Source organism: Nannobrachium achirus, assembly GCF_963921795.1.
Source record: "Nannobrachium achirus genome assembly, chromosome: 11".
NCBI classification, from domain to species: domain Eukaryota; kingdom Metazoa; phylum Chordata; class Actinopteri; order Myctophiformes; family Myctophidae; genus Nannobrachium; species Nannobrachium achirus.
This window is the reverse complement of record NC_137820.1, coordinates 9652109-9724197: the sequence shown is the minus strand read 5'-3', so window position 1 is coordinate 9724197 and position 72089 is coordinate 9652109. Positions and strand designations below refer to the sequence as shown.

Below are 72089 nucleotides of genomic sequence, written 5' to 3'. Positions count from 1 at the left end.
GTGAAGTGAGCACCGCTCACTTCACACAGGTTTGATTTTTAAAGTAAAAGAGGGCTTCTGATTGGCAGCTTTCTTCAGATAGGTCAGCCAAAGGGTGACTACAGACACAAAAACAGCAGGAACACATGCTGGAACAAATTAATCATCATCAATCCCTTTTCTAAATATCTCCAGTCCCAGCCCTCTTATAAAATGTCCACTGATCCAGTAGTCTCAGGTAGATAGGCAATCAGAAATCTCCATTCTCCACCTACAGTACCGTATATGAAAGGTATTTTTAATCTCCAAATTCATGGGTTGCATTTGTAGTCCTAAACCGGCCCTATTGAGGACCAACACAGGTGTTCAATTTGTCTGATTGGCATAGAACCAATGTTCTACGTTAATCAAAACACCCGTGTTGGTCCTCGAAATGGCTGGTGTAGGACTACAAATGCAACCCATGAATTGTTTCCATCCAGTTTAGCCTCTATATGAGTGCAAGTGTACATTTTGGCCAGAGGGTGGGGCTAGGAGGACACTTTAATGGTTAGAGTTCAAATAACCATGGTATGGATGGGGTCACCAACAGGCAACAAACAAAGCAGATTAAATGCAATCCTAAATTCAAAAAGTCAGTCGTCTAAAGGAGGTTGTGGTGGTGATTATGGCTTCTCACAAAACACATAACTTTCAACAGATTCATGAAAAGCCATGGAGTTTTACACGTGTTCTGCTATCATGCAGCCAGACCTATCAGACAACACCTGATATCAAACCATTATTGGAGAATGCTACTTTCTAGCCACTGGCATGACAATTGTGCATAGCATTGGTCGAGCTTACCCTATGCACTCTATTTATCGCAATCTTATTTAATAAGCTTGTATAGTTTTTTCCTGGTCTGGTCTGATCTACAGTACTGATTAAAAAAGATGACAAAATTGAAGTGGGCTTTCTCAGATCTTTCCAGCAATATCTCCATTCATTTATTCTTTGATAACGCCAGCTGCACTTCAACCTATCTGTATCACTCTGTATTGCTGCAAGTACTTTCCTCCTGGCCCAAACAATGAACCCTACAAATACCCAGAATATGTCACTCTAGCTTCACAACATTGATTGTCTCACTTTGAATAATAATATAACTTGAAATAACTTTCAAGAGGGATTCTTTTTCACTAGGTCTCACACTCAGTCAGGGTAGTGGTGTATGAATCTGAGTCAATATACTTACAGTGAGTCCAGAGAACATGGACCACAATTGCTTGTGTGCACTTCATACGTACAAGTTCACAAGGCGTTTTGATTGATTGATTGAAGAATTTATTAGAAGTTTGCAATAGAAAAAAGTACAGTTTCATGACAGTACAAATCACTGGTACAAGGTCAACTAAAAGGAGATCCTAGAAAGCCGAGGCTTATTTCCACAGGAACCACACTTTAAGTATCTCATATAACATTGAAAGACAGACGGATAGAACATAGTACTTTATCTAGGATAATATCAGTTTCAAAAGCATAACATCAAATACAAAGGCAGAAAAAAGAAAAAAAAAAGGGGGGAGGGGGGAGCATGGGGCTTAATCTATTTACAAGTCACGGGTAGCAGCTGTCTGAAGGTGACTTTTCATACCAATTTTGAAGGAGGCTAGGGATTTGCTCTCCTTTAGGGCTTGAGGAAAGGGCGTACCACATGTTGATGCAATTTGATGTGTTGTGAATTGCGACCTTGTAGATCTGCTACTTTGTGTATTATGTTTGCCAAAACATGACCAAAATAGCCAGGGACCTACACTTAATATACACTATAGACTGGTTTAAGTCTGTCTGTGCGTTTTATACATAATTTATTTATCCAACGACAGCTTGTGACTAAATAATAACTAGAGATATGGCTTTTTGGTCATGGATCCATTGGAACACACCATAGAGTTACCATACAGTATATGGAACGCACACCCTGTTCTTTGTTCTATTTCCTGAAATGTAACGGTGCTGTGGGCGGGGCCTGACCTGATCTGACAGGTTCCTAGGCCAAGGGGGCGTCACCAAGTTATCAGATAGAGAGGAGAGGTAATAGCCCATGAGGTATACTAAGTTTATGCTTGACACAACACTTGGCCTATCTATATACAGTAGAACTTTATATACCAGTTGATTCAGTTTAACTGAAATTGCTCACAGCTTTATCTGCAATGTAAAACAGCCAATATTTAAAACCTGTCCCATAATAAATTAATTATGTGACAAAAGGCCAGTATATTGCCCTCAAACCATTTGCTTATTATATAGCCTAATGGTCTTCTCAGACAGACAGGCACTTGTGTTAATGATTGTATAAGTAGTAAGTACTGTAGCATTTTGAGTCAGGAAACATCCTCTGCTACCTAAGTTATGCAACAATTAGTGGTAGGACCCAAAGACTGTGTGTGGACTGTCTCAGAAGATGTGTTCTCACTAGCTGTTTTTGTTAGTGTACATGTAAGTACTTTGGTTTGTGATGCAATATCAAAATGACTGTTTGTACACTGTCCATGTGTATATGTACCGTATGTCCCTATCCGTATGTCCCTTTTCTGATTGGACAATATAATGATGCGCACATACAGTATGTCTCCCCTTGTGACATGTGGGTCTATACATCATCATCATACTTAGCGTGCTACTCTAACCCACACTATTTCTTCAGGAACAGTATTTACTTTGCACCAACAGAGCGTGCAAGTAGGCTGAAGAGTGCCTGTATGTGGCACCAATTAGCCAATGAGGGAGCAGCTTTGGCTAAATTAGCCAATGAGGGAGCAGGGCCTTTGAACTCAACCTGTATGTATGTGGCACCAATTAGCCAATGAGGGAGCAGCGTTGGCACCAATTAACCAATGAGGGAGCAGGGCCTTTGAACTCAACCTGTATGTATGTGGCACCAATTAGCCAATGAGGGAGCAGCGTTGTGACATACAGACATCACTCATCACCCTACTTGTGCGCTCTGCTGGCGCACAAGTAGGCCATATTTGGCTACGAGTACACAAGGCGCAATTTGGTACCTTGACAGAGTGAAGTCTAGTGTCTAGTGTGAAGTGAGCACCACTCACTTCACACTGGTTTGATTTTTAAAGTAAAAGAGGGCTTCTGATTGGCAGCTTGCTTCAGATTGGTCAGCCAAAGGGTAGCCTCGGAAACCCAGACTTTTATTTTGGCGATAACCAAAGGGTGACTACAGACACAAAAACAGCAGGAACACATGCTGGAACAAATTAATCATCATCATCAATCCCTTTTCTAAATATCTCCAGTCCCACCCCTCTTATAAAATGTCCACTGATCTAGTTCTCAGGTAGACAGGCAATCAGAAATCTCCATTCTCCACCTACAGTACCGTATATGAGAGGTATTTTTAATCTCCAAATTGTTTCCACCCAGTTTAGCCTCTATATGAGTGCAAGTGTACATTTTGGCCAGAGGGTGGGGCTAGGAGGACACTTTAATGGTTAGAGTTCAAATAACCATGGTATGGATGGGGTCACCAACAGGCAACAAACAAAGCAGATTAAATGCAATCCTAAATTCAACAAGTCAGTCGTCCAAAGGAGGTTGTGGTGGTGATTATGGCTTCTCACAAAACACATAGCTTTCAACAGATTCATGAAAAGCCATGGAGTTTTACACGTTCTGCTATCATGCAGCCAGACCTATCAGACAACACCTGATATCAAACCTGACATTATTGGAGAATGCTGAAGAGCTACTTTCTAGCCACTGGCATGACAATTTTGCATAGCATTGGTCGAGCTTACCCTATACACTCTCGCAATTTTAATAGGCTTGTAGGCCTATAGTTTTTTCCTGGTCTGGTCTGATCTATGTAGGCCTATAGTTTTTTCCTGGTCTGGTCTGATCTATAGTATACTGATTAAAAAAGATGACAAAATTGAAGTGGGCTTTCTCAGATCTTTCCAGCAATATCTTCATTGCATTAATGTATTCTTCGATGTGCACAAAGATAACGCCAGCTGCACTTCAACCTATCTGTATCACTCTGTATTGCTGCAAGTACTTTCCTCCTGGCCCAAACAATGAACCCTACAATACCTAGAATATGTCAGTCTAGCTTCACAACATTGATTGTCTCACTTTGAACAATAATATAACTTGAAATAACTTTCAAGAGGGATTCTTTTTCACTAGGTCTCACACTCAGCCAGGGTAGTGGTGTATGAATCTGAGTCAATATACTTACAGTGAGTCCAGAGAACATGGACCACAATTGCTTGTGTGCACTTCATACGTACAAGTTCACAAGGCGTTTTGATTGATTGATTGAAGAATTTATTAGAAGTTTGCAATAGAAAAAAGTACAGTTTCATGACAAATGACAAATCACTGGTACAAGGTCAACTAAAAGGAGATCCTAGAAAGCCGAGGCTTATTTCCACAGGAACCACACTTTAAGTATCTCATATAACATTGAAAGACAGACGGATAGAACATAGTACTTTATCTAGGATAATATCAGTTTCAAAAGCATAACATCAAATACAAAGGCAGAAAAAAGAAAAAAAGGGGGAGGGGGGGGGAGCATGGGGGCTTAATCTATCTACAAGTCACGGGTAGCAGCTGTCTGAAGGTGACTTTTCATACCAATTTTGAAGGAGGCTAGGGATTTGCTCTCCTTTAGGGCTTGAGGAAGGGCGTTCCACATGTTGATGCAATTTGATGTGTTGTGAATTGCGATCTTGTAGATCTGCTATTTTGTGTATTATGTTTGCCTAAACATGACCAAAATAGCCAGGGACCTACACTTAATATACACTATGAAGACTGGTTTAAGTCTGTCAAGTGCGTTTTATACATAATTTATCCAACAACAGCCTGTGACTAAATAATAACTAGAGTTATGGCTTTTTGGTCATGGATCCATTGGAACACACCATAGAGTTACCGTATATGGAACACACACCCTGTTCTTTGTTCTATTTCCTGAAATGTAACGGTGCTGTGGGCGGGGCCTGACCTGATCTGACCGGTTCCTAGACCAAGGGGGCGTCACCAAGTTATCAGATAGAGAGGAGAGAGAGGTAATAGCCCATGAGGTATATAAAGTTTGCTTGACAGCAACGATAGGCCTATCTATATACAGTACTTTATATAGTTGATTCAGTTTAACTGAAATTGCTCACAGCTTTATCTGCAATGTAAAACAGCCAATATTTAAAACCTGTCCAATAATAAATTATGTGACAAAAGGCCAGTATATTGCCCTCAAACCATTTGCTTATTATAGCCTATAGCCTAATGGTCTTCTCAGACAGACAGGCACTTGTGTTAATGATTGTATAAGTAGTAAGTACTGTAGCATTTTGAGTCAGGAAACTTCCTCTGCTACCTAAGTTATGCAACAATTAGTGGTAGGACCCAAAGACTGTGTGTGGACTGTCTCATTGTCAGAAGATGTGTTCTCACTAGCTGTTTTTGTTAGTGTACATGTAAGTACTTTGGTTTGTGATGCAATATCAAAATGACTGTTTGTACTTGTTGAACTGTTCAAAGAGCATTGCTGCTGGGTATATTGCTGAAGTTGAATAGTATTAACATGCATTTGATATGTAGCAATAAATAGGTATGGTAGTAAGTTATTGTTTTGGTTAAAACTTTTTTTTTTTCTCTTTTTTGTTAAAGCTCTATGTTCTATTATAGTTATATTCCGGAGTCTCTCCAGCTTTTTAGTAAACAAACATTTAAATCCAGTTGGGTTGCCAATTATAGCCAGTCATGAGAGAATACCCATTTATCAGCAGTGTTCCAGTTTTCAATTTTGTCTGCAAATTGTTTTGTTTCATCACTTCAAATTTCACTTGGATTTTTTTTTTATCCTGCATCCTGTATGAGTTGGCTATCCTGATTGTATTAAAAAATATAATGCATTTTTGGTTTACTAAAGATCTGGAGAGGCAGGGAGACCCCTGATACTGAAGAAACACTCTATATAGCTATCAGAATATAGATCTATTTTATACTTCAATTATTCTAACTTTAATTATTCAATTGGTCATTGCTATTTCCTTGTTTTTCGAAGTTTTAGAACCACACATAACACATTTGGTGTTCAAATATAGGAGATAAGCGACACATACTTTGGTAGGCAATGGTAGCCAATCAGGAGGGAATATGGGAAATGGTACAGCTCCATGTTGATGACATGACTGTAGAGATACTGTGTACCGCTTTGCGTGATTTTAGGGCAAAATCTGTAGAAGCAGTCTCCAAAAATGTGTTTTTCAAAAATCGGCCAGATGGTGGTGCTAGATGGGACGGATGCATTTTGATTACATGACTGTAGAGATACTGTGTACCGCTTTGCATGATTTTAGGGCAAAATCTGTAGGAGCAGTGTCCAAAAATGTGTCTTGCAGGAATCGACCTCACGGTGGCGCTAGAAGAGGGCCATGTGAGAAATGAGGGGTGGGGGTTGTGGTTTAGCAGCCAAGGAGTGTGTGTGTGCAAAGTTTGACATGGATCGGGGCAACGGTGGTGGAGATATGAGTAGGGGAAAAGTGTGACGTGACTGACAGATAGACTGACGGACAGCCGGTGGAGGTTTTGATAGTAACTGCGACCTGACGGTCGCCATAAATAATATGGTGCATAATTGTGATGTGGGTGTAGAGATTAATAATGTTCTGACTGCACATTCTGTGGAGGTTTCCACCGGTTAGTAAAAGTATAATCAACTCAGATACTGAGTCTTCAATAGGGGGTCCGGAGGACCAGGACGCCTAGGGCAGTAGGGGGTCCTCCACCAAATCTTTGTGTGACAGGAACTCCCTATGCCTATTCTGGTGGGATCTGATATTTTCGTTGAATACATATCGTCGTTGTCGGGTGGAAACCTCGTATCTCCAAGTTTCAAATTTGTATGTTCTTTTGCAAAGTAAAGCCCTGCTTCATCGTACAAGGCCGTCGCACAAAAGTAGCGAAAACAGCAGTTCTACAAGCACACAATGCCGGTGCGAGGTGTTGTGTGCTTGTAGATCAGCTGTTTTCTCTAGTTTAAATCATTTTTAAAATGAAAAATACAAAACGAACGGTTTTGGACATACAAGGTTTTCACCCGACAACGACGATATGCTGTACATCATTTAGTATTCTGGTGGATGTTATGTTTTCTATTATACAATACAACTAAAAAGAAACCTTTACGTTTAGGTAATTAACACAGCATTACCTTCATGCACCCACGCTGAATGTGCTTTAGATATAGAACAGAGAGACCAGGTGGTTTCAAATTGCCCAGCTGTGGCAGATGTGTGTATGGTAGGTCAGGGGTTTTCAAAGTGGGTGACGGGGCACCCTGGGGTGCCGTGATGCCAGTCCAGGGGTGCCGCGAGATCATTTGATAATATTTGGAATTCATCAATATCACTACATCAATATCACTTCACTATGTTAGTAAAACAGACCTGATTTGCACTGTACTTGATGAGTTCTTTTTCTATACGACAACTCTCTTCACCAAAAATAGCAGATCTACAAGCTCACAACGCGTCACAACGTGATGCGTTGTGAGCTTGTAGATCGGCTACTTTTTGGTGAACCTTCCCCCCAGAATAGGCATGCTGGGGTTCAAGTGGTTAAACGTCAAGTGCTATAACGTTATTTTCAGTCAGTTCTGTTGGAAACAGATATCTCTCCAATATGATGTAAGATTAAAAAAATTAACAGTGTAACTCGTGCCGTGGATGAAAAAGTTATTTACAGGGGTGCCCTGAGTCAAAAAAGTTTGAAAACCCCTGAGTTAGGTAGTGTTGGGCAAGTTGATCGAGAAAATAATAATATACCAACTTGATTTTCACTTAATGATCATGTGATTGCCTAAACTAACATAATTTGAACTTCAATATGTGACTAAGTTTGGGCCTGGTCTGTACAGCCTGCTGCTTGTGCAATAGGATAACATACTGCATTCACTCTGGGTGGCATGCATGAGAGCCATGACTAAATAAGGAAGTATGTGGGGTATAAATAGTTCCCCTTAGAACCGGGTTGAAAGGGAAGAAAAACAAGCGGTGAAATGGCATCTTTTCCCATGCTCATTTATGCAACAGCAAACCAAAGCAACCAATGACAAGAAGCCAGTTTTCAGCAATTTCATTCGCTGCTGTATACATTCTTCACATGATAGGCAGGCCTTTCTAAGCTGGTGGTGAAAGAGTTAACCAACCAGCTTTGTCTGTGTCTCTCTCTCTGCATACTAGCAGACTCCTCCACCGCTGGCCATATAGACTTATCTCCTGTAAAGTGGCAACCCACAAGTCTGACAAGTCTCCGCAATCCAGGAGGTGTTTCCACTGTGCCCGGCCATACAGTAAGTACAATTCCCATGATCGACTTACCAAGTTCTTTTCTGCACTGTTAACATTGCTGTACAGACCTAACGTACCTGTTACCTTTCACGCCTTCCTTTCGCCCTTTGACGCAAACACATCCATTAAGCTTCTGATAGGAACGCAATGTTATCTCTTTTCACCGTTAGAACGTATATCGCCTCATCTAGAGAGGAAGACCAAGTCCAACCTAGAAGTCTAGTCTAGTTGCTCAGTAATGATGATCTGCTCTTGTTTCCTCTGAAATGGAACAGGAATGTCTCGGTCAAACCAATAAAATGTAAACAAAAAAACAGCCTGGGAATAGTTGCCAACAATACACACAAATGTGTGTGTGTGTGTGTGTGTGTGTGTGTGTGTGTGTGTGTGTGTGTGTGTGTGTGCGTGTGCGTGTGCGTGTGTGTGTGTGTGTGTGTGTGCGTGTGTGTGTGCGTGTGTGCGTGCGCTCGTGTGACATTGATGTTTGACAAATTGCTGGGGGGTGTATAATACATAGCCTACCGACACCTAATACAAGAAAAACAGAACCGTAGGGATAATAATAATGGTTAATAATACTTGGCATGGGCTGGATGAAGATTCTACAGAACATTATAAGATAAGATAGGATCCAAAACCTCTGTACATATACATTTGTAGAATTGTTCGCTTAGTTTTCAGCATAAACAATCCTTATTTGAACTTGCATAAAGTCTCACCTGTGTTGTGAATACAGCAGGCTGACACATTTTCACAGGGTGAGTAGTGCTATTTCAACAGGAAATGCAGGGGGGGGGAAAAAAAGAAAAGAAAAAAAACGTTACTAAAGACAAAGGGTTCTCTTTCCTGTACCTATATCGCCCTTCTCGACCTACAAAACAAACAGTGTGTCATTCAGATGTCCCTCACCTTATGATGCACCGGTACAGTAACTGTTTCATTAATAACACAGCATTCTCAGTTAAAATTTGTCTGGAGACGTACAGTACAGTACTATGTACAGTAGCATGTATTTTCCACTCTCTACCCCTAGCTTCCTGTCTCTCTACTATCTCTAGCCTACATAAAGCCATTTTAACCACTTGTCTTAACCATCTTAAGCTGTAACGGTTTGACATGCATGGGGTGCAAGTTAGGTCAATGCCTAACAAGATTGTTGTATAATATAATTCTTTATATGGCAAATAGCAAAAATAGCTGCAAACTCACAACATGTCACACAATGTGGCACATTGTGAGCATTACTGCATAGCTTGCCCTATACGTATATACTGTATATATAGATGGATAGACAACTGGGTTACTGTGGTTAAAACTATGGACTATACCGTAGACTATGGAAATTATGCAGGATATTTTGTCTTTTGCTGGCTAATGTTAAGAATGGTATGATTTCCAGGCACGTAGGAAATATGAGAAGAAGAGAGATGCCCCTCTATAAGCAGCAGTCTACCCCTTGCTTGGGGAAAGGTGAGTTCCACCTACACCCGAGAACACAAGAATACAGAATTTCACACACAAATGAAACAAAACACACAACAACAGTGTGAGAACGTCACTGGGGTTCAGCAACAATGCCAATGACCCGCTTCAAGTAAAGCTGTACAGCATGATGTAATGTACATTAGGTAAACTGTTAGCTTTACCCTGCTGTCCTCAAGGCTCACATTAAAGCAATGTTAATGCCTATAGGCCCTAGGCAATGTAGGCATGCTTTGCATTCTGACCTGACACCCTGACAAAGAACTCTGTTGAATGCGTTTCTGAAATAGATAGCCTACAGGACAATGACAATGACCTTACACCAACTTAAAAGCGTCACCTTCAACCCTGTCTCATTACAAGTTTAGATGTAAATCAAAGTTGTGAATTTTTAACCACTTAAGCCCTATTTTACTTAAGCCCTATTTTATACTTTGCCTGGCAAAGTATAAAATAGGGCAGGGCTTAAGTGGCAAATATAGCCAATCTACAAGCTCAATGTAGCCCTAAGACAAGCTCAACAGTTGTATAAATGATATAAGCTAAAACATTAGCTAGTTTTATCTTTATTTCGTATTCAAAAAATGTGGAAGATAGCACCCAAAATAGTATATTTCCAGGGTTTTAATACCCATCTGCTTTTAACACAGCAATATACATTAGAAAGTTTTCTGTTTCCTGTTGATCTGTTGATTTAGATATCTTCCGTATTCATCTTTGGTTACATAAACATCTGTAGTTACATAAAAACAGCCCTTATTGATACATTCCGATCCCATATTTAATCTGTTAGAACAAGCTCGGGTGCTGATAGGTGACCAGTTGAGTCAAAGTGAAAATAAAGTTATAAACTGTGCTACAGCCAAAAGGGGATGCCCCCGCCCCTTTGTGTAATACAAAATAATACAACGCATACATAATGACGTGGGATCAGATTAGGATCTGTTTGTTCTTGTTCTGAAGCACACAGAACACACCCACATCCTTAAAAGGCACACTCCACTAAAACATTCTGCACAAGATCACACATACTACACTATATTGTATTGTACTGTACTATACTTTACTCAACACTGTTCTGTAATTTAGCCTACTATACTGTAATATACTAATATGCAAGCCAAGTGTATTTGTATTCAACAACAAGGCAACTTACTTACAGTAATGTGCTTCACTCAAAGACCCTTTAAGACAGCATTAAGACACTTGTACTATACTGTGTTCAGTGCTATACAACAATATTGTACTATTCTCTGCTCTTTTCTACTGTTACTACATAATAATATAATGTATTGTACTGTTAAACAACTCATACTTTGCTTCGATACATGATTTCACACTCTCTAAGCTGGCTCTCTAAGACTATTTCCAACCACAATAAAACCCACATCTAGACTAAACAAAACCCCACCCTGATAAATACCATGATCTGGTCTTTATCTCCCATAGATAGATAGATACCTTTATTATCCCACGGGGGAAATTCAGTTGCCCAGAGGCAGCACAGCAGTTAAGATTACAAGTTACAGAGAAGTAAGAAAAAGAAAAAAAGAGTACTGTAGTGTACAGTCCAAAGAGCAAGCACAAAAAAAAGATAAATAAAACATAAAGTGTCGAAAGCTATTGCAAAAAAAAAGAAGAAGAATATATACATGAAGTGACCACGAAACATTCAACGCTCATAAGTGACACGTCACACACACAAAAAAGCTATACTCAAAGCATAACTTAACAAACAGTGCCAAACACACACACACACACACACACACACAAAAGTGCACATAACAGTCACTGCTAGTCAATGCAGTCATGCAACACAAGTACCGGTATAACACCGCCATATCAACACTGCAATAGTACACAGTACAACCAACACAACCCAATAGTGCAGGGCCAGAAAATAAGTGACCAAAGTCAGTGCAAATAAGTCAAGAATATTATACCGGTGTATATATATATTTTTTCCCCATACCCATGTGTGCTTAATGCGTAGTGAGTATCAGTCTGCTGTATGCTATCTGTGCCTGTAGGGCCATATAATAACCTGGTCTCAATGCATTATCTGTGATACTGTACATTTGGGAGCTGCAGACGTAATGATTATTTAATAGTATATTTGATTGTGTATGACTAAAGAATTTAAGCATGTCTGTGATCTTATGGCCTGTTGCCCACCACTGAGCGCCACTTTCTATATATTTTGTACATTTCTTTTTCACACATTATCTAATCAATAATCAGAGTATAGGAGCGGTAGTGCACCAGTAACACAATTGCAACATCCCTTGCTCTATTCAAACTGTAGACCTATGTTGCATGTCTTAACCCATCTCCGCTCTCACCTTCCTGTCTCTGCAATCTGTCTAAATTAAGCAATGAAGCACTAGCTTTGCTTTTGCAAAATATGCAGTCCATGTCATGAAAATCTGAAAATGACACTCCAGTTGAACAATATTACCAACCCTGTATACTAATACTATAGGTCCTATAGGATAATGTGTGGTGCATTCACAAGTGTGCACTGCATCACAGTGTTGTGGTCACTCACCCAGTAAAGGGTGGTTAGTTGCATGGAGGTGTCATGCACTACAAGCTGCATTGTGAGCTTGTAGATCTGCTATTCTGGGTGCATGACACCAGTGCGCAACCAAGTGTATAATATGCCATGCATGCACTGTCTCGAACAACTCTTTTGCTGTATCTCCGTTAAAAGCCTCATTGAAGCACAAAACAACGCTCAATGACTGTAGCTTTTGTTTGTTTTCCCCCAATTGCATGTCTACAGTATAAGGTCGATACTGTTTTTGTCTCATGTATGTAACAATGAAAACCCTTGACAAGTATGATTTTGTTTTGAAGGGAGTTCACTGGCTTCCAGTTGGAGTAACACAGCAGGGTATAGCTCTTAGCCTATGCCTTATTGTAACTTAGTGTGTGGCCTTAAGGGGAGCAAATGCTAATTTCGTGCAAATTTGTCTTAAACCGCCAAGTTTTGCACAGATGTAGCCCAGGGCATGCTCTAATGATTTAGCTAGGGCGCCCGAGTTTGCGACCTTTGGGGTCCCCACAGCGGCCAAATCAAGTTGTCTGAAGGAAGCCGAACAAAAATACGTTTTACTCTTATGTACCTGTACAAAAGATGTAACAATAAAGTACAACCTTGAACCTTGAAGTTGGGCTCCCATCGACTTTCTATACAGGAGGAAAATACCCAGAAAAACATTTTTTTTTCTGGGTATTTAAGTAGGATGTGTGGGGTCTAACTAGGGGTTTGTCATGATGCTGAATCTATTGCAAGCATTTGTTTTGCACAAAAAACATTCCATGGGCTACAAATGGCCCCAGAAAACGATGGTTTAGTGATGAAAAGTGATGACTCATCACTTTTCATCACTAATCACAGTTTTGTGGGCGTTTTCTAAATCATTAGAGCATGCCCTGGGCTACACCTGTGCAAAATTTGGCGCTTTAAGACAAATTTGCACAAAATTTGCAATTGCTCCCCTTAAGGCCCCACACTAACTGGAAGGAGTGCCAGCTTCAAACACTTGCGCTCATTGCACTGGCTGGGAGAACCTGAGAGTGCAACGTACTGTAAACAAGAAACATCCTGCCCTCCCTCGACAAGCCCCTGCGTCTGCGATAAGCCCTAAAAATATGCTCAAAACATGCATGCTCAGACGATAAAGATGATGAAGTGAAACTGGAGAAGGGTAGAGCTGTGAAGGGAAGGGGAGTGTGGCCAGGGCAGTAACCGGGATTGGTGGGACAGTAGTGCCTTGGACTAGGCAGGTATTGTACAGCCAAGGAAACCAGTTTGTCACTGTAGCCGTGTAGTGTTAGGTTTATGCCAGTGTTTGAACACAAAGGAAAAGAGGGCTACGTACCCACAGACCCACATCAGTCAAAACACGACAGCAAACAGGTAAAATGAACTCCCAAGAAGCTTTTATTTTACATTCGGTGTTGGTATCGGTGTTGCGCTATATCGCTAGTGAATTGTATGATGTTTTTTCAACAACAGTGACTTGAGCTTGAGCGCTTTAATGCATTCCCAGCAAAGGATTGGCTGCTTGTGTAAACATGGCAGTTGTGGTGCTACGAGAGTTATTAATTTGCCAGTGTTTATTCATGTCCCTCCCTCTGTACTCAGTAACATTCAAAACCCAGTTCGTTGTTCACCGTATTCTATTTATAACTCTGTAACACCAGCAACGGAATCTTGTTTAGCTGACTGTGAAAAAAGCACGGACCGTAACAAGTTGCATTGGCAATTTCTATACAGAAACATACAGGGTTCCCACGGTCATGGAATTCCTGGAAATATTTTGAAATTAGAAAAATATTTTTCCAGTACTGAAAAAGTTTTGGGATTTATCAAGGGTCCTGGAAGGTCCTGGAAAAAATAGCTATGCGTTGTCTTTGGTTATTGATTGTGTTAATACCTCTGAAATGACAAATTAAACATGGGCCAAATTGTCAAATATCAGAAATCAGAAATTTTGAAAATAGCCGATCTACATGCTCACAACGCCTCGCAACGCGAGGCGTTGTGAGCATGTAGATCTGCTATTTTCACAATAGAACCGTGTTGTACAAAATTCCTCAACTCTTAGTGCTCGTCAGGGTGCCGGGGTCCCCAGTTAAAACATGATTATTTCGGGGGTCACGGCCTGAAAGGGTTGAGAACCACTGGCATACACCATAGACATAGAAAGGTAGACGCCTCCTTCGGCTAGGGGGCGTATGCATTGAGCAACTAAGGGAATCTTCATCGTTTCCGTGTTCATCGCTTCCGTGTGCGTCACACCTACGGAAGTCGGTAAGCCAATCAGAGACAGGTGGGGGCTGATCTTTACGTATGCAGCCTGTAAGAACAGCTGAGCAGCGCAACGTCAGAACTGGCTCTGTTGAATTGAATTGTGGTCCTTGGATAAGTCACGGAAAAGGCACGCTGTGATTGGCCAGTAGTCACTTTGACTGACAGCGTTCCCTTAGTTTTTCCAGGAAGTCCGGACTAGAACTTTTGCACATTGCTCCAATTAACTGCAGAGGCGAACGAGGCATCTAGCTCTTTATATCTGTGGCATACACTACCTGTCTTTGGGCATTGCGCATAGGAGTAAGCCACTCGTTATTGAGCTGCCTGAATTATTGTTATATAGTCCTGGAAATTGGGTTAAATATTCTGGAAAAGTTTTGGAAATTAATTGGTAAAATGTGTGGGAACCCTGCAGGGACGGACTGGGACTAAAATTCAGCCCTGGCATCTTGGCCAGACCAGCCCCCACAACCAACGCGCGCAAAGATACTCTACCGGTCGAGGGCGGCACATATAAATACACAAGTGTTTAACCACAACTTTTACAGACAACAAATGATAATACACAACTACACAATCCATAAATTGTATAACATACAGTTCTCACCACCAAACAGCGGAGTATGAACATGATTAGTGCCAAAATGTGTCAGAACTTTGGCTATTTTCTTTCTTTTCTTTTTTTTTTACACCAGCCCCCCCAGCCCCCTAGCCTACCAGCCCACCGGGCAAATGCCCTGTATGCCAGATGGCCAGCCCGCCCCTGGAACCCTGAACATAGCACTTGACAAGACCAGACATGGGGTCAGTTTTGCTCTCTGAAGTGCCGAGAAATAATCCATTTAAATTGCAGTGGGTACAAAATAGTCGTTGGTCTTTTATTCTTGAAGGACAGATGGCCCAGAGGGCTGGGCCCTTTGCCAGGACCTAGCTCTCAAAAGAGTTGACCCAGATTTGTACCCAGGCCACTTCATTATGTGTGCAACAGTTAACCCATTCAGAACAGGTACACAAGCGAGCTTGTAGATCTGCTATTTTTGAAAAATCGTGAATTTTTACCTGATTCTATAATTGTCTTTTGAATCCTTCGAAGGTTTTTTGAAAAACCTTTGTTTCTATTAGTCTGTTCTTGAGAGACTATACTATGTCAGTGGTTCTCAAACCTTTTCGTGTGAAGGACCCCCAAAATGATATTTATTTGGCCACGGACCCGCATCTCAAAATATCTAGTTCCAGGGACCCCCCCAGAAGCAAATTTTGAGTTACAAACGTTCGCTTTAAAAATACATATATTCAAAGATTTGCACACATTTTCACGACTTTTTCAAAAATAGCAGATCTACAAGCTCGCAGCGCGGCACTCGGTGCCGCGCTGTGAGCTTGTATATCTGCTATTTTTCCACTGGTTAAAGCATTCAATAATTCTAGGCCTTAGCAAATGAATCAATTTAATTGACAATAAAATAGATATTTTTAAATTATTATAATTTGTATACAGAGTAGCAGAAATACCATCTGCAGATCTACAAGATCACAACCGAGGCACAACACGTTGCAAATGCTCGTGAGCTTGCAGAGCAGCTATGTTCAGCATTTTTTGCTCACATGTTGTCCCTGTTGGCCAAGGATCAAATCCTATATGAGCTTCCTGCCCCACTTACAGACTCCCTTTCCTCCTGACTCCCTTCTATGGCACGCAGCTATCAACAAAGGAAAGTTTAGTTGACCTAACTGCCTGCCGCAGCTGTACTCAAACCTTTTATTAATCCAAGAAGTGCAGCTGACCTTTGTATTGCCTTCTTCAGAACAACTCACAAATATTGCAAGCAGTGGCGTCAGTTCAGAAAAAGGTAAGGTATGGCAACATGACTGGTGTCTTGCACCCGCGCGAAGGCGCGCGTGCAAGACACCAGTCATGTTGCCATACCTTAGCAACAGGCATGATACATTTATTTTAAGAAGTACATTCTATTTTTTTTTCCCAAAAACATTTCTATGGTTTCTTGGGCTGGATATGGCAGTCTGGAACAGTTGTTCAAGTGCAGCTAAACTTGACATGATATAGTAAACGTGCCACAATTAACAATAATGCATTGCACCTGTGCAGCTGACCTGCGTAACCTGGGAATATACCATTCTATCAAGATGGGGAGAATAAAAGTGTGGAGAATATAATTATAATACCTTGTTAAATTTTGCATTTGTAGTTATTTTACTGTAATTTAACAACATAACCAGCACAGACAGACAATGAGACATTCATGGATTTATATTTTAAAGTAACTTGTATTCTCCCCCCTGGACCCCAGGGTATGGCAGCTGCATACCCCTGCCATACCCAATTGCAATTGACGCCCCTGATTGCAAGAACAGCAGTTAGTCTTCCAGTATTCCGAACAACTGGCACTGCAGGAGTGCAGTTACGAACTTACGAGAGGCATGCTTAGAGAGCAAGGGTGTCTCGTTCCCTCCCTTGTTGCCCACACTGAGCTTGCGAACCAACCGCTGCCTCGTCCATGTGAGGGGAGCCAGTTGTGACATACTTGCTTGTATTAGCAGGTGACCCTGACGCCACACAACACCCCAAAATAGAGGGGTAGAGGGACACCCAAGACAGCAACAGCCAACAGCTGAATCATACATGAGAGATTCTCAGCAACACCGAGCAGATAAAAAGCCCTGCTAAGTCAAGAGAGAGGCAGACATTAGAGTGGCAACTCATAGAGAGACATCATCATAGACACAAAGATAGAGTCCAGGCTGATAGACAGCCCTGAGAGGACTATTTGAGAGAGGGCAGAGAAACACAACCAGAGGTACAACAAAGAGCCAGGCTAGTCACTGAAGTTCTGGGCATCAGGGTTGTTCAGAGATAGCCCAAATAAGGCACACAACAACAGAGACTGAGAAGTTCACTTCCACTTAACTCGAGACTCAGTTCAGTGGCAGAGAGAATCAGACATGATCCGAAACGGAGTAGAAGGTAAGAGACAGATGTTTATACTGAATAGTAACCTCAAACCTTTTTAGGCCGCGGCCCGCAAAAATAAACATATATGAACTGGGGACCCCCACCCTGACAGGCACTTGGAATTGTAAGTGTTACATTTAATGTGACTCGGTTCCACAGACATTTTGTGAAAATAGCAGATCTACATGCTCACAACGCCTCGTAGTGTGAGGCGTTGTGAGCATGTAGATCTGCTATTTTCACAATGTTCGCCTCTTGCTTACTTAATATTTAACAGTTTGGCCAGTTTGGTATTAAAACGGTCTTGAAAATCGTCACTTTATAAAAGTGCAGATACCTTGTATACACTTATGTGTTTGTTTACCCTTGAGTGAGACATCTTTTTTTTTACATTAAGCTAATCATCTGGGAACCCCACAAAATAATTTCGGGGGTCCCGACCCCAAGTTTGAGAACCACTGGAATAAACCTATGCAGCCTTGTAGTAACAATGGGGCTTGTTTACCTACTGTAGTTCTAGAGTGGTCATTATTTTTGGGCCATGTATTAATTTTATGGGTTGGGGAAGTTGAGGATCTCTCGTATGCGACAGACTGTTGGCTCACTCAATGCTTCCGCCTAACGGTTATAGGAAGCACTGAAAATGCGATAAAAATAAAGGGGATGTCCCACCTGCCCCCCACTTCCGTTTCACCTTTACAGTCGCGTAAATAAGTCCTACTGAATATGATTTATGCACAGGGACGTGCTGGGCCCCTGATTCAGCCCGGGAAAAAAAGAGTTGTAGAGGCCCTCATTGCACGCTATAGAGAGAGATCTCTTTCTATAGCGCTGCTGCTACTCAAAGATTTGCCATTTCAGATCATGACAAGTGACAAGCCAGTGGGCCAATTACTGTACATGAGTTATATTTCGTCGTTGTCGGGTGGAAACCTTATATGTCCAAAACCGTTTGTTTTGTATTTATCATTTTAAAAAATGATTTAAACTAGTGAAAACAGCCGATCTACAAGCACACAACGCCTCGCATCGCCTTGGACCGGCCGGGAATGAACCGGCCGTTCGGGAGTTGTCCCGATTTTCCCAATGGCCAGCACGTCCCTGAGCATACCTGACATGCTGCTTAGCAGAAACTGAATTTATTTTTAAAACATATTTTCATTGACGGAAATGACAAACAGATGACAGCTTCCTGTCGTAACTTTTGTGAGGCACAGTTACAGGCTCTCTGAAGTGCTTATACAAACATCACAACTATCTAGTAAAACGCTTGTTAAAATATCCTAATATACCCTGACTAAGAGGCTGTCTGACTGTAAGGTCAGGGTTCTATAAATGGGATATGTGGCTTGAAAAGGTATCGTCTATGAGACAGCACAGTTGCTCCTGCAGGGACATGCATGCACGTGCAAGAAAAGGCTCGTCAGGAATGCGGGCTTGTCAAAGGCGAGTGTGTTGACTGGCAGGCATGAAAAAAAAGGGCCCTTGTGGGGGCCAGGCCAGGGGTTCAAGGCATCAACAGCAAAAGGCGCCTGGGATTGTTGAAAGCTCCGGGATGGATAGAGTTGCATGTCAGTATTTGGTGGGAGAGTGAAAGTCAACAACATCGGACAGTTTGTGACTTGATACAGTCCTGCTGAATGTCCCAACTCTGTGTTAATTCACATTGTGACATTAACGTGAATTACGCCACTGGCTAAAGGCACCTCTTAAAGGATAACTTTGTTTTTTTACAACAAGGGTTCATATTTTAGATTGTAATTAGAGAAAATAAAAAGTGAGTGTTAAAATGTTTTCATTTGCTTTGTTCTATTGTTTTATCGTGTTTACTGTGCTAAAATGTGGGGCATGTGTACGCATGGGGGCATGCGTACAAGTGGCTAAATATGTCTTTTTAGACACAATAAGCCAGCAGTTTCTTTATTGCTATTTACAGTAACACTTCTTGCCCCCATAAGTCACATCCAACCATGAAAGGTTGCGTTGTATCTTGGGAATGGGCTTATTCTGTGTAAAATGACATATTTAGCCACTTGTACGCATGCCCCCAACCACTGAAATAAGAATCTCTAAAACAATAGAAAGAAGTAAATGAAATAATTTTAACACTCATCTTTTATATTCTTTAATTACAATCTAAAATATGAACCCTTGTTGTAAAAAACTAAAGTTGTCCTTTAACCGCATCAATGTCGGCAGCGGAAAGCATCTGTTACCGACAGGGAGCTTTTTCGGCAAGAGATACCTGTCGTCGATAACGTTGTCGGGACCAGAGTTGTTTTTGACAACAAATTTAGTTTTAGTTTTAGTCATAGTCTTTTGAATAAAATGTAATTTAGTTTTAGTTTTAGTCATAGTCTTTTGAATAAAATGTAATTTAGTTTTAGTTTTAGTCATAGTCTTTTGAATAAAATGTAATTTAGTTTTAGTTTTAGTCATAGTCTTTTGAATAAAATGTAATTTAGTTTTAGTCAGTCTTTTGAATAAAATGTAATTTAGTTTTAGTCATAATTTAGTCACCTGAAAAGTTTTAGTTTTAGTCTAATTTTAGTCGACTAAATATCATGAGATTTTAGGCGACTAAATATACATTTGATTTAGTCAACTAAAATGTATTTTGGCAGGCCTTGACGGCATCGTAACGACTGATTTTACACTTGGTTGCATGCTGAAAATAGCCGATCTACAAGCTCGCAGCGCGACGCGTTGTGAGCTTGTAGATCAGCTATTTTCAGCACGCAACACCTGAGAGCAACCAAACATAAAATGACTCTCTTCTCCACTGGTCCCTCCCTAATGTTTTAGTCTGGTTTTTATCTTGTTGACGAAATTGTCAACATATTTAGTCTTAGTTTTAGTCATCACAGCTTAGTTTTTATTTCGTTTTTTATTTCGTTTTCGTCAGTGAAAAAAACGCAGTCGACAAACATTTTTCGTCATAGTTTTAGTCGACGAAATCAACACTGGTCGGGACCCGTTGAAGTCTTGTGACGTCTTTTTCTAGGATTCGGTAGAATTGAGGGGGTTGTAGAGTGGACAGTTTGCTACTGCCTCAGAACCATGCAAGCCTAAACAATCCAGAGACATTTTCCTGTCGCACATTTTAACTAAATACCATATTCTCAATCTAAACTCTCAATCACTATACCAATTGACTCCAAAGCAAGCTAGTAATGGTGCTGCTGTTTTTTTTAAGTGACACACATTCAGATGCAACCCTGACTATATTGTTATTATATCGTCAATATAATATCACAGCAAGGCGGGTGTGCTTGTAGATCATGTATTTTCACCAATTTAGATTGTTTTAATAATAATAATTGTCCATGGTCGAGGGTATCACGGTTTAAAATAACCACACATCTCTGATCATGGTATGTTGGAACAGAGGTGCTAACATCCCAACGGCTTAGACCGTAGGTTAAATATAGCGTCAGGCCGTCAGCATAGTGAACAAGCTATGCCACATACTCATAATACTACACTGTAGCACAGGCAGGGGCTACGTATATTATACTTACCCTACCCAGGGGTGAAAGTGGTTTGAAATTCTTGCCGGAACTGTCATAAATTGGCCGCGTGGCGAAGCTGCGCGGCCGGAAAAAATTGGGAGGCTCTAACCCCCCAAAACCCCTGAAATGCATAGAAAAATGCATTTTGGAACAGTAAAACACTACAGGTCCTACACCTGAATTAGGCAACACACTTACTGTAACATGAAACATGATTGAAATCCTAAATGAAATATCTATAATAAGCCTCTTCATATTGTTCATTGTTCCATACAGAAGGGTAAGCATATATATATATTATTATATTTATTATATTATTACCCATATTATTATTAATATTATTATAACCAGTTATCTAAAGTAACTAAGTACATTTACTAAAGTAGTGTATTTAAGTACAGGTTTTAAGTATAGCCTAGCCTACTTTACTGGAGTATTTCCAATAGACCTACTTTTAATTCTACTCCACTGTCTATTCTGCATCTAGCTTAAGGCCGCATCCATGCAGGCACAGACAGACACAATGAGTCCTCCTAGAGATGGGATGTATGGCTCTTTGAAGTGAGCCGGATCTCTGGGATCAGTTCCTTTCAAAGAGCCGTTCAAAAGACGGCCACTGTTCATTAGAAAGGAACGGCTCCCTACTGTGAACCGAATCATATCGTTCATTTCAAAGAGCCGTTCAAAAGACTTGATTCGTTCGCGAACGTCCCACCTCTATTAGCTCCGTGCGCTCCGTGTCAAACAAACACTGAAACGCAAACAGACTGGATCACACTGACCTACACAAACCCACGGGAATAATTTAGAAGCCCTTTATCAGAAAATATAACTAGTAACACTTGTGTAGCCTACTGTATGTTAATCTGACTTTGGTATAGGCTATTGTTTTCTTCCTGGACGTGTGTTTGTGGCAGGTTTAACATGGGATTTTGACAGCTGGCTTCTCCTCGTCTTAACGGAACGCCGTTCCGGCCCCAAATGTTTTAACGGAACGGGGGTTCCGGCCGTTCCGGCTCACTTTCACCACTGACCCTACCCCAGTGTAAATATAATAACAGATTATGAGTGTACTGTACAGGCTTTAACTGTGTACACTACATTCGTATTATAATATAGTATTTAAAGGACAACTTTCGTTTTTTACAACAAGGGTTCATATTTTAGATTGTAATTAAAGAATATAAAAGATGAGTGTTAAAATTACGTAATTTACTTCTTTCTATTGTATTAGAGATTCTTATTTCAGTGGTTGGGGGCATGCGTACAAGTGGCTAAATATGTCATTTTACACAGAATAAGCCCATTCCCAAGATACAACGCAACCTTTCATGGTTGGTTGTGACTTATGGGGGCTAGAAGTGTTACAGTAAATAGCAATAAAGAAACTGCTGGCTTATAGTGTCTAAAAAGACATATTTAGCCACTTGTACGCATGCCCCCATGCGTACGCATGCCCCACATTTTAGCACGGTAAATGCGATAAAACAATAGAACAAAGCAAATGAAAACATTTTAACACTCACTTTTTCTTTTCTCTAATTACAATCTAAAATATGAACCCTTGTTGTAAAAGAACAAAGTTGTCCTTTAATGGTATTGCAAATATAGTAGGTGCACAGTACATTATAATAAATATAGTTGTAAAGCTACAGTATATGTTAATTGTATAAGGAAGCAATGCAGCCTATAACAGTAAATGTATTTAAATTATATTTACTTAAAGGAGCTATACAACTTTTTCATTGTAGGGCCGATACTTTGTTTACATCCTAGTCTATAGACTAGAATGTAAACAAAGTGTCGGTCTGACAATGGCCAAAATGATTCAAATATTAAAATACCTCTATTGCCAGACAGGACATGAAAATATCGGTGAGTAGAATATGTGCTATTAATAGGACCAGTAATGGGCACAGTATAAGTAGGCCTACAGCCCAGAATTCTTTCACTGAAAATAAACACAACCGCTTTCCCAATGCAAGGTTCTGGGAAACCAAATGCATGGTATGAATTATGAAACACTTTATTTTACAGTAAAGGTTTTCTGTAATAATGAAATGCCACCCAAAATTCTCATGTATGGTCCTACTTCATTTAATCGATTTAATAGATTACTGTATCAGGATCCAACACTGACCTAAAATATATTAACTCATTCTGTGCCAATCACGTGTATACACGTGATATATTAGCGCATCCCACAGTGCCAATCACGTGTATACACGTGATTCAAAAAAAAAAAAAAAAAAAACTTTTTTTTGAAAAAAAATTTTTTAAATTTTTTTTTTGGACCCCATCAAAACTAGTGAACATGATTTCAATCGCGATTTTGCTTGTTTAACCCCCATACAACCCCCATACAACTCAGGTAGCAGACCTCCAAGCTCACAACAGTGTAAAACATAATGGCTATTATCTCAAGAATGCCTGAACGGATTTCCAATCGGATTTTTTTGTTTGAAAGCTGTGAACAAACTGCACAAACCCACAACAATGCAATCCAGGATTGCATTGGATTTTTTAGAGCTCATTCTTCTCTGTTTTTTTCCCATGCATGAGGTGTGCAAGGTTTAATCATGGCTAAGTTGACGAAAATAAGGCTTTTAAAATGCTTGGTAGCCAATAGCTAACTTCAAGCTAACTTCATCCTCTTCCTGTACATGCACAAAGGAAAGTGTTTAGGCAAGTCATGGCTGCAGGGCTTCTGCATATACCAGCATATCTCTATGGGATTGTCTGTGGCACACTTGGCCCCCTCTAGTGGTGAAAGGGTGGCATTAAATGAGTTAATACCCATGTTATATTCGTATATTCGTAAGCTATTACAACTTGATTTCTTTATGTACAGTAGTAAACCATGTCCTCTTGAGTATTTTGTGGTCCCCAGAAACATGCCCTTTTGGTCTCACAAATGCAGAGTTCCCACTTCCCATCGTTATTATTGTGTCACAACCACTGATCAGTAGTTGTGTTTATTGGAACCTACTTAAGAAGCTGGCAGCACAAGCAGCCAGAAAGACGAGCAGCCCTGCAACTGGAGCTGAGAGCAGGGACGTGCTGGTCATTGGGAAAAGCGGGACAACTCCCGAGCGGCCGGTTCATTCCCGGCCGGTCCAGGCCGGCTATTTGAAAAAATAAAATAAAAAAAATGTCGGCCTTCGTTCCGTTTTGGGGGCTGGGCGGCCAAAAAAGTAAATCGTCACTGTCGGGCAGAAACCTTGTATCTCCAAGTTTCAGATTTGTACATTTTTTCGCAAAGCAAAGCCCTGCTTCATCATACAAGGCCGTTGCACAAAAGTAGTGAAAACAGCAGATCTACAAGCACACAACGCCTCGTTGTGTGCTTGTAGATCGACTGTTTTCACTAGTTTAAATAATTTTTAAAATGATAAATACAAAACAAACGGTTTTGGACATACAAGGTTTCCACCCGACAACGACGAAATATAACTCATGTAATTGGCCCACTGGCTTGTCACTTGTCATGATCTGAAATGGCAAATCTTTGAGTAGCAGCAGCGCTATAGAGACAGATCTCTCTATAGCGTGCAATGAGGGCCTCTCCAACTCTTTTTCCCGGGCTGAATCAGGGGCCCAGCACGTCCCTGAGCTGAGGTGTTGTTCACCCCTACACCCAGACTGTTACCCAATATACTTGGCTGTCATGTTTTACTGTTGGGCATTTGTGACTACGACCACTAAGATAATGTTTGGTTAGCTTGTTTGCCACCTTTCAAGCCTGCTAATGACAGCATAATATAGGGTTGCTTCATTTAATTTTCCTTATGATATACCAGTGTATAATAAATAAATAGTATAGCCTACACGGGTATACGTTCTGATTCTCAAGCCGATTGTTGTGTTGAAGTAAAGACATGCCTAGTATCGTCATTGTCGGGTGGAAACCTTTTATGTCCAAAACCGTTCGTTTTGTATGTATCACCTAAAATATTTACTAAACTAGCATCGCAAGGCGTTGTGTGCTTGTAGATCGGCTGTTTTCACTAGTTTTGTGCGACGATCTTGTATGATGAAGCAGGGCTTTGCTTTACCAAACCAACATACTTTTCTATTTCTATGATGTGAAGTATAAATATAAAAACAAACCTTTTGGCTAATAAAGCTAAAGAATTGGTGCCAACAGTCTGCAAAAGGTCATCACGTCGTGTTGATGCATGTGTTGAAAAGGTCCAGGAGATCAAGTACACTCCTGACTTCAGTTTCCGTGGCTCAGTGTGTTTAGCATATGGAACTGGAGATGTGGAGATTGTGAGTTCAAGACCTCTGTCAAAAATTGCCCCTCAAAAGCCAAGATGATGAATTTATGGGCTGGTGCATTTTATTGTGTGTGCGTCACAGGGCAGCCCGTGCCCTATACAAATACACATGGATTGAGGGCAATGCACACACACACACACACACACACACACACACACACACACACACACACCTTACAGTTGCCCTTTGACTAACTTGCCGGCCGGCGTGGAAATGACTGGGGGGAGTGTTGTTCATGAACATTGTTCTTAATAACGTATTTATTTCCCAATATTTTAATGTGTGAAGTGTTTTGCATTGTGGTGGTGGTAATCGTGGGTGTTTAATTATGATGGGGTGGCACCTGTCTCTCCTGCAGTGCTCTGGTGATCCCCTGAGTGGGGGAAGGTACCAAGTGCTAGAGCAGGAGGGGTGACTTTATGTTCAAGAGCTCTTATGTTATGTTGTATGCTCCTATCTTCATGTTGTGTGGCGCCTGAAGTGTATCTATAATATATTGGAATTGGTTTAGCAAAACCGCATAATTGTGTAAGTCAACTCATGGGCCGTAGTTTGCCGTTATTGAGTAAAGTGGTTACCAATTGCTCTAACTGTTGCTTGGTTTAGTCTTGCCTGGTATAAGATGGAGGCTGCAGGGCCAGTGATTCAGTTGGGTTTTGGGAAGCAAGGTGGTAACACCCAAGGAGAGCTGCCAGGAAGCCCATATGATAGGGTTTATTGCCTGTTAACAGTTTCTTAAGTTTTGGGTTGTTTCCTAATTTGTTTTCTAGTTTCCATCTCGTCTTTTTGTCAATTTGTCGTTAGTGTTTTGTTTGTTCAAGGCCTTGCCACTGTTCATACTTTGTCATCTGGGAAAAATAAAACACCCTAAAGGCCTAAAAGGTATTTTTGGACAACTTTTTTGGAGCCTTGGCTGCTAGGGCAACCTACAGTGTGTTATTTGTGTCAGATTGCAATCCGCTGAACTGAAATGCAGATGTTGTAATGTAAACATTGAAATCCACAAATGTGACACTTTATGAACACTGGATCATGTTATTAGGATCCAACAACACAGACCTATTATTATTATTATTCATATCACAAATATGTCTGTCCTGATTGCCAATGGTGAGTACTAACAATTTTAGTAAAATTGTCTGTGCTGGTGGTCTAACAGTTTTTGAATCATCTCTACGGTTATTGAGAAATGTCCACGGGAAGCTTTTTAGCATGTTGTAGCAATGCTAATGATAACGAATGGTAACCGTTACTATCTGTTGACCCCCTCCTATTTTTGAGTGTGAAGTTTTTGGGGTCGAGTGCAGAGGATCCTAAATGCCAGGCCTCCTGTAAATGCTAGGCTTGGATCAAGTTGTTTTGTGGTTATCTGATTCAGTCGATATTAATCAGCAGATATGGATATAGGCAGCCTGTGCTCCCAAAAAGAATTCCCTCAGAAACCATGGGCGTCACTGGTATGGTAGGCCCTTGCGAATGGTATACGCGAGCGAATACGGTATCAGCTATCTGTGGTCCTCTACTTCTGTCGCCCTTGCTCAGACCACACACACTTTAATTGCATCTTGCACGTTGTGATGACACTAATAGTGGCACTAATCTGGCATAAACACCACACACAGACTGACAAGGTGAAAAGGAACTCAATACCAGTCACATTGTCACAGCTGGTAAAAAAAGACCACTGTTGCTGACCACTCTGTGATTTAAATGAACAGTGTGGCCAAGCCATCCGAGACACTTTGCAAAAGTGAAATGTGAAAGAAATAATATCCACAATATATGCTGTATGCAGAATATTCAGGAATTTTATTTCCTTGGCCTACTGGCAATGTGCACAAGAAATTTGCCTCTGGCTCGGACAGCCGTCTGGGCACCTAGGCTGCTAATCCAGCCTGACAGTGTGTCGCGGGTTCGAGTCCCGCCGATCCCGACAACGTTTGTGACACCACCCATCTCTCTCCCCATTTCCTGTCAGTATATCTATCAAATAAAGGCTGAAAAAGGCCCAAAAATATATTTAAAAAAAAGATTCACACTGATCAATCAAATTGAGAGATTAGTCTCAGCCTCATATACATATCATATACATCCTCCCACCCCCTCCATCTTGAGATCTTCAGTTACTGGAGTAAGAGAGGAAATTACCGTTTTGCCTACCCAGGACGGAGATGCGAGAGACTGCGAGAGTCTTTTGTACCGGCTGCTCTCAAGCTGTACAACGAGACACACAACGGTCGATTGACAAGGACTACCTTCCTAACGTAGGACGACGGTAGCCTTTTTTTCTTTACAGGAACTATATCTACACTGACTTTGACCTCCAAGGACCTTCCAGGGAGGGTGTTTTTTGTGCGTCATGCCGCATCACCCTTTCTTGTTTATTTTCATTTTCTTTTGCTAGTTGTTTTTATCGCTCTGACCTTTGGACACTGCACTATTAGGTTGTGTTAGTAGTTTTTTTTTATTATTTCTGCTTGTGTTTGACATGATGTAGAGATACTTGTTGCACTGACACAGCTAGCATTGACTGTTATGGTCACTTTGATTTGGGCACTGTATTATATTGATAGTCGTGCTTTAAGACACTATGTATATATATTATTCGTTCCCTTTCCTGTTGTACCTTGTGCTCTTACTGTAATTACTGTACTCGGTACTCTGTTCTTGTTCTGTTCTTTTTTATCTTTGCGACCGTCAGGTCGCATTTACTACCAAAATCTCCACCAGGTGTCCGTGCGTCAGTCCGTCACACCTCACACGTCACACTTTTGCCCTGCTCATATCTCCACAACCGTGGCCCCGACCCATGCCACATTTTGCACACACACTCCTTCCCTGCCAAACTACAACCTCCAAGGACCCCCGGAGCTTCAGGGACCCCCAGGTCCCTGGGGGACCCCCACTCCTCCACCAGGTGTCCGTGCGTCAGTCCGTCACACCTCACACGTCACACTTTTGCCCTGCTCATATCTCCACAACCCTGGCCCCGATCCATGCCACATTTTGCACACACACTCCTTCCCTGCCAAACTACAACCTCCAAGGACCCCCGGAGCTTCAGGGACCCCCAGGTCCCTGGGGGACCCCCAGGTGTAAAAAATGACAAAATGTGCAAACATTACCAAATGACCACCCCAACGGGCCTGCTCACGGGGAATTCCTGGGGACCACCCACTACTGGTGCTCCACAACGGATGCAAAAGTGGTGATGCCCCCAGTGGAGGACCCCCTCCACTGCAGCTCACATCAAATGCCGTAACTCGGGCTAGGAGCGTCCGGGAGAGCTGGGGACGGTACCTATTCGTCCGCCAAGGCAACGCGGAGACCCCACCCCTCATTTCTCACATGGCCCTCTTCTAGCGCCACCTGCAGGCCGATTTTTAAAACACATTTTTGGACACTGCTCCTACAGTTTTTGCCCTAAAATCACGCAAATCGCTACACAGTATGTCTACACTCATCCCATCAACATGAATCTGTCCCATATAGCGCCACCTTCAGGCCGATTTTTAAAAACACATTTTTGGACACTGCTCCTACAGATTTTGCCCTAAAATCACGGGAATCACTACACAGCATGTCTACACTCATGTCATCAACATGGATCAGGAAGATTTTGGAAAAACCCATTTTTGCCCTATTTGTGGAGATAAGCCACCTACGGTCGCTTATCTCCCGATTAGGGAGTCTTACTGGTTGTCATACTTCTCTGTAACTTTGTAAATAACCTTATACTGCTGTGCTGCCTCAGGGCAACTAATTTTCCCCCTTGGGATAATAAAGGTATCTATCTATACAGACAGACAGACAACACTGACACACACAGCTGTACCTTATCTTATGTAGAGCATTCAGTGATTGCGACCGTAGGGAGCTACTTACTGTAGAAACCTCCACCGGCTGTCTGTGAGTGAGTCCGTCACACGTCACACGTCACACTTTTCCCTGCTTATATCTCCACAACCGTTGCCCCGATCCATGCCAGATTTTACACACACACTCCTTGCCTGCCAAACTACAACCTCCAAGGACCCCCGGAGCCCCAGGGACCCCCAGGTCCCTGGGGGAACCCCCAGCTGTAAAAAATGACCAAATGTGCAAAAATGACCAAATGACCACCCCAACGGGGCTGCTCACGGGGAATTCCCGGGGACCACCGACTCCTGGTGCTCCAGAACGGATGCAAAAGTGGTGGCGCCCCCAGTGGAGGACCCCCTGCCACTGCAGCGCACATAAAATGCCGTAACTCGGGCTAGGAGCGTCCGGGAGAGCCGGGGCCGGTACCTATTCGTCCGCCAAGGCAACGCGGAGACCCCACCCCTCATTTCTCACATGGCCCTATTGTAGCGCCACCTTCAGGCCGATTTTTAAAACACATTTTTGGACACTGCTCCTACAGTTTTTGCCCTAAAATCACAAATATCACTACACAGCATGTCTACACTCATGTCATCAACATGGATCAGATCAAAACAAATTTTTGCCCTATTTGTGGAGATAAGCCACCTACGGTCGCTTATCTCCCGTTTAGGGAGTCTTACTGATTATTATTCTTTCTATCCACCTCAGAGATGCCAAGGTTGTTCCCCAAGATCTCGCTGAGCGAGGTGGACGAAAACGTGCGCCTGCTGGCGGAGAAGGTGTATGCCTCGGCCCTGAAGGAGGAGGACAACAAGGAGGTGCTGGCCATGTTCAACGTGCCAGAGGACTGCCCCATCGGCCTCCACCAGGACCGCGAGCACGAGCTCCAGAAGGAGCTGGAGGAGTCGGCCGAGTCGGTCAAGAAGTAAGAATTAATCATCTTTTAGCTGGGGACCCCCCCCCCCCCACCCACCCTGACGAGCACTAAGATTTGAGGCATTACATTTTGTACAACACGGTTCTATTGTGAAAATAGCAGATCTACATGCATTGTGAGGCGTCGTGAGCATGTAGACCGGCTATTTTCCCAATTTCTGCCTCTAATTTTAGAGGTATTAAAAAGTCCTTAAATTGTCACTTAAAAACTTGCAGATATACCCTCTATACACTTAAACTTTATGTTGGTTTGTTTACTGTTGAGTGAGAAAACAATGTTGCACATGATGCTAATCATCTGGGGACCCCCCTGGGGGTCCCGACTCACAGGTTGAGAACCACTGCTATTAGGGCATAGCAGTGGTCGTGGTTTACTGGTGCCACTAAAAAAACCTCCCATTCGTTTTCCCCATAGACTTTTACAAAAATATTTAAAACAATTATTTTAAAGAGGTGGTGCCATGATCCCCCCCCCCCCCCCCCCCCCCTCTAAAACATGATTATCAGGTATTATGATTATACTAGAAGGAAGATTCTTTCCAAAAAAGTGTACAGAAAGAGTTAAAATTATGTTTTTATGTGGCCACACCCACCAGTTCATTGGTATGCGTGGTTGTCATGGTGGGTGGTGACCCAGCTGAAGTTAGCCACACCCACGTATGTTGGGTGAATGGTAATTAGGGGAGGGGTTGATTCTGTGATGTAATAAGTATGTGTGTTTTTGGACCGGCACGTTTGACCCCACAAGGTGGCAGCCTACAGCTAAAACCCAAATAGAAAGGCAATACATAATTGCTCATAACAACCACACCAGGGGGTCTAATGAAGTACTGTCAACCTCCTAGACACATGAAAACCAGTGTCTGTGTGTGTTGGTGATAGCCTCTTTAATCTCTCTAAATGTACACCAATCAGCAATGTGTTTTCTGTGTCTCCAGGAAGAACAGTTTCAGGCAGAAGCGTTCTCAGTCGATGTTCCTCCACATCCCAGTGTCTCCTGACTGGTCTCATGGGGTCACTCCTCTGCTCACCCCCACAACTCCAGAACCCCCCGTCCCGGTCAACGTTCCAGAGTTCCAGAGAGTCACCATCAGTGGTGATTACTGCGCTGGGGTAAGTCACGTTTACTTGTATAAACTCATTCCATTCAAAGTGATTGATGGATGAATGTCTCTGAGTACCCATGATGTGAGAATCAGTACGGTAAGAATCATAAATCATTTCCTCCAAAACATTGTAGGAGTGCCTTAAGGAATATTTCCAGGTACGGAAGACATAAAAGTAAATTTTAAAAGTACCAAATACAATCTTCTTGAGAAGAGGACCTTTTAAAAAAATAAAATCAAACATAAGCTCCTAAAGGCTAATGTATTCTGGTGCCAACCTATTTCTGACAAAGTGCATTTGATTGAAAACATTTCAATCTAAATGTATTTCAAGCTCCTTTTGAAGCGGTGTTTGGCTAAAAGGTTCATAAAGTATGATCTTCCATTTCCATCGTCCAGAGGGACAAGTCACGATGTAGCTGAGTAGGTGTTTACTTTGGAACTGACCAAGCCCACTTGGCTGACATAGTGGCTGACATCTGATTTCCATTGGCTGAAGGGGGCTTTAATAAGACTGACTTTAGTGTGGTCAAGGGCACTTCTGTTACTCTTCCTCCCAAATAGTCCAGGCGTTTCGGGCAGTATTTTGATGGAATCGTGCACTTTATGAAAGAAGCATGAAATTTGGCACACAGTTGGAACATGCCATATTATGGAACATTTTTGGCTATAGGGGCAATGCAGATTTGTCTTGGGAAACTTGTGGGGGCCAATCAAAGTTGGGCTCTCATAGACTTTACTATAGAGTAAAATAATACAAAAATAAATATGCTTTAGGTAGCATGTTGTGAGGGGTCAAACTAGGTGTTTTTTGGGATTCTGAATCCAATGCAAACATTTGTTTTGCAGGAAAAACATTCCTTGGGCTAAAAACGGACCCCATAAAACTATGGTTTAGTGATGAGTCATCACTGTTCACAGTTTTGTGGCGGCCATTTCTCGGAAAGGAATGTTTTTCGTGCAAAACAAATGCTTGCATTGGATTCAGAATCCCGAAAAACACCTAGTGTGACCCCTCACATGCTACTTAAAGCATATTTATTGTTTGTATTATTTTCCTCTATAGTAAAGTCTATGAGAGCCCAACTTTGATTGGCTCCCACAAGTTTCCCAAGACAAATCTGCGATGCCCCTATAGCCCAAAATGTTCCATGTGGCTTGTTCGAACTGTGTGCCAAATTTCATGCTTCTTTCATAAAGTGCACGATTTTTGCCTGAAACGCTCGGACTAAAATAAACTGTGATGATAATTGACACCTCTGCAGACCACAGTGGAGGCCTATGAGCAAGCGGCCCAGACTCTTCTGAAAGCGCTGTTCATCAGAGAGAAGTATTCCAAACTGGCCTACCACCGCTTCCCCAGGACCACTGCCAAGTTCCTCCGCGATTCCTTGGACGAGAAATGGAAGGAAGAGGATGAGATCTTGCCAGGTGAGGTGGGGGGTGCTGGATGGTGTTGATGATGCTGATCTGTCATGGTCTTATGTGTCAAAAACTTGGCGTACGCCTCTGGCCTAAAAGGTCAAGGTCTTTTTTGTCTGCAGAGAACTGGCCTTGTCCTCAGAAAGGGGAGGACCCCTACACCATGGAGGGCCTGCCAGAGGACCTCAACTATGAGCTGAAGATGAAAGATGGCATCGTGTATGTCTACAAGGACGCGGAGGCCCTGAGAGAGCAGGTTCCCCACAGCCTGCCTTACCCAGACCTGGAGACCTTCGCCATCGACATGAGCCACATTCTAGCCATGATCGCAGATGGCCCAACGTGAGAACACATCTTCTTTTAGACATCATTAAGCCTGATTTATACTTGTTTTGAGAAGCATACTTGTTACCCATAGAAGTAAAACAACATACTGTATGATCTCACACATCTCATTGTCTAATACTAAATCCCTGGGACTAGCACTTTCATTCCATTCCAAAAGCACTTTGAGCTGAAGACATTAGCATGCAGCCTAGATTAGAAGGGATTTTACCTCTAGCTGAAGCAACGTGGCTTGAAAATAAACGTAAAGACGTGTTAGAGCCTTTTTTTTTTTTTGCCAGTTGAGTTATTGCACCTGAAGGTCGCAGTTTAGTATGAGAAACGTCACACTGTGTCCGTCCGTCCGTCCGTCCGTCCGTCCGTCCGTCCGTGTAGATGTGTACACATTTTTACGGTCTATGGGTTTGCCGCTCTGACATCATGCTCTGATGTCACTGTTATGTCAGGGGAACCACTCTAACAGAATGAGTTTGCCGCTCTGACATCACACTCTGGCTTCACTGTGATGTCACACTAACAGAATCCCTTTTATGCCCATATATGGAGTTCCCTGATGTCATCAATATTAATGATGCCCTGTTAGAGAGATCCCTGTGATGCCAGGGGGAACAAATCCCTTTTATGCCCATATATGGAGATCCCTAATGTCCACATCCCTGATGTCCACATCACTGTGGCGCGAGGTCGCTTAGATAGATAGATAGATAGATACCTTTATTATCCCAAGGGGGAAATTTAGTTGTCCAGTAGTAGCACAGCAGTATACAGTTATTTACAAATTTACAGAGACGTAAGAAAGATAGATAAGAGGGAAAAAAAACAAAAACAAAGACAAGAGCAGTACAGTACCAATAAGGAGAAGGTGCATCAATATAGGGGGCGAATAATATATAAGAATATATACATAAAGTGTCTTGCAAAAGAGACCATAGCAGTCAATGCTAGTTAGTGCAAACAAGTATCTCACTGTCAATGTTAAACAAAGCAAAAATACTCAGAACTACCAACACTAACAACCTAATAGTGCAGTGTCAAAAATCAGTGCGAAAAAAAGAAGAAACTAGGAAGCGTGTCACCGCAAGGCGCACATGAGCACTCTTCCTGGAAGGTCCTTAGAGGTCAAAGTCAATACAGCAATTGTTCCTTAGAGGTCAAAGTCAATACAGCAATGGTTCCGTAAGTCTATGTTAGGAAGGGAGACCTTTTCAAGCGTCCGTTATGTGTCTCGTTGTACAGCTTAAGGGCAGCCGGAACAAAAGATTTTCCTAATCTCTCACATCTCCGTACTGGGTAGGTAAAGCGGTCGTTTCCTCTCTTACTCCAGTAACTGGTGATCTCTAGATGGAGGGGGTGGGAGGAGTTCTCCAAGATGGAATCTAGCTTCTTCGCAGTGCGCACCCTGGTTACTTCCTCCACCCCCTGCAGAGAGGACCCAACGACAGAGCCTGCTTTCTTCACCAGTCTGTTTAGGTTAAACGTGTCACCTGCTCTGTTGTTGCCACCCCAGCATGTTATGCCAAAAAAGAGGACACTTGCCATGACAGACTGATAGAACATCTGTAGCATCGCTTGTCGCCCTGAGGCGTCTAGTTATATCCTAGCTATATAAGTACTATGTCTTTATAAACTAAGATTTACTTGCAGCGTGATTATATTCTGCGGATATAAGGCGATGACGCGATGATTTCTTACTAAACAAAATAGATAACGAGATGATGTTTCTAACGGTGTCAGCCAAAGCCTTCCAATGAGGTGCCAGAACGTCATCACATTATCATGTTTCTTCAGAAATATTATCGTGTGACTAGTCCAAATACGGATATTTATGTCACAGAGGATTTCCATATTACATTTTTCATAGAGTAGCTACCGGTATATTGATAGGCTCTCCTACAACATGCTTCTTGTCTTACAGGAAAACCTACTGTCACAGACGACTGAACTTCTTGGGTTCCAAGTTCTACCTGCACGAGATGATGAATGAAACGGCAGAGCTAAAAGAGCTGAAAAGAGTTCCACACAGAGACTTCTACAATGTCAGAAAGGTTGGTACAGTGGTCGGGTCAATATTGGCATTTTATACACAGTTTAATTTAGGCCTAGAATTATTGAATGCTTTAGCTATTGAAAAATAGCAGATATACAAGCTCACGTGCCGCGCTGTGAGCTTGTAGATCTGCTATTTTTGAAAAAGTCGTGAAAATGTGTGCAAATCTTTGAATATATGTATTTTTAAAACGAACGTTTGTAACTCAAATTTTGCTACTGGGTGGTCCCTGGAACTAGATATTTTGAGATGGGGGTCCGTGGCCAAATACAAATCCTTTTGGGGGTCCTTCAAATGAAAAGGTTTGAGAACCACTGACATAGTATTCTCTCAAGAACAGACTAACTGAGCTCCAGTTAAGTGAAAAGGACCTTTTCTTTGACGATGGCTGGCCAGATTGCTGACATTATAGAAACATAGGTTTTTCAAAAAACCTTAGAAGGATTCAAAAGACACTTATAGAAACGGGTCAAAATTCTAATTTTCACGATTTTAAAAAAATAGCAGATCTACAAGCTCGCAGCGCGGCACTCGGTGCCGCGCTGTGAGCTTGTATATCTGCTATTTCAATAGTTAAAGCATAAAATAATGATACACAATAATGTGTACCCGTTCTAAACGGGTTAATTATTTGGACGTGCTTCTTCTGGAAATGGTTTGAAGAAATTAATCCAGGTACAAAGTGGTCTTTGACCTCTATCAAAGCACTGAAATGTCACGCTGTGTAACTTTGTGTTGTAACAATCATGGTCACCCAAAGTAGCCTGACTGCTAGCGTCCGTCTCAATCACACACTTCGTTTTGGGATTTGAGTCTGAAACTGGGGACGGAGATTCTACTTCGCCGGGGGCGGGGTAAAGCCTATTGACGTCACCCACACACACACACACACACACACACACACACACACACACACACGCTTAGAGCCTCCGACGGCGACGTGGCGTGTCATTGCAAAAATACGTTATTTCTCATAACATATTATATGACTGCATGTTTACGTTAGTGCAAAATGGTATTAAAACGTAATGAAACGGCACTATTATATAGTTTATTAAAATAATTCGAGTCGAGTTTGACTCCGCCATGACAGTTTTCACGGACCAATCAGAGTCCACTAGACTCTCACGTGGGCAGAGGACACCAATCAGAGTCCACTAGTGAATCTCACGTGGGCCTACACTGCTCTGACGTGGGCAGAAGAGCTCTGTTTGGAGGGGGCTGGGACGGGAGCAGCCAAACCACGTGCCCCAAGCATACAACCCTGATTGGCCCATTCAATTCGCCCGCTCCTCGGGCGCGTTCGAAATAGATTAAAATATGTGCAGCTTCAGTCCACACTACAAACCACCCACCAGTAGGGGGTGGTGATGTGCGGACTGAAGTATCAGGCTACACCCAAAGACCACTGATCTGTTCGGGACAGTGTTTTCTGCTGGTGATTCAGTCCGAGTTTATCAAAGGGTGCGTTCGTAAATGTGCACCGGGTGTGTGGTTAGGGTTAGGGGTTATGGTTAGGTTTATGCATACTTTTACTGAGGTTAAGGTTAGGGGATAGGGTTGGGGTTAGGGTATAGTTTTAGTGAGGTTAGGGTTAGGATTAGGCTAGGGATTAGGGTTAGGTTTAGGCACTCACTACACAGAGCACACACCCGATGCGCATTTCCAAACGCACCCTTTGATACACTCGGACTGAAACACCAGCAGAAAACACTGTCCCGATCTGTTCAGTCCATTTCAGTCATAATGGGGTCATGCGTTTGGATAGCCCCATATAGAACCTCACCCGTCGCTGCGTCCTGTTGTGCTCCGAGATGAGGTCCTAGAAACATGGCCACCGGAATCTTGCGACAGCCTCCACATCACAGTTGGAAAACACACAAAACGAAATTTTGTCCAAAAAGTAACGGCAGTTCCGAGCTCCCAGGTTGTGAAAACCTAACAGCGGTACATAAAACTTGAACCGCGGCATGAAACAACCCCTTAAAATCGCTAGTTTTGTCAGCCGGTAATGTTTACAAGCCTGGAAGTTGCAGTCGGAATGGCAGCATTAGCGCCCTCTCTGGTCGAATGTCTGTTCGAATGCAGCGACGGTTGGGGCTACGTTCGACCAGAGAGGGCGCTAATGCTGCCATTCCGGCTGCACCTTCCAGGCTTGTAAACATTACCGGCTGACAAAACTAGCGATTTTAAGGGGTTGTTTCATGCCGCGGTTCAAGTTTTATGTACCGCTGTTCACAACCTGGGAGCTCGGAACTGCCGTTACTTTTTGGACAAAATTTCGTTTTGTGTGTTTTCCAACTGTGATGTGGAGGCTGTCGCAAGATTCCGGTGGCCATGTTTCTAGGACCTCATCTCGGAGCACAACAGGACGCAGCGACGGGTGAGGTTCTATATGGGGCTAGCGTTTGGAGGGGTGGTTAAGTAATTGGCAGAGATTATAGACATACATCTTACAAAAAACAACCAAAACCAATACTACAGTACAGTATAAGTGAAATATATCATATTTTTAATGGATGTAATGTGGAAATACCGTTACAAGTAAAAATGTACTTGAGTAAAGTACAAAAGTATTGGTATCAAAATGTACTTAAAGTACCAAACGTAAAAGTACTCATTATGCAGATTGTGCCGTTTCACAAGTTTTCAGATGTATAAAATGTATAAAAAAATCTTTGGAAAATAGCAGATCTACAAGCTCACAATGCGTCACAGGAGCTTGTGGGTCGGCTGTTTTCAAATGGCAGAAATGTACAGTACCGTATAAAGGGCTGAAGTGGGTAATGCATGTTTTGTAATAATAATCCAAATCTATAAAGTAACTAGTAACTAAAGTTGTCTAATAATTGTAGTGGAGCAAAAGTAGCCTGATACTCAGCCTGAATTGACATTTCGTTTCACTCCATTATTCAGTCTGAAATTGCTTCCAACTGCAGCAGTTTCTGGGATGGGCATTGCCAAAGAGGCAGTCTTCTGTGATTGGTTCACCGTCTGACCAACACAACAGTAGCAAAGCAGATGACGTAGTGTTGTTATGTGTGGCTGGCTAGTGGCTAGCCTGTTGTATAGTGCTACTTGCTAACCAAAGAAACGGCAGGAATAGGAGCACAACAAATTAGTAATCAAACACAACATAACATGTCTGCTACTGATGTTTCATAGCGAGATCGATACGATCACATTTTACCGCATAGACATAGCTGAAATAGCTGTACAGGACAGGGATGGGACGATATGAAAATTTCATATCACAATTATTGTGACCAAATAAAGAACAAAGAGATTCGGTAGAGAGTGAAAAAAAAACTATCAAGTACGTATATAATAAGTACGTTTTACCAATAGAGGGTTTAAATGGTACTGGATATGCAGCTCGGCAAATAAAAGGTGAATTCATCCCAGTGCATGACGGAGGACGATTTCACGATAAATCAAATCTCCATGATACGATTATCGCGAGTGTTTTTTTTTTATCGCTTATCGTCCCATCCCTAACAGGACAACAGGACATCACCTTTGTCATCCCGTTATACTCAGGTGGACACTCATATCCACGCCGCAGCCTGCATGAACCAGAAACATCTGCTGAGCTTCATTCAGACCACGTATCAAACGGAGGCGGACCGTGTCGTTATGGAGAAGGGCGGTCAGAAGCTCACGCTCAAGCAGGTGTTTGACCAGATCACCATGGACCCCTACGATCTCACCGTGGACTCGCTGGACGTGCACGCTGTAAGAATAGCCGCCGCACAACATTGACCTGACATTCCCCAACGTCTACTGCAGGTTTCCCCAATAGGCGGCCCGCGGGCCATTTGCGGCCCGCGGGGGGGCTACTGTCAGGCCCCCACCAACCCCAGTAATAATGGTGGTATAAGAGCAGCAACAACGCCTCGCGGTGCGAGGCGTTGTGTGCTTGTAAATCGGCTGTTTTCACTAGTTTAAATAATTTTTTTAATGATAAATACAAAACGAATGGTTTTGGACATACAAGATTTTCACCCGACAACGACGATATCTGAACTGTCGCTGGAGTAGCAGGAACGCCGCCGTCGCCCCCTGCAATGTTGTGGCCCTCGGCTTGGTACCCTAGACATAATTCGGCCCTTGGGGAAAACTAATTGGGGAACCCTGGTCTACTGTAATACCATTCCATTAACACCTCTACCACGTCTACAATGTATGAAGAGGTTAGCTCCAAAATGGAACAAACATCCGCATACTGACACAATGTGAAAGTAAATATTCTTTTGAATTTGTCAACTACTGTATCCTGAGTTCTCTACACACAAAATAGCCTTGTCTGTGGTTAATAATTATGAACTTCACGTGACAGAATTTCAATTATATATTATATACAATACATTGATATGTAAACCTTTTGTATGCTCTTTCAGATAAAGACATACTAAAGTTTCTAGAAACTGATGCCAACATCTGTTAACTTTATCTAACTTAATACGTATAGCGTATAATGTATAACATTCTATATTCCATACATGGATACGTTTCATGTTCAGGCTTGTGTTGCATAACATTTCTTAGAATCCACAGAATGTACAACATATTTGGACGTTGGAAATCGTCACATCAAAACTCCAAAGCCTACAACCCATTTAGGCCTAGAATTGTTGAACGCTTTAACCAGTGAAAAATAGCAGATATACAAGCTCACAGCGCGGCACCGAGTGCCGCGCTGCGAGCTTGTAGATCTGCTATTTTTGAAAAAGTCGTGAAAATGTGTGCATATATGTATTTTCAAAGCGAACATTTGTAACTCAAATTTTGCTTCTGGGTGGTCCCTGGAACTAGATATTTTGAAATGGGGGTCTGTGGCCAAATAAAAATCATTTTGGGGGTCCTTCACATGAAAAGGTTTGAGAACCACTGACATAGTAGTCTCTCAAGAACAGACTAACTGAGCTCCAGTTAAGTGAAAAGGACCTTTTCTTTGACGATGGCTGGCCAGATTGCTGACAAAGGTTTTTTCCAAAAATCTTAGAAGGATTCAAAAGACACTTATAGAATCGGGTCAACATTCTCATTTTCACGATTTTTTTATATTTAAAGCATGAAATATTGCGTCATAATGTGTTCAGGCCTAAATGGGTTAAACCAGACTTCTCAGTTTTATGTGTCGTCCCTCCTGATTTAAGTTTATTTAATGGCTGATATCAATCAGAGATGATAGCTGTCATCTGGTTTCACTGTGCATTCGAGGCAGAACAGGTGTTCCCAATATTGTGTACTCCCGCAACATGAACTGCCTTTAATGCCAAGAGCTGTCATCTGTAGTGTTTTTCATACATATTGAACATTCATTTGTGTGTATATATATTCATTTAAATAATTGCTTAATGAATTTGTTTTATGTTCATGCCAGCAGTAGAATTGTAGCTCTAAAATACCTAAGGCACACATGTTGCACCAAAACGGGGTTGTTGACGAAAGGATGCAATTATGCGTGTTTGTTCGTGCATTTCAGAAGATGTTATGCAACTTGTTTGGACTGAAAGTGAAATCCCCTGGCTGTTATGGGGATGTAATGAATACAAACACTACGAAATGATAATATGACTGTGAGGCAAAAAAATGACATCCGACCTCTCACGAATTACTCTCATGCAGGGAAGACAAACATTTCATCGCTTCGACAAGTTTAACTCCAAATACAACCCTGTGGGAGCCAGTGAACTCAGAGAGATCTACTTGAAAACAGACAACTACATCGACGGGGAATACTTTGCACGCATCATTAAGGTAGGGAACAAACATCGCTTAAACGCGTTCAAAAGACTTGATCTGCTTTGCTGTCGTGCAAATATGTACAGTATGTGTGTGTGTGTGTGTGTGTGTGTGTGTGTGTGTGTGTGTATATATATATATATAGGTCTATATAATATATATATATATATATATATATATAGTGTACATTATGTATATGCACACGAACACACAACATACGCACAGGCAGACACACAGGCAGACACACACACACACACACACACACACACACACACACACACACACACACACACACACACACACACACACACACACACACAGCAGTACTATCGCCAACATTGACTAGAATATTGAGAAGGCAGGAGAGAAAAATAATGTCTCTTCTGCCTCTCTTTTTGCTGGAACATCAACCACTGACTTCCTGCGGGTGGCGCTGACCAACAGGAAGTGTCTCAGGAGCTGGAGGGAAGCAAGTACCAGCACACTGAGCCCCGTCTGTCCATCTACGGACGCTCAGCAGACGAGTGGCAAAACCTGGCCTGCTGGTTCATCCAGCATAAGATGCACTCACCCAACATGCGCTGGATGATCCAAGTACCCAGGATCTAGTAAGTGCTACACCACGGAGAAAGAAACATTATGCTATGATACTCTCAAAGGGGGAAAACCACCCATTTTCAATATTAAACTATGTCATTAAAACCATTACCAGCCAAATTTAAATATGAATGTGCGCTTATAACGCCAGGAAATAGCTATATTTTATCATCATGATTACACTATTTTTAAAGCCATAATGATATACCATACCACAAAATGACCACCTGAGCTAGCCATAGACCATAGACTGTGGAAGCCCCCATGTTAAAACCAAGATTCACAAGATTCAAGGAGGAGATGATGACATCGCTCCCCATTGACTCAGAATGGGAGACCCGCGGGCCGCCATCTGAGCTCAATACTGTTCAATTCGTGCTTGATCGTCTAAAACCACCATCGGTATGGGCACCGGAACGTATACAGATGCCACACAGAAAGTTTCCGAATCAAAATCCGACCTATAGTGAAGCTGCGTAAGGGTCGGATGGTTTGCATTGAGCCTAGCGGCTAGCAGAGGCCTATGTAAACATACTGTATAATCAAATGACTGGGATATATTGCAACAAACAAGCCCCATGAATCTTGAGTCTTTTGAAGCAGTTCTTGTTGTCTCATACAATGAACTCAATGAGCTCATGACACACACAGCTAAGACAGAAACAGTAACTGTAAACAATTACCGTACAAGGGGATTGATTGCACATACTATACAGGGTTCCCACGGTCATGACATTCCTGGAAATATTTTGAAATGAGAAAAATCTTTTTCCAGCAGTGGAAAAGGTTTGGAATTGATCAAGTGTCCTAGAAGGTCCTGGAAAAAAAATATTTGGCTATGCATTGTTTTTGGCCATTGATTCTCCAAGGGGGTATAACATTACACAAAATATGTAACATGAGTAGTTTTTCACTGAACGAGCTGCGAGATTTCTGCCTAATGTGTGTGTGACAAAAAGAACAGATCTACAAGCTCACAAAGTGCTGCAGCGCATGACACATACTATAGTTAGCAGCAGGCCAGGAATTTCGTCATTTTAGGGGTGTTGTCTATTTTTTTGAGGGCACAAAGGCCATCAAATAAAACATGATTTTAGTCCATCTATACTATAATTTTGCGAATGTCTGAGTGAGTGAGTGAGTGAGTGAGTGTCTGTCTGTCCCAGCGTTTCTCCTCGGTGGCTGGAGCAATTGACCTGAAATCGCATCACCATCACCATATGAACACACCTGACATAACTGTGAAGGCCGTTTGTCACTTACACAAATCGTATGCTGTATAATAGCATTTTTATGGTGTATCTATATCTATTTAGCCTACATTACCTTTTGTGACCACACATGTTAAGGGAGGGGCGCTGTTGTTCAGGCCATGCACAATCACACACAAACCCACACACACACACACACACACACACACACACACACACACACACACGGGGGGGGGGGGGGTGTGTGTGCAGGCAGGTCTGTAGCCATTAAACGAAACGGGTTTCTTACATTGATGCTCCTACATCATGCAAGCACCAGTTAAAGTTACTTTCCATCCCTCATATACTGTGTGCACAGTGCACATCCCATAACCCACACACTGCACATCATTTCAGAGCTCATATCTTTGAACGGGTAAGGGCTAGTTGAAATAATTTGTTGAATTTAAGGGTTAGGGACCTAATCTTCAATGAAATAGATAGATGGTATTTAGAATCTGATCCATGCTCAGTCCTGCACCAATCAAAGTCACTGGATTGGTTTAAAGACGGGGACTCATGGAAGTAAACAATCTCAACAAAAGACATGGTGTCTACATGACAAGAAAGATACACAGGTGTCTACTATCTACATATTGACAAGAGAGAGGCAGGGGCATTAAGGCCACTGTGGCCTCAGGTCATGCCATTGGTTTGAGGGGCACAAGGCCAAACTGAGGGGCAACGGCGGCCATGGCCTTCATGGCCTCCATGAAATTCCTTCAGTGCAACACATGAATCATTGGTGATTAAGCGTAAGCAATTTAACTCCTAGTTATAATATATTGGTTGTCCTAGGATAGGTGGTGTAGATTTTTTTTTTTTTGCTACACTGCCTTTGGGCATTGCACATAGGCCTGGAAATTTAGTTAAATATTCTGGAAAGGTTTTGGTAAAAATGTGTGGGAACCCTGACTATATGTCATAATTTTAAAATAGAAACAAATAACTTTACAGTAGTTGCTTAGTGTTTCATGCATGTATCTTAAAGTACATTGCAATACTATTAAACAATATGAGAATTGACCAAAGGAAAGTTAAGTTGTCTGGTATGGGGACATGAGCTAATTGAAGTTCTCCATCTTGCAGTGACATTTTCAAGTCAAGAAAGTTGGTACCGAACTTTGCCAAGATGCTGGAAAACATTTTCCTCCCTCTGTTTGAGGCCACAGTCAATCCACAGAAGAACAAGGAGATTCATGTATTCTTGAAATATGTGAGTAAATAATATTTATATGTATAACATATTAATACAAATATGTCATATATTTTGTAATATATAAGTACTTCAGTAGGTTAAATTATTAACTAACACTTTTTTAAACTTAACACTGACATGACACTGACCATGATATTGACATGATACTAACATAGAGTTATAATAAATAGGGATACTAACCATAATAGTGACACGATGCTGACCATGATACTGACCAATGACCATGATACTGACCTTGACTAACCAAGATACTGACATGACAATGACCATGATACTGACTAGATCAGGGGTTCCCAAACTTTTTTGTCTCAGGGCAACCCATAAATATTTTTTTTTAATCCGAGGCACCCCTACATTATAATTTTCACTCCCAGCACCTTATATTTATAGCATATCGTCGTTGTCGGGTGGAAACCTTGAATGTCCAAAACCGTTCGTTTTATATTTATCATCTATAAAATGTACTAAGTGAGTAGTGAAAACAGCCGATCTACAAGCACACAACGCCTCGCATCGCGAGGCGTTGTGTGCTTGTAGATCGGCCGTTTTCACTAGTTTAAATCATTTTTAAAATGATAAATGCAAAACAAACGGTTTTGAAGATACAAGATTTTCACCCGACAACGACGATATCTGAACTGTCGCTGGAGTAGTGGGAACGCCACCGTCACCCCCTGCAATGTTGTGGCCCTCGGCTTGGTACCCTAGACATGATTCGGCCCCTGGGGAAAACTAATTGGGGAACCCTGGTATACTGTATGCAGTTAAATTGTGAGCCAACAGAACAGTCATAGGCGATTCTAGCCTCTTCCAGCAGGGGGTGCACGACCTCTATTACCTCATGCACGCGCGCGCAGCGCGCGTGCACGACGTTCTAAAAAAATTTGCGGATATTAGCGGTTTTGTAATGTTGTTTTAGCGGATTTCTGCAGTTAATTTTGTACCCAAATGTAACACAATATAAACAAAAAAAAGTGTAAAACAGGTGCTTCTTTTTCTAGACACCATATGTCTATCTATAGGATTTATTTACTTATTTTGCAGACAGAGGCAGCACAGCCAGGACATATAAAGCCAAACATCAAGTTAATCATCATTCATCAAGCAATCAAGCAGTCATTTACATTGGTGGTGTGGCACAACCACACCACCAAAGATCCATAACCAGCAGCTACCAATATTTACAAGCAAGTGAAGCAAGCATGCGCGCTCGCTCGCGCGCGCGCACACACACACACACACACACACACACACACGGAGGAGAAGAAAACAGGCTGGCTAACTCCACAGTGAACAGATAGTTAAATAAAGCCATGTCTTACCTTAAGAAAATGACAAGAAAATATCCAATGTTATATTGAGGTGCCCAGAAGAAAGTGTTATTCCTTGGAGGCACAGAACACATCGTGTAATCCAGCCTCGTTGAGCAGCGCCGAAAACTTTAGTTCACGTATGGTAAATGTAAAAGCTATCCACATGTCCTATGGATGTCTGTAGTTAACCCCAGGTAGCATATTCCACTGTGAAACAACTGTTTAATTCTGTTATTTAGATAAATCTGCAGGTGTCATCATCTGCCGTTTGTTTTTCAGCTGTGCTGTCAGAGACGTTCAGACAGTCACTGTGATTGGTTGAGAAACCAGTAGTCCTATTACCTCCCGCCCCCCATTTGCTGTGATTGGTTTAGAAGTCATGGTATGGGTGCTTCAAAGGGTCAAAAAAGGCGAATTTGAGATGTTCTTCTTCTAAATCATATTGCGTGTTTATTATGATCAAAAAAATCAAAATGGCCGCCTGGCGGCCAGGGGGTGCACGTGCACCCTAGGACACCCCTTAAAATCGCCTATGAGAACAGTACACCTTATGGTCAAGTAATGGTTGTATATTCCATAGGTGACAGGCTTTGACAGCGTGGATGATGAGTCCAAACACAGCGACCACATGTTCTCCTACAAGAGCCCCAAGCCTGAGCAGTGGACCACGGACGACAACCCGCCCTACAGCTACTACATCTACCACATGTACGCCAACATCATGGTGCTCAACAACCTGCGCAAGTACGTATCTGCAGCAGTCCAACAACCCTTTAAAGTGCAGAATCAGAGTATTTAAGTGTATTATACTAGAGGGTCGCGGCCCTTTGGGCCGCTCACATCTAGTTAAAAAAAAAGTTAAAAAAAAAACTAAAAAAAAACTAAAAAAAAAGTAAAAAAAAAGTAAAAAAAAAAAAAGAAAAAAAAAATTGGGGGGGGGGGAACTATTGTGGCGGAACTATTGTGCCGCAGCGCACGTTTCCGGTCGGACATATTTGACCGCCGGACGCACTTCCGGTTAGGAACTCCGTGTGCCACGTGATCAGTCCTAGCCAATTGGAGTGCTGCATTTGGTCTGTTGGTCCTACCAAACAAAAACCGCTGGCTGCAGTTCTTAAATGTATGTATAGATATATATGATGTCCCCTGTCTATGCACAATAAAAACGTCAGTGTCGATTTATCCATTTGTAATGCTTGATTAACCCTCATGGTTTTACTGTTGACCAAGTAGTAATTTGGTATTTTTGCACACCTGAAGAGTCTTTATTGATCTTCACTTGCACTGCAGGCTACTTGAATCGGTGCATTTGATTGTTCGTTTTGATCACTAAAGTCCTTCATCGGGCAAGAATGACTGGTGCCACCTTTCAGATATCGCTGTGACATCTACGCCATTTACTTTTCATTTTCATGAACAATTGACTGTGTGAACGTACGTAGCGGTAATGCCAATGACATTAAAATGCCTACTTCCTCACATAAAGGTTGATAGAACGCAGAAATGCAGAAAGAATTGATATTCTTTCTGCATTGTTTTGGATCTCTATCATAATTTCTTTGTTATCTTAGTTGCCCTTAGCTGCATCTACTTATTCCACTGTATCTGCCCTGTGTTCTAACTGTTGTGCTGCCTCTGGTAACTGAATTTCCCCTGTGGGATCAATAAAGGTCTATATATCTACCCCTTCCCCTCATTGTCCCATGCCTTCTCATAGATGCGCACAACCCCACAACAGTAGGCTATTATGGAATCTGTAGGAGATGCAAGGAAAAGGAGCGCTTGTTTTCGGTGAGGTGAGGTTTCGGGAGCGAGCAAGTCGCCGTGACGAGCTTTGCGAAGGTCGCATGAGCCGACTCAGCGCCGTCCGATATACATACACTGGGGGACAGAATAGTAAAGCTTCATCCCCCGTCTTTCGGCACCTCTGCGTGGTCCAAGTTAACACAGCGGAGCGCTCCCGACCCCTGGTTCAGCCAATCACAAGCCGCGGATTCTAATTTATTCACCCCCGTATCCTACGGATTCCATTATCGCCAACTGTAGGGGTTGTAGGGGTCAAGCCACTCAAATGATTTCTAACAATGTGTGTTGTTCTTTTCCTCTCACACAGGGAGCGAGGGCTCAACACGTTCCAGTTCCGGCCTCACTGCGGTGAGGCAGGTTCCATCACTCACCTGGTCTCTGCCTTCCTTACGGCAGACAACATCTCCCACGGCCTTAACCTCAAGAAGGTGAGGATCTGAAAAACTCAAATCTGCTTGCTTGTTATTAACTCTATCAGGGACGTGCTGGGCCCTGATTCAGCCCGGGAAAAAGAGTTGGAGAGGCCCTAGTTGCGCGCTATAGAGAGAGATCTCTCTCTATAGCGCTGCTGCTACTCAAAGATTTGCCATTTTCAGATCATGACAAGTGACAAGCCAGTGGGCCAATTACATGACTTATATTTCGTCGTTGTCGGGTGGAAACCTTGTACGTCCAAACCCGTTTGTTTTGTATTTATCATTTTAAAAATGATTTGCGAGGCGTTGTGTGCTTGTAGATCGGCTGTTTTCACTACTTTTGTGCGACGGCCTTGTATGATGAAGCAAAATTTACAAATTTGAAACTTGGAGATACAAGGTTTCTGCCCGACAGTAATGATTTACTTTGTTGGCCGCCCAACCCCCAAAATGGAACGAAGGCCGACATTTTATTTTTAATTTTTTCCTAATTGCCGGCCTGGACCGGCCAGGAATGAACTGGCCGTTCGGGAGTTGTCCCGCTTTTCCCAATGGCCAGCACGTCCCTGTGAGTATCTGAAAAAACTCAAATCTGCTTGCTTGTTATTAACTCTATGATGATGATTATCATTAGTAGTCTTACTAACATTATATTTGCTGTGATTTAACTTAACTCCACATCAATAGAGTTGATTGGGATATTCCACAAAGCAGATAAAACTGAAAATTGTCCACTATTTCACTGCATATTATAGAGCATCGCAGCGGAAGTGGTTTACTGGTGCCACTAAAAATCTCCTATTCATTTTCCTCATAGACTTTTACAAATATATTTATAACAATTATGTTAAGCCTAGAACCAAGCCATCTAGGATCTCGGTGAATCATGACCATAAAAACAATATTTTTACATTTAATTATTTGATATACTACATTTAATAAATATCCTTTGTTTTAGCAATTAAAACAAATATTTTCACAGAAACAAAGGTGTCATGGTAATGATTCACGGACATCCTGGATGGCTTGGTTCTAGGCTTAACATAATTGTTATAAATATTTTCGTGAAAGTCTATTAGGAAATGAAAGGGAGATTTATGTTGTGGCACCAGTAAACCACCCCCTACTGCGATGCTCCATACTGTATATGTACAGACTCGACCCACAAATAGCATGAAGTTCAGTGCAACTCCAAACTACAAATATATAAATGATACATAGCATGCAAAGCCTGCGAAGTTAGTTCAGTCAGGTACACTTAAGAGATTTACACTGCATTGCAGTTGTATAAGGACACTACTACTCACTATTAAGCCAGACCCTATATGTCATTCGCTGACGTGGCAGTCAGCTGATCATTTGCCAACTACTTAAGCCCGCCCAGTCTGTCATTCTTCCTGCTGCTCTTGCCCGGACTGTTGCTTGTGCTTGCTTGCCCCCACCGCCTCCCCAGCACCACCAGTAGGCTCTGCTAATTCTGTTCCCCTTGGGGGGTGTTTATATATCTATATCTCCCTGCTCCTAATGGTTAATGATGTTCTGCTGAGCAGGGAGAAAATGTAGCAGAGCCAATCGCCAAATTAAATGTGACATACTCACTTGTATACTCATTAATAATAATAAACATTGTTCAATATATCGTGAGTTACCTGACTGAACTCTACATTTAGCTATTAAGTATTTCTTTATTGCTAGTGTTCACATCACTGTTGTCTACACTTCTTTCAGAGTCCAGTGTTGCAGTATTTGTACTACCTGGCCCAGGTCCCCATTGCCATGTCTCCACTGAGCAACAACAGTCTGTTTCTGGAGTATTCCAAGAACCCACTGAGAGAGTTCCTCCACAAAGGCCTGTGTGTGTCCCTGTCTACAGACGACCCCATGCAGTTCCACTACACCAAGGTCACAATATCTCCTTCTTTTATTTCCTTAATCCATTTAGGCCTATTTTATACTTTAGCTATTGAAAAATAGCAGATATACAAGCTCACAGCGCAGCACCGAGTGCCGCGCTGCGAGCTTGTAGATCTGCTATTTTTGAAAAATCATGAAAATTTGTGCGAATCTTTGAATATATATTTTTAAACATTTTTCTTTTAACATTTGTAACTCAAATATTTGCTTCTGGGGAGTCCCCGATACATAATATTTTGAGATGGGGGTCGGCGGCCAATTACATATAATTCTAGGGGTCCTTGCATGAACATCTTTGAGCACCACTCACATAGAAACATGCATTTTTCAAAAAACCTTTGAATAATTTAGAATCGGGTCAAAATATTCAAAGATTTTTTCAAAAAGTAGCAGATCTACAAGCTCGCAACATTTTTCATTTATTTGTAATATTTTTTTGGGAATATGGAAAAAGAAATAAAATAAAAAATGATTAAAAATAAATGAAAAAAGTTATTGAAAAAAACACGGTGCTCCTGATAGCACTCACATAATGTTGCTTTCAACTCACTGTAGGAGGCACTGATGGAGGAGTACGCCATCGCTGCCCAGCTGTGGAAGCTGAGCACCTGTGATGTGTGTGAGATCGCAAGGAACAGCGTTCTACAAAGTGGCCTTTCACATCAGGTACAGTACTTCAGTATCATGTCAGCAGGGACGTGCTGGCCATTGGGAAAAGCGGGACAACTCCCGAACGGCCGGTTCATTCCCGGCCGGTCCTGGCCGGCCATTAGGAAAAAAATACAAATAAAATGTCGGCCTTCATTCCATTTTGGGGGCTGGGCGGGCAGAAACCTTGTATCTCCAAGTTTCAAATGTGTACATTTTTTCGCAAAGCAAAGCCCTGCTTGATCATACAAGGCCGTCGCACAAAAGTAGTGAAAACTTGTAGATCGGCTGTTTTCTCTCTATAGCGCGCAATGAGGGCCTCTCCAACTCTTGTAGATCGGCTGTTTTCTCTCTATAGCGCGCAATGAGGGCCTCTCCAACTCTTTTTCCCGGGCTGAATCAGGGGCCCAGCACGTCCCTGCATGTCAGTATTATGGTCAATATCATGTCAGTATCACGTCAGTATCCTGCCACCAGTCATTATTCCAACTATTACCAATGCTTACCATTAGTTGGAACTGTCCAGAAAGTAACTCCATCATCTTACAGTAGTAGGACACCTCTTGCATCTATTACAGTATATAATCCAATCTATCTCAGGTCCTCTGTGGCCTGGTACATTTGATAAATGGTTTAAAACATCAGTATGGGGTCAGTATTGACATGTAGGACCTCATTTTCGTAGAAAGATTCGGTAGTCGGAGACTGTATGGACAGGCCTTTAAGTAAAGGCATAAGAGCTGGTACTTAAAACAATAAAAATACAGCCCATAGATTCTACACGTGTATTTTGAAACAATGTTATATTTTTCCATGTATTAACACCTGTTGCGGTAATGATACATAGGTTTCGTAAACGAGGTTGACGATTTCGGAAAACGAGGTTGATGATTTTGATAAATGAGGTTGATGATTTCGGGAAATAAGGTTAATGATTTCGGTAAATGAGGTTGATGATTTAAGTATATGTCTCTCATCTCTCCTCCACCCAGGAAAAGAAACATTTCCTTGGCCCCAACTACCTTCAAGATGGGCCAGAGGGCAACGATATCCGTCGGACCAACGTGGCTCAGATCCGCTTGGCGTATCGTCATGAAACACTGTGCCACGAGCTCGCTTTTCTGGTGGACGCTGTGAAGTTGGAGGCTGGCTCACAGCCAGCACAGTGACAGGGAGGAGATGCTTTTCTTTTCTTTTTTTATACCAGCAGATTTCTTTCCTTTGATAAGGTGTATAGTGTAAGCATGTATTCTTCTTTTATACAATATGAAAGAATGGCTTCAGACATTATGGATCTTGGTGATAAGGATAGATTTTCATGAAATGGACCGAAAGTATATTTTGTTTTTTGAGAACATTAAATTGGTGGCAGGGACGTGCTGGGCCCCTGATTCAGCCCGGGAAAAAGAGTTGGAGAGGCCCTAATTTTTTTTTTTTTGTAATATATTTCGTCGTTGTTGGGTGGAAACCTTATATGTCCAAAACCGTTTGTTTTGTATTTATCATTTAAAAATGATTTAAACTAGTGAAAACAGCCGATCTACAAGCACACAACGCCTCGTGCGAGGCGTTGTGTGCTTGTAGATCTGCTGTTTTCACTACTTTTGTGCAACAGCCTTGTATGATGAAGCAGGGCTTTGCTTTGCGAAAGAATTTATACATTTGAAACTTGGAGATACAAGGTTTCTGCCCGACAGTGATGATTTACTTTGTCGGCCGCCCAGCCCCCAAAATGGAACGAAGGCGACGACATTTTATTTGTATTTTTTTCCTAATGGCCGGCCTAGACCGGCCGGGAATGAACCGGCTGTTCGGGAGTTGTCCCGCTTTTCCCAATGGCCAGCACGTCCCTGATTGGTAAGAACTGAGAAAGCTGTTTTTAAGCAGATAAAGCGAGTGAGAGGTCTCCGCTCAATGTTTTCTACTTGTGGGCATGTCGCTCCAACCCTCTGCAGAGAACATTTACGTTGATTAGTATCTAACTGAGACACCCAGCCCAGGGGACACTTTGATAAAAACAATCTCTGGTTGCTGAGAGCACTGAGCTGCACTGGGAAAAGGAGTGCACCTAGCGCGACTTTACAATGGAAATGCTTGGCAGAAAGGAAAAAAAATAAAATAAAAAATCTGTAGACATGGCCTATAAGAATTTATGCTTTTTCTTCATTCACTTGTAGGTATTTCTGAGAAAAATGTCACAGACATCCCAACTTTGAGATCAGCATTTCCGGGAGGTCCCCTGTGCGCGTGCGCGCGACAAAATATAGTTTTTTTTCTCGTATTTTACTCAAACGGTTCTGCACGGCGGCCGAACCATTTTAGGCTTAATATAATCGGGTTAATTTATAGCATGATGTATTTCTTACCTATTTGGGAGAAAGTTCTGTCACTATATCAGTGAGACACACACAACAGCCTGCCTACAGGCTGCCGTGCGTCGCGCAGGCTGCAAGATTGACAGTTTGACGACGAATGAGAACACATTTATTTGCATCGCGGGTCGCAGATCCGGTTCTAGACCGGATCCAGGCGGATATGGCAAGCATTTGTGGGAGCGGCCGGGATTTCCGGGAGGTTCAGTGCCACTCGCGGGTGTCCGGGAGGAGACGCTGATTTCCGGGAGACTCCCGCAACATCCGGGAGACTTGGGATGTCTGATGTCAGTCAATGAATGAGCTTGTGTTTACACACAGAGTCAACATGCAAATAGTGTGACACTATTGCCCTTTGTAGCCTGGGCCAGATAGTTGGGCCTACTGTCAATGGACCCAAAGTTTCATTTTCTTATCAAATAGTGGGACACATGGTCCTTTATGCATTGTCAATGACATGTTTGCATGTAAAAAAAAAATCACACCCGTGTGAACTGAGCGGTGGTCGTGGGCGGGGGGGGGGGGGGAGGGGTGCCTGTGGGGGGGGGGAGGGAGGGGTGCCTGTGTGTGGGGGGGGGGGGGGGGTATGGGGGGGGGAGGGGTGCCTGTGGGGGGGGGGGGGGGGTGCCTGTGTGTGTGGGGTGGGGGTGTGTGTGTGTGTGTGTGTATGTATTGCAGTTGATGCTCAGGGCAGGCTAGACTCAACAGCACCTCTCTGGTCACCCAGGGTACTCAGGCTACACCAGAGGCTACATACAGACAGACAGACACACACACAGACACACACACAGACACACACACAGACACACACGGCCACGCTATGGAGACGGTGTGACCACCGCTCAAAAAGAGAGAGAAAAAAAAAAGAAAGACAATGAGCATCATTGTGTTTTTCTGACTCAATTAGGCTTATCTACATTGTTTGCATATACAGTAATAATATACAGTATGCAAACAATGAAAGTGACTACCTGCCTTTCTTATCATTCTGAAATGCTATACTTCTCATTTAAAATGAGAAGTATAGTATGTCAGAATGTCAGTTCTTCCCTTTTTCATTTTTCATGATCTCCACAACTGTAGTCCAGACAGAGACACTTTGTAAGATGGTAGATTTGTTTAAACTTTTATTTACTCCAGGCTTACTGTAGATTGACAGGTAGTCTCTCTGGCACTGTTGTTATTTTGCAATGTCAAACTGCACTCTCAATGGTGTATATACACACACGCACGCACGCACGCACGCACGCACGCACGCACGCACGCACGCGCACACACACACACACACACACACACACACACACACACACACACACACACACACACACACACACACACACACACACACACACCTGAGAGCTGACCAGCAGTACTGTGTAGTCCAGGGACATGCAGAGAATGTTAGAGAGGCAGGGGCTGAAATGTCTAAAAGGGCCTTTTGGTGAAATTACTCGACCTCCAAGCTCACAACGCGTCGCAGGGCGAGCTTGGAGGCCGGCTATTTCCGGTGCTTGATACCACACTGAACTAAGCATAATCAAGTCAATACTGGTGATCTGGCGTAACGGCATGGATTTTTACACAGAGGGGGGCAATTCTTTCAACATATGTTCAGGAGAGTTTGGAAAAGGCAATTTTCTTGAATGCTGCCTTCAGGTATGGAATGGAAAGAGTTCATTTGCATTTCTTTCTCCATAGTGAAAACTGCTTTCATGGTCTGGAGAGGGCAGTGTTTACAGACGGGTAAAAGGGCAGGGGCTCAAACCCCCTTCGATGTCTATGTGTGCACGTGCCTGGTGTAGTCTGTCTTTTGCTGTTGACCATTGTTCCAGGGCTAATAGTAAATGTTTCAATCCCGACCGGAAATGTACTTGAATTGTAAATTTGTTGCTGTTAACTCTTCCCACGCTTTGAACGTTCACGTTCGCCCGATTGCGCAAGACCTTACCGCCAATACGGCGCTCGTTCGGTTCGTTCGTCTGATGACTGTAAGCTGATGAGGGGTCGCGCGGCCGTCTACTGTAAACACATTTTCCGCGGTGATGGTGTAAAAAATCCATTATGCGTTAGATCAACGGAGAACAATTCACTTCCTTGTTGATTTCCTCTGGCTGTAAGGCTCTGGGGCCAGTGACTGGTCTTCTTCTTCTTCAACACATAACAGGCAAATTCACATTCATTCTCGCATGACGCCGCCCTCTGCTGCCTGGCAGACCAAAGTGCACTATTGCACAACCAAAAAAAATAAAAATAAATAAATAAATGTCTGTCTGTCTTTCTACTATAACGTTGCAAAGGTAAGCCGCTTTTTGATGGCGCCAGACCCAATAAATAAATAAATGATCTGGCAGTAGGAGAGTTAAGGCTGCCGTCCGAACCTACATTTTAATAAAACACAATTTTAACAAATTTGTATGGTACCACCGAGTATGTTAATGCAATATAACCAGAACATCTGCACTGGTAGGAGGGGGTAGCTCCCTCCCTACATTTTCATTGAGAAATGTAGAGAAATGTAGACACCTGCTGGTTGAAATGCAGTACTACCATCCCCATGGAGTGATTCCATCTCGGAACAACACTGGTAGAAATTGTATCTCCCATGTGAGAGACGGAGACCTGGGTTCAAAATGTGGGAAACACACAAACTTGCGGATTGCAGCTTTAAACACAGTCAGTGTTACCAATGCACTTGAACATTGCTCAAGGCTTCACTCATTGTCATTGGTTCAATGTAACTGCCTTTTCTTGAGAATGTAATGAAATGCACCTTACAGCATAACTGGGTCACTGACTCACTAAGCCACAGTTTGTACAGCAGTCCTTAAACCCGGAAATTAGTCTGCAAGGGTTTCCTTCGACAGATTTCCAACACTTTTCTTTTATCAAAGGATTTTTCATGAATGTAGAAAATGATATCTCTGGTTAACATAAACCCACTGTATGTAATAAGATTTTATGATTTGTTCAAATTACTGTACATCCGTTAATATCTAAACCTTGAATTGTGTACAGTACAGTATGTTATTTTTTAAAGTTATATTCATTTCTTGTGTGGTAGCCTCGTACTGTCGATTTGTGAAAATGATAATGTATTTTGATTATATATTTTGGATTCATGTCACTTTGTGTTTTCAGATAGGCCTACGTATATTTAACCACTTGAACCGTCAATACTTAACTTGACATTTCACTCTGTACTTGGAGGACCCCCAGCAGTAACTCTGAGGACCCCCTAGCGGTCCCAGAGCCCCTGTTGAAGATCTACACTAGCTGCTTTCCTGATCCCAAACACATTCAGTTTCACATCATTTTGAGTGATAGCAGTGTCACAACCAGTGGCTAAACGTTACCCAACTAGTGGTAGAAAACTATTTTTTTCATGTGTCCTTTGCATGCTCACGTTGAAATTGGGGAATGTGTTTTTTTCTTTTTTTTACATTTAATAAAGGGATTTGAAATATGCTTGTGAAATTATTTTCTTTTTTAAATCCAGGTAGGGCATTATGGTTTGGTTTTAATTGATATGGATTTAGACAGGGCACTAAACATTGAATGTATGTGAAAATAAACATAGCTTGTTTGTTTTCTATTAAATACACTTTCTAACTCATTTTTAAAATAGAACTAGTTGAGTATCAACCACGGTGGTACTGTGGTAAGATAAATACCTTAAGTGTGTTCAAAACTGACAAATCTCTTCAAAAAGGATGTTTCTTTATTTGTGCCTGCCTAATCTTTCACTAAAGAGAATGCAACAAAACTAGCTGAGCAATCATAAACCACGGTGGCACGTTGGTAAGATACTGTATATAACATGTCTTCACAATGCTATTAACACTTATTAACAAAATATAAGGTTAATAAACAGCTGGTAAGTACCTTATTAACTCTTAACTTATGTTTATTAGGGTCTAATAATATAACAAGTGTATTAACAATGCTACAATTATATTATAGCCTTTAGTAACCTAAGTATCTTAACTGTTAAGTAATGCTTGTAAAAAAGAAAATACCTCAAAATTGTACTTGTGAACAGTTCTTGAGTAAATGAACTTACTTTCCACTACAGTGTATGAGTTATCGCTCGTGAATGGATAGAATTGATATCTTGACCTGAATTTTCAGTTTACTAAAGAGCTGGAGAGACAGGGAGACCAGAGGCGTCAATTGGGTATGGCAGGGGTATGCAGCTGCCATACCCTGGCTGGGTCCAGGGGGGGAAATTAAAGTTACTTTTAAATATAAATCCATTAATGTCTCTTTGTCTATCTGTGCTGGTTATTATGTTATAAAATACAGTAAAATAACTACAAATGCAAAATTTTACAAAATGGTCACTTCAAGAAGGTATATATTCTCCACATTTTTATTCATCTTGACAGAATGGTATATTCCCAGGTTCCGCAGGTCAGCTGCACAGGTGCAATGCATTATTGTTAATTGTGGCACGTTTACTAACATGCCAAGCTGCCGCTTGAACAACCGTTCCAGGCTGCCATATCCATCCCAAGAAACCGTAGAAACGGGGGGAAAAAAGAAATGTACTAACATGACTGGTGTCTTAGCTTTTTCTGAACTGACGCCACTGAGGGAGACTGTTACTGAACAAACACTCTACCATCAGAATATAGAGCCATTCAACTCTTTATTTTAACAACAATATTACTTACCCTACCTTTAGGTTTTTCTGTCTTATTTACCACAACTTGCTAAGGATAAGAGTGTCATGTTATCAAAGTGGGAATATCAACAAAAGTCATTCTTTAGGTTTTATTTCACTTCAACAAAATCACAGCTGTTAAGTGCAAAAAGGAAGACTGTTTATAAGGAGTCACACAATAAGAATGGCAGCTTTCATACCTCCATCAAGGTGTGACTATCTATTCTTCTAATCCAGGCATACTGTATGTACAAACTGAAAATAATACATTTACTGTACAGAAGCAGTCATTTCACCATTTATTTGGATAGCGAGGGCAGAGAGCGCCACCAAGAGGCTCTAAACCCCTATTACTGTATTACACTATTACACTTGTTCTTTTGCCTCTGGAAAGCACTTTGGGTCAACTGTTGTTGTTTTTAAAATGTGCTATATAAATAAACTTGACTTGACTAATTAGTAGTAGTTGTAGTTTGAAAATGCTTATAATCGAGCTAGACAGCAAGTACGACACCTAAACATTAGGAGGAATTGTTGGCACAGTACGCTTGTGCAAACAATGTTGTTGAACCCCCAAAACACAAACATTTATTTTGGTTTAGTGTTAACATTTGCAACGTAGGTTTAAGGTTAGTTACTATGTATTTTTAACAATAATTATTATAATTACTGTTTCACCCAGCATATTAAGCCTGCTGCATTTTATAAAACAATGATCTGTTATGGTGCACATTGTATATTGTATATTATTATATATTATTAAGTCTCCCTAACATTTGCTGTACTAGTTAGTTAAGATGCCCAGCGTCTCATGGTTCCACTAAAGTTTAGTGACTAATCTGACTCCTTAGAGCAGGGGTGGGCAACTTTGATGATGGCGAGGGCCACTATATTTCCACCTTCACTCCAGAGGGCCACATTGCATATTGCTACTTCCTACTTTGTCATTCTAGTATCTCATACAAAAGAAGCAAAAATAGCAGATCTACAAGCTCAAAACGCATCGCGCTGCGATGCGTTTTGAGCTTGTAGATCGGCTATTTTTGCTTCTTTTGAATTGGAATCCTAAATTATTTCTTGTTATTTTTTTAATTGGAATCCTGAAATGTAACATTTTGATTTAATTTCAAACACATTTAGTGATATACTCATATTAACTTTATGAACCTAAATACAAATACCTTGGACATCAAAAAATAAATTTTAATACTACTATACTAGTTATTAAGCTACTAATATAGACTGATGGAATTAAAGCAGGTCATGTTTGGAATTGTAACAGCTGAAATCAATAATATATCAGTATTCCGGTATTAACCTGCGGGCCGCATTAACTGAAGGTGGGGGCCGCATGTGGCCCACAGGCCGCCAGTTGCCCATGTATGCCTTAGAGCTTTCCACACATAATGTTAGCCGTCTCAATATACAAAAAATGTAATAAAATACAAAACCTCATAAAACGTACTATGGTCAATGCAACCAGTCCCTTTATAAAGCAAGCCACTTGGACAACAATGTATTTTTTATGGTCAGACTTTATTCTTTCACATCTTTATGGATTATTATATAAAATAGATTTTTGTTGATAAAGAGCTAATTGGTCAAATAGAACATTTTATCTACTCAAACTATAGTACTAATACAGTGTCATGTTTGTCACCACAAATCAGTTATTCATATAAAATTATCCAGCAGAAACGTTAGAACTACATACTGCATGATAGCGGAGAGGAAACGCCATTTAAATATTATATTAAGTTTTCATTTAAAAATACATTTGTATTTGCTAATACAATTAACATGATGTCAATGCCCTAAGGACTTATATTAAGTTTTCATTTCCAAAGTAAATTGTATTTGCTAACGCTAACGCAATTAACTTTGTCAATACCCTTAGGACTTTCACATTTGGATATAATTGCAACATATTAAATTGTCATTTAATTATATGATTACATAGCCTACGGTATTTCCTTTGCAATTGTAAAGCTGCCCATTGCTAAATGTCAAGAAATAGTCAGGCAAAACCAAGCAGAGTGAAAAACAAAAGTGGTCACATTATATATGGAGTACAGGCTACACTACAGTGCTTCTTACAGTAATCAGAAAATCTACTTAGATAATATACACATGAAAGTAAAAAAAGAGAATATTTTTGTTTTGTTGGGAAACCAAAATAGAAACGAAACATTGCTGACAATCACAGCATGTGTACGCCTTCAAAGCAACCACCACTGCCCAACATTTATTTTAATACGTTTTATAAAAACATACTGCATATGACTCAAACCTACGCTAGTCATTTCAAGGTATCTTGGTAGTCTCTCTGTGGCTCTGTGTTCTGTGCCTTCCTTATACTGTCTCCCTCTCACACAGTCACAATAAAGAAAATATATCGTCGTTGTCGGATGAAAACCTTGTATGTCCAAAACCGTTCGTTTTGCATTCATCATTTTAAAAATGATTTAAACTAGTGAAAACAGCCGATCTACAAGCACACAACGCCTCGCACCGCGAGGCGTTGTGTGCTTGTAGATCTGCTGTTTTCACTACTTTTGTGCAACAGCCTTGTATGATGAAGCATGGCTTTGCTTTGCGAAAAAAAATTATACATTTGAAACTTGGAGATACGAGGTTTCTGCCGGACAACGACGATATACAAAAGGGAGAATTGCCCACTCTGAAAGACTATGGCCTCTGCTCTGACCCTTGTTCATTTCTATATGATATTTACTGTATATACTTTCTATATACTCCTTATCTGTGTATTATCAATGCAAGAGTCAACACCGAACCTGCATAAATACTCTATATTTAATACTCAATACTATTTAATGCTTGATCCACTTCACCCCCGCTCTGCTTGTCCCATTGTGGTTAAAGGCTAAATCAACCCCAAGTTAATGCAAGTATTATCAGTATAGAATGAATCTATGTATTATTAGGTTATCTAAAGGAGTCGTAGAACACTTCTATGACAAAACAGTGGTTTTCCCCTTTGGTGACATCTACGTAAAGTATACATAATGTATTCCTGATCATTCTGATGTTAAATGGGAATATAATATACTCTTGATATAAATTATATCAAATAATAATACGTATAATTTTCACCAAACTGACCCATATAACCCATAGCTGAGTATTGGTCCTCTGGTCAGGCCAACTGTTCCCATCAAGAACAGCACGATACTCTAATGGAAATCCCAAAATGGCATTTTGGGATTTAACAAATTAGCGTCCCTATTCTGGGTCTAACATTTGGCAAAAATAGCAGATTAAAAAGCACACAACACATCTCGTTGTGAGCTTGTAGATCAGCTATTTTTGTCTAATTTAGAGTAAAAACCGGAGGGGTTCTAGTACAGAGCGATTGAGCATCTGGTGATAAGTGGTGAAAGGCCTTGAATGAAACTGCTATACGACTGACCATCAAAAAGCACAACAATGTAAGGATCAGAAACCAGTCTAGGTTCTTAAGCTTTGCTACACTTTAGCTTGATGATATTCAGTGATTCTGAAAGAAATGTGATCGCCTATTTCGTTTCTCGCTTTCTGAGTTGGGGTCAGTTCGCTTTAAGATCAGGAAGTGGATTTCCTTTTAAAATCCACTTAATAGACAAAACATGCACTTGGAGCAAAGTCATTTTAAACTTAAGACATTATTGAACCAAAAGTAAGCATATTTGCTTAAGCACTTTGGTATAGGGGACATTGGGCTCTATTTTCATCCATGCCTTACCCCTCATCCCTAAACCTCTTTGCCTTTTTATGCCATCAGAACGCGCAAGTACTGCGTTTCTGTCACGTCCTCTGTTTGTGTTTACGCCCGTAGCCAATCAGGGACCAGCATTCATGGTGACGTCACCATCGACAGCCAATGAGGGACCAGCATACTTGGTGACGTCACCACCAACAAGTGCGACCTAATAAGCAAGTTGGCACCTTGCCCATCCACATACAGTACATACATACAGACTAGGGCATTCACCAACTATTCGAATATTCGAATATCAAAGTCACAATTCGACATTGTTCACCGAAGTCGAATATTAGCTTATTTCTTCTTTTTATTTTCTCTCTTTAAAAAATATATAGTTTATAAAGCTTGGCTACATAGGAAGTCATAAGAATGAGTTGTCAATGCCCCTGGTAGATGAATTTGTTAATGCTCTATACCAGGGGTTCTCAAACCTTTTTAGGCTGTGACCCCCAAAATAAACATATATGAACTGGGGACCCCCACCCTGACGAGCACTTGAATTGTAGGTATTACATTTAATGTGATTCGATTCCGCAGATAAATAGAGAAAATAGCAGATCTACATGCTCACAACGCCTCGCGTTGCGAGGCGTTGTGAGCATGTAGATCGGCTATTTTCACAATGTTCGCCTCTTGCTTACTTAATATTTGACAGTTTGGCTAGTCCTGTCGAATATTCGACTATTCGAATACTTTGAGGTCGAATAATTAGAATACTAAAAATCACTATTCGTGAATGCCCTAATACAGACAGCACTGAACACAGTACTTGCACGCTCTGCTGGCGCACAAGTAGGCCACGAGTGCACAAAACGCAAGTTGGCACCTCAACAGAGTGCAGTCTAGTTTTTACTATTTTGAAAAATATTTGTAAATAGTTCAAATAGCTGATCTACAAGCTCAGAACGTGTCGATGTAGATGGCCTATTTGAAGTATTTTCAAATGTTTTTTTTTTTTTTTTCAAAACGGTAAAAAAAAGAAAAGAAAGAAGTTTAGGGATAAGAGGTAAGGCATGGACGAAAATATAGCTCATTATGTTTCAGGTGCTGCAGTACATACTTAAAAAGCATCCTACCAGTGATCTGGCATGTTGAGCTCATTGAGTACAACTCATGGTATACTTAACATTACGGCCAGCGAGCCATTTCCCAAAGCACACATTAGTTTGACTTCATTCATTTAAGGCAGGGGTGGGCAACTTTGATGATGGAGAGGGCCACTACATTTTCACACTCACTCCAGAGGGCCACAATGCATATATACATAGCAAAAATAGCAGATCTACAAGCTCAAAGCGCGTCGCAGTGCGACGCGTTTTGAGCTTGTAGATCTGCTATTTTTGCTATTTTTGAATTGGAATCCTGAAAAAGTAACTTATTTTTGTTTTAATTTCAAATGCATTTATTTGTTCTTATGTTAATTTATGAACTTAAATACAAATGCATTGGACATAAAAAATATAATAATATTTTAATACTAGTCATTTAGCTACTAATATTAACTGAAGTAATTAAAGTGATTAATTTTTCCATGTTTTGAATTGGAACAGCTGAAATCAATAATATATCAGTACTCCAATATCAACCTGCAGGCCGCATTAAGTGAAGGTGGGGGCCGCCAGTTGCCCTCGTATGATTTAAGGCATGAAAATCAACTTGCAGAGACTTGAAGCCTGTATGAGATATAGTACGTAATTCACAATACGTAACACAGCGAAAGGTCTGTGCTATTTTATTTAAATTCTTACTGCGTTTTAACGTGTTTAAAAAGAGCTGGTTGGTTTTTATATGTCTAGCTGTATAAAGTCCATGGAAAAGAGGGATTTACAAATGAAATCCAAATATCCTTGACTTAATGTTGTCCTTTTTTTCTTTTTTTTAGCTACGCCCTTCTTCACATTCACACACCTGCACTTTAGAATTTAAAAGAAGCTAAATCTGTTGTAAAATATACCTTGAGTCATAGTCAATAGGCTAACATGCCATACCAACGGTATGGTCCTTTAACCCATTTAGGCCTAGAATTATTTAATGTTTTAACTATTGAAAAATAGCAGATATACAAGCTTGTAAATCTGCTATTTTTGAAGAATTATATATATTTTTGCAAGTCTTTGAATTTATCTTTTTAAAAGTGAAAGTTTTTAACTCAAATATTTGCTTCTGGTTGGCCCCTGAAAAAAACACATTTTGAGATGGGGGTCTGCGGCCAAATACATGTAATTTTGGGGGTCCTTGACATGAAAAAGTTTGAGAACCACTGATATACAGTAGAAGACAATAACAGAATCAGGTCAAAAATATTCAACGACTTCAAAAGACAAATGTGCACGATTTTTCAAAAATAGCAGATCTACAAGCTCGCAGCGCGGCACTCGGTGCCACGCTGTGAGCTTGTATATCTGCTATTTTTTAATAGTTAAAGCATAAAATAATGGTTAAAGTGACACTGATTTGCGTTCAGGCCTAAATGGCTTTAATGCCACTTGCCAACCTGGTTAGCAGTTGAAACTCCTATGGTTAACCTGTTGCAGTACATCAACTTGGTGAGTGGGACCTAACAATGAGGGTCCACAGGGAGTTATTTGAGCACCTGAGACGAATAACAGTATAAGTCCATAATCCATATTTGAATTTTTACATATATTTTTGGATTTACCAGACTGTAAACCACAAACTAGTCATTTTTAATCTGTTAAATTGTTAATGCAATCCCCCCTCATTTTGTTTAATTGTCGGTTTTAATGTTATCTGCTCTCTTTGTCTGCTGAATATTGCTTGTAAACGGACTTAGACTGTTGTTCCACAAACTGCTGGTGATATACTGTTTTTCCACTTTCCATAAGTATTGTGTCTTATAATTCCCAATATATATGAGTTAAGTAAAAAAATCTAACTCAACAAAATGAGGGGGGAGTACATTAAGACTTTAAGAAATTAAAAACTTCTAGTTTGTGGTTTACAGTCTGGTAAATAAAAAATGTCTTTATCCAAAATTTTAAAATACGGACTTAGACTGTTATTCGTCTCAGGTAAATGTTGTCAGTGGAATAAAATAAAGGTATATTAACAGCTACTTCTACTGCTCTAAACTAAAATAAACCTATTTTCTAATGAACAGAACTGAAAGGCATGGCGACCCCAGCCCTGCTGAAAGTGTCTTTGTGTGTACTTGGTGTGTTAAGGAGTAGTTCACCCAAAAAATGGCTTATCTTCTATCAATTATGAAGCCTTGTTGTCGCATGCCTACGCTAATAATTTAATCAATGTCATCAAACTATTGGTTAGGAATGCGAGGGAAAATAAATCTCCATGAATTCAAGGCTTCATTGTGTGTGTAATAGATAGAAAAGAAGATTTTGGGGGGGGTGAACTACTCCTTTAAGTCATTATGTTAAGGCCTGTGTGGGTGGCCGGCCTCGTCGGCCAGGTTCAGGATGTAGCCAGCCATGTCGTCCTCCGTCGGAGCGTCGGACATCACCCATGACTCGTTGGCAGCTGTCACCTGCAAGCGGCATATGGGACAGTTTCGGCTCTGGCCACTCCTGTGTGAACAAGAGAGATCAGTGGTTAAGTTAAATGTGCAACTTAGGAGTTGTGAGGAAAAAGCTTGCGATCCCTTTGGAATCACTGGTACTGTATTCCTGTAATTCCTGAAATGGTAGTGTCAGTGGTGTACCAACTGTGGGTCGGGGCCTGTACAGTAACGTTAGAATTGACCTATTGTCACCCTTCTGAAAAGTTTAATTAAGTAATTGTCTCTCTGGAAATGTTTTAAGCAGATGTTCCTCGTTCATTAGCTCTGGTCCTTAGCGTTAGAAGCAGTTCTCCTTAACGCTATGTCAGTAACCATCCGGTGTGCCCGCAGGAATGGCTGTGCACCCTCTCGTCTGTTGTAAAAACAAAACAAAGGTGGCTGTAGCGAGTTGAAAGCTTAGTGGACGCACTCTGGGCCCCCCACCAAACACCTAAAATACGGCAAGCATGTTAGATACAGCACAAAATCAAGCAGCACAGCAGGTGCTCTGAGCCTTTGATTAGATAGTGGTCCGTTATTGACATAACATAACAATAACCATATCTATTACACGGCTTGATCTGCACTGCTTGATTTTCTTGCTGTATCCAACATAACAGCCATGTAAACAAAAACACCATGTCATTTACAACTAAACGTTGTTCTTAAGATGTATTTTTTTCTTTTTGAAAACAGAAGCGAGAAATAGACAAAGCAGTAACCGAAAATGTATTCTATTCGATCGACACTTTCTTGTTATCCGAGGCGACTGTGTTGCGCTGGGGGGGACGGCCAGCGCAAGCCATAAATTATCCTTGGCATAATCACCATGTTGTTCACGCCACTGCAATAATAGAATCTTGCACAAATGACATTTTAAGTGTAAAGAAGTGTTTGTTAATCATACCACTTGTCGATGCATTTCTGACAGAAGCTGTGTGCACAGGGCAGGATGAGGTCAGACTTGCCGTCCATACAGATGCAACACTCCTCTTCATCAGTCAACTGCTTCACCCTGCAGGGACAAAACACAGTCACCATGGAGCAATGGAGCATGGCTTCAATTCCCCTGCCCAACATTAGGCTTTGGACACATTAGCCATTAGCCAAACCAACCACTATTAACCCATTTAGAATGGGTACACATTATTGTGTATCATTATTTTATGCTTTAACTATTGAAAAATAGCAGATATACAAGTTCACAGCGCGGCACCGAGTGCCGCGCTGCGAGCTTGTAGATCTGCTATTTTTGAAAAATCGTGAAAATGAGAATTTTGACCCGATTCTATAAGTGTCTTTTGAATCCTTCTAAGATTTTTTGAAAAACCTATGTTTCTATGTCAGCAATCTGGCCAGCCATCGTCAAAGAAATGGTCCTTTTCACTTAACTGGAGCTCAGTTGGTCTGTTCTTGAGAGACCACTATGTCAGTGGTTCTCAAACCTTTTCATGTGAAGGACCCCCAAAATTATATGTATTTGGCCACGGGCCCCCCATCTCAAAATATGTAGTTCCAGGGACCACCCAGAAGCAAAATTTGAGTTACAAACGTTCGCTTTGAAAATACATATATTCAAAGATTTGCACACAGTTTTAACGACTTTTCAAAAATAGCAGATCTACAAGCTCGCAGCGCGGCACTCGGTGCCGCGCTGTGAGCTTGTATATCTGCTATTTTTCACTGGTTAAAGCATAAAAAGTAAGTAAATAAGTGTGGCGGTAGGGATAGCCAACAGTTAACTGTTACCGTTTAACCGCTAAGAAATTGGTTACCGGTAAGCCCCCTAACCCTAACCCGGTTAAAAAAAGTAGTTTTAAAATGCGCCAGAGCGAGCTCAGCACTCCTTTGTGTGAGGACCGTCCTCCACTCCAATTCCGCTCCTGTTGGGCCGCGAACGACACATGCACCCCGCAGCACGCGCTGGCGGAGAGTAGAGCACAGACCCGGACTCTCGGAGCACAAACCATGCGTTGACAAAGAGACATGGACATGGTAAAACCCTGGTGTATTTTCCTTTTTTAATGGGTAAAATAGCGCATTTCGGAACGGTTTAATAACCGTTATCAAACCGATAAGGCCTGACAGTCACCGGTTAAGAAATGTCTCCATTTGGCGATCCCTATGTGGCCGGCACACAGATATGACCGTTACGGACCAGACATGCCTGATATACAGTAATATGCCCATATTTAGACTGGACAGGCCCATTGTATAAGGCAGGGGTTTTCAAAGTGGGTGACGGGGCACCCTGGGGTGCCGCGGCGGCAGTCCAGGGGTGCCGCAAGATCATTTTGATAATATTTGGAATTTATTTCGACACTTGAAAAAATATTTAGTATCATTTTAAACTTACTAAGTTGTTTTCAGTCAGTTCTAACCAAAATGGCTATTATCTCAGCGCTTTCCTCGCAACATAATTAAAATATTAAAATAAAGATTAAAATATCGTCACTGTCAGGCAGAGACCTCTGTCGCACAAAACTAGTGAAAACAGCCGATCTACAAGCACACAACGCCTCGCGACGCGAGGCGTTGTGTGCTTGTAGATCGGCCGTTTTCACTAGTTTAGTACATTTTATAGATGATAAATACAGAAGGAACGGTTTTGGACATACAAGGTCTCCACCCGACAACGACTATATGCTACGAATATACGGTGCTGGGAGTGAAAATGATAATGTAGGGGTGCCTCGGATTAAAACAAATATTCATGGGGTGCCCTGGGGACAAAGAGGTTTGGGAACCCCTGGTATCTACAATTACATTTTTCTTAGAGCCGCATCCCACTTCCAAGCCCATAAACGCCCATTTCGCCTCCACTTCAACTCATAGCTAGAGCAGATGTCGGTAGAGCGTAGGGAATAAAACCGCCCATAACTCTATCATTGGCCCCCCGTTGCCATGGTGACCGCCGTCCATTGGCTCGTATTCCCAGCTATGGGACCGGCGGATCCAATTTCAACCGAGGGGGGCGTAGCCAGAACACACACACACACACACACACACACACACACACACACACACACACACACACACACACACACACACACACACACACAAAAATAGCTAATAGTTAGCTCACAACTTTCCACTTTTCTCTTTCACCTCAATCGCAGTAACATCCGTATACACCACGTCATCGCATCACCAATACGTTTTATTTATTAATATTATTATTATTTTTTTCCAATTTTTTTTCTCAAACATTTTTTTTTCTCAAAAAATTTTTTTTTCTCTAAAAATTTTTTTTTGAGAAAAAATTTTTTTTTTCTCAAAACATTTTTTTCTCAAAAAAAACATCAGATCGTGGCCACCCTGTACCTCAGGGATTTGTTTTCGACGAATATTTACTCCTATAGACGCAACGCGACGACCTAGAGGGGAGGCCGGCGTAGCCGGCCGACCTTCTAGTAAGGGACATTCTAACCTGCCCATCCACATGCTGGCCTGACAGGACTCTGCAGACGGAAGCTGCTGTTCCGAAGCTCCCTCTGTGAGGCGCTCCGCTGACAGCACCTCAGCAGCTTGACTGGTGATGTCATGATACAGCTGAATGAACTGGTACAGGTTCATGATGCGAGATGCCTCCAACGTCCCGTTCTCCTTGTTGATCTGACAGTGACATACACGCACGCACGCACGCACACACACACACACACACACACACACACGCACACACACGCACTTCAATACAACAAGAAACACAATCTCTAGTTCTCGTTCTCTCCCTCAGACACAAATCCAAGCATGTACAAATGCACATTTGCTATCTCTCGCGCATACACATTACACACACACACAAACACACTCACACACACACACACACACGCACACACACACACACACACACACACACACACACACACACACAAGGGCATTCACGAATAGTGATTTTTAGTATTCGACAGGACTGGCCAAACTGTCAAATATTAAGTAAGCAAGAGGCGGACATAGTGAAAATAGCCGATCTGTATGCTCACAACGGCTCGCGTTGCGAGGCGTTGTGAGCATGTAGATCTGCTATTTTCACAATATTTATCTGCGGAACCGAGTCACATTAAATGTAATACCTACAATTCCAAGTGCTTGTCAGGGTGGGGGTCCCCTGTTCAAATATGTTTATTTTGGGGGCCATGGCCTAAAAAGGTTTGAGAACCCCTGGTATAGAGCATTAACAAATTCATCCACCAGGGGCATTGACAACTCATTCTTATGACTTATCTATCTCGCCAAGCTTTATAAACTATATATTTTTTAAAGAGATTTTTTTTTAAATAAGCGAATATTTGAATTTGGTGAACAACGTCGAATAGTGACTTCGATATTCGAATATTTGGTGAATGCCCTAACACACACACACACACACACACACACACACACACACACACACACACACACACACACACACACACACACACACACACACACACACACACACACACACACACACACACGCACACACACCCAATATGCTCACCCGCTCACAATCACACACAAAGACAACAATAGGCCTACATCTTTCTCTCTCTCTCTCTCTCACACACACACAGCCCAACACAACAGATTGAACACAACACAACACAACACACGCTCATAACAGCATGTACGCCACTGGAGCGAGGCCTAGCTAAACGCAGTGGCTCCACCTCACCTTGGTGCAGACCACCCTTACAGCCATCTTCCACAGGGCAGTGGCATCGGAGCCTGGCAGCACTTCAAACAGCAGGTGCTTGGGCTGTCCGGCAGCCAACTTGGCCGTACTGAGGGAAACACAGCAGAGGAGAAATCATGTTCAGAATATTGCAGTAACCAGTAGTAACCACATGACTGACTGACTGACTGAATGATTGATTGATTGTTTATTTGATCATCTCACATCATTTATACAAGTCATACATCCACAAAAATACAATCACTGTTTGAGGTGATCAAAAGGAATAGGCTGAAGCTAACAAAAAGCTTATGAGTGCCTATCCTACGTCTTCATGGTTTAAAATACATTGGTATGTTAAAAAGTGTTCTGATTTACCATATACATAATAACAGATCAAAGAGTGCCTATCCTACATATTCATGAATTTCATGGTTAGATATGTAGGATATATGTAGGAGATGGGTGATATGACTTAAAAGAGTTTATAGAAATCAGACTGAATAACACACAGTAACGGTTAACAACAGAGCGATAGTAAGAGATGGGAGAGTACGTAACACTAGTGATTTAACTTCCCCATACTCTGTTTGTGAAATGATAACAAGAGCTTTTCTGATATAAGTTAATCATGTCTATCATGTCTATAATATATCTAAATGATAACGTTAATTATTCCACAGGCATGACCATCAATTGCACAAGCCAAGTCAGTCAAAGCTAAAGAAAATGTACATACTGTATGACTGAGTTTTCACAGAGGTTAAAGGACCCCAACAGTCTAATATTGACTTCCTGTTCTAGTCATTAGCATAGATTGCCCTCTGTCTTCGAAAATGTTGTGTCCATACTGTAGATGTATGCAGTGTACTTTAGTAGATCTCTGCCAATCATCATTCATTGCCTTTCATGATGGATTATTAAACATTCTTATCATAAAAACGCTGAGGAAGGTCAAAACGCGTCCGTTGTCTCTGTCCACAGAGGTAAATAAATCATGTGAAAAGGATTTCCTTGTGTGCTTTTCCTATTTTTTTTATCATACAAATACCTCTATTAATGACTTTGACAATGGTTGACTTAATTTTGTTATTAAATTCACATCACAACTCAATAGGATGAGTTGCATCCTGCATCCTGGAAATGTAAATGACTGACCAAAATCTAATTAGGACATTGTACTTTGTTGCTGTTGTTGCCGTTTACTTTACTTGCCGTTTACTTTACTTTTGACAGTCAGTCGCATTCCTCACTGCTGCCAAAGCTTAATTTGTAACTTAATCAACCGAAAGCCTCCACTTTTTGGTTGGAATTCCCCCTTTTCCTAAAGTAGAGTGAAAAATCAATGTCTGACTATGCTTGCCCTGATCCCATCAAATGATAACTTCTGATCATTTGATTGTATCTCTGGTATTTTGCACAACACATCTGCCTACCTCTAGGCTTTTTAGAAAATGTCCTTTTTAACAGATAAAAAGGTATATGCCCTACTACTGGCTGGGTCTTTTTATACCACACTAAAAATATACATACTCTTAATGATATCCTTCTATGCCCTATATGAGGGGTTTTCAAACTTTTTGGGCTCAGGTCACCCCTGTAAATAACTTTCATCCACAGCATCCCTGAATTACACTTTATTTTTATTTGTATCTTAATATCATATTATGCTACGTAAATAAAGAAAGCAAACATACAGTATGTCACGGTGAAATATTCGTTTCCATCAGAACTGACTGAACATAACTTTATACTTGACGTTAACCACCTGAACCCCCAGCACATTGTGAGCTTATAGATCGGCTATATTTGGTGAAGAGAGTTGGGGTAGATGGAAAAAGAACTCATCAAGTACAGTGCAACTGCAAAAAATCAGGTCTGTTTTACTTTTTACTAAGCATATGTGTAAATATTATGTTGACCTTCTATAGGGCTAGTATTGAATCCATCCTGAGATATGGTATGTCTAGCTGGTTTGGTAACCTGACTGTTGTATACAAGTCTCAAATAGCTAGGCTGGCAAATATGGCAGGGAAGATCATGGGTATGGCCACCCCCCCGATCACCCCTCAAGCCATCTTTGAGCAAGTAGTAGTAAGACAAGCTCGGAACATTTTGTCCGACCCCTTGCATGTTCTGAAACCAGAGTACGATCTAATGCCATCGGGCAGGAGATTTAGGACCCCAACATGCTACTATAATAGATATAAGCACTCGTTTGTTCCTCTGTCAATCAAAATGCTAAATGATAGACACATAACTAATTGAGGAGAGGCTCTATGGGTTGTATGTGTATTTTTCTGGTTGTCTTTTTTTTAGTTTCTTTTTTGTTTTAGTTTTTTCCTGTTAAGTGTTTATATGTATGCAGCTGTGACTCTGTCTCCAAGACAAATTTCTCCCCTGGGAGACAAATAAAATTGAACCTTGAACCTTGAACCTTGATATTAGAGGGTCTAAGACAAGTGTTCAAACTTACTGAAGTGATATTGATGAATTGTAGTGATATTGATGAATTCCAAATATTGTCAAGTTATTCTGCGGCACCACTGGACTGGCATCACGGCACCCTAGGGTGCCACAGCAGCACCCACTTTGGGAAACCCTTCCTTAATATAGCCTACTGCAGGAGTCTTCAATGTTTTCAGGCCAAGGACCCCTTAGTTGAGAGAGAGAGATGAAGCAGGGACCCCCCACTACCTTCTCATAGATTCCATATAGTTTCTTTCATTCTTTGACAGCACAATCATCAGTGTATTTTGGATTCTTGTCAATTTGTGTTTTCAGATATTTAACCACTTGAACCATCAATACTTAATAAACTTGACAATTTCACTCTGTACTTTGTCTGCTCTTTTTCTCCTCTACACCAAACCTCTTAGACAAAAATAGCTGATCTACAAGCTCACAACGCCTCGCGCTGCGAGGCGTTGTGAGCTTGTAGATCTGCTATTTTTGGCTAAAGATGTCAGAATACGGCCGCTGGGGTACAAGTGCATAAAATACAAGAGTCACAAAGATTTGGAGGACGCCCGGTAGTAACTCTGAAGACCCCCTAGCCTAGGGGTCCCGGACCCCC

General features: G+C 41.5%; 2 protein-coding genes across 2 annotated transcripts in view; one reads left to right on the top strand and one right to left on the bottom strand.

The window, feature by feature from the left end:
• The first annotated feature begins 13569 nt into the window (after window positions 1-13569).
• ampd3b (adenosine monophosphate deaminase 3b) lies at window positions 13570-51385 on the top strand. The gene is made up of 15 exons (XM_080736638.1): window positions 13570-13752; window positions 29986-30202; window positions 31152-31326; window positions 32585-32750; window positions 32864-33083; window positions 35002-35131; window positions 38674-38868; window positions 40765-40896; window positions 41326-41489; window positions 43818-43944; window positions 45841-46004; window positions 47374-47494; window positions 49211-49384; window positions 49952-50062; window positions 51037-51385. The coding sequence occupies exons 2-15, from the start codon at window positions 29988-29990 to the stop codon at window positions 51211-51213; spliced, it is 2271 nt and encodes a 756-aa protein (XP_080592764.1). The 5' UTR covers window positions 13570-13752; window positions 29986-29987; the 3' UTR covers window positions 51214-51385.
• A 10939-nt stretch (window positions 51386-62324) lies between these two features.
• Window positions 62325-72089, bottom strand: part of rnf141 (ring finger protein 141) — an 11197-nt gene continuing 1432 nt past the window's right edge. Inside the window, exons 3-6 of the mRNA XM_080736413.1 lie at window positions 69014-69122; window positions 67790-67974; window positions 65267-65374; window positions 62325-64387 (exon numbers count right to left, since the gene is read on the bottom strand). Of these exons, the coding sequence (XP_080592539.1) occupies window positions 64237-64387; window positions 65267-65374; window positions 67790-67974; window positions 69014-69122 (553 nt within the window). The 3' untranslated portion in view covers window positions 62325-64236. The remainder of the gene's footprint in view (window positions 64388-65266; window positions 65375-67789; window positions 67975-69013; window positions 69123-72089) is intronic.

Bases quoted from the DNA above. Each gene is read 5' to 3' on its own strand.
- ampd3b (XM_080736638.1), top strand. From the start codon at position 29,988: ATGCCAAGGTTGTTCCCCAAGATCTCGCTGAGCGAGGTGGACGAAAAC. The intron at 40,897-41,325 runs GTAGGGAACAAA...GCTGACCAACAG, and splicing joins ACTTTGCACGCATCATTAAG to GAAGTGTCTCAGGAGCTGGA. The intron at 49,385-49,951 runs GTCACAATATCT...AACTCACTGTAG, and splicing joins TGCAGTTCCACTACACCAAG to GAGGCACTGATGGAGGAGTA.